Source organism: Triticum aestivum, chromosome 1D (genome assembly GCF_018294505.1).
Source record: "Triticum aestivum cultivar Chinese Spring chromosome 1D, IWGSC CS RefSeq v2.1, whole genome shotgun sequence".
In the NCBI taxonomy this organism is placed as follows: domain Eukaryota; kingdom Viridiplantae; phylum Streptophyta; class Magnoliopsida; order Poales; family Poaceae; genus Triticum; species Triticum aestivum.
Window position 1 is genome coordinate 476,375,606 of NC_057796.1, and position 72,089 is coordinate 476,447,694.

At 43.3% G+C, this 72,089-nt stretch overlaps 1 protein-coding gene and 2 long non-coding RNA genes across 3 annotated transcripts; 2 read left to right on the forward strand and 1 right to left on the reverse strand.

Moving 5' to 3' along the window:
* The first annotated feature begins 12,625 nt into the window (after positions 1-12,625).
* LOC123183170 (uncharacterized) lies at positions 12,626-16,853 on the forward strand. Its single transcript, XR_006492467.1, has 4 exons — positions 12,626-13,072; positions 14,791-14,891; positions 15,359-15,538; positions 16,581-16,853. It is a non-coding gene; the product is annotated as an uncharacterized lncRNA (long non-coding RNA).
* A 1,785-nt stretch (positions 16,854-18,638) lies between these two features.
* LOC123183169 (uncharacterized) lies at positions 18,639-22,519 on the forward strand. The gene is made up of 4 exons (XR_006492466.1): positions 18,639-19,301; positions 20,136-20,239; positions 21,135-21,273; positions 22,070-22,519. It is a non-coding gene; the product is annotated as an uncharacterized lncRNA (long non-coding RNA).
* An 8,281-nt stretch (positions 22,520-30,800) lies between these two features.
* Positions 30,801-36,835, reverse strand: LOC123183171 (subtilisin-like protease SBT3.6). Its single transcript, XM_044595918.1, has 10 exons — positions 34,386-36,835; positions 34,206-34,297; positions 33,979-34,076; positions 33,562-33,729; positions 32,849-33,468; positions 32,685-32,761; positions 32,204-32,446; positions 31,903-32,020; positions 31,640-31,811; positions 30,801-31,504 (listed from the first exon to the last, which is right to left on the reverse strand). Exons 1-10 carry the CDS (start codon positions 34,509-34,511, stop codon positions 30,963-30,965), a joined length of 2,256 nt encoding a protein of 751 aa, XP_044451853.1. The 5' UTR covers positions 34,512-36,835; the 3' UTR covers positions 30,801-30,962.
* Positions 36,836-72,089: the final 35,254 nt, after the last annotated feature.

Consider the following 72,089-nt stretch of genomic DNA (forward strand, 5'->3'; position numbering starts at 1 on the left):
CGCCTCTCTTGTCATCGACCGCCGCTGTCGGTCGATGTTGAGCACGGGAAATAAACTGCCAAAGCTTTCAGCATGTCCTACACTCATAGTTGGCGTACGTGAGTCTGATTTGAAAACCAGGACGTACACACACATGAGGGTGCATACGGTTGCAGCCAGCGTCTCAGGTTCACGACCGGCCACCATTCGCCGGCCTCTTGCCGCGAAAAGACTGCATGCAGAAATCATGTGCCACCGCCGTGGCCGCAGCAGCAGCAGACGGTGAGCGTGAGATGTGGACGAGCACCGGCGTGCTCACCGCTCGTTAAGCAAAACAGGCTGAACATCCAGCTATGTGGGCTCACAATATATGCATTTGTCATCTTTCATCTCGTTCATAGTTGAATCTCCACCTCGATCTTCTCCGGCTGCTCGGTGCCCGTACGCACCTGTTCGGGGAGCACAGAAATCATGTGACACCGCTGACGGCTACTATGTTGGCAGTGCCGCAGTCGACCTGCTTTTCTTCTGGCAAGATTGGCCTAGCGGAACTATGAGATGTTGGGCGTATCAACTCGAAACTAAACCTAAGCAACGACCTCAGCGACAATTATGTAACTGAGGTGAGGTTCCTAGAAAAAGATTTATCTTTTCAGGGGTAATAATATGAAAACATCCAGGCAAGCCCCAAAAAAACTGACAAACGTTTGAAACAAAATTTGTAACGCAAACATTGAAATCATCTGTCTTGAGTCGAAATAGAAACACATAGAAAATATGAAGCTTGATGGACTAAATCCCATCAATTCTGTCCCTTTTTTTTTAGATCACTCTCCCCCTTTTCCATTTCTTCCTACACCCTCCATTACCGAATGGGCCAAACACCATCTTTCCTTTTTTGCTTGTCCTTTATTTCTTATATTTTCACCGAACGGGCGCCTAATAAACAAACAGACACCAAATCTCCCCTCCTTGTTTCTCCTCTTTACATTTTTTCAGTAAATCATTTAAAATATCTCAGTCTTGTAAAAATTATAGGTAATTCGCATGAACTCGTTCCATCTTATTATTTCATGGAAATGCTCAAAATATTACCACCTATATTTTTTATTTCATTTGCATGCATATTAACAGTAGGATTTAATCTATGATTCCCAATTAACTATTAACTTCTCATAGGAGTATATTTGACTTTATATATCTTGAGCATTCAGGATTCAATTAAAATGATTCCACTAGTATCACTCTTATTTTTAGTGTATGCCATGAATTTCATATCATGATCATGTTGATACCTTGGTCATAGTTGTAAATGTCTTTGCACAAACTATGTAGTCTGATGTGAGTTTATGCTATTGTTGTCTGAAGTAGGAAAATCAAGAAGTTCATCTAGATGTTAGGAATACCTACACCAAATAACTTGACCCAAATTTGAGCTAGACCAACTTTAGTCAAATATAGATAATTTAATTATTTTAGCAGTGTAGAGCTTTTATTCGAGAATAATTTATGTCAAGTTTATTTATTCGAGAATAATTTATGTCAAATTTCAAGTTTAACAGAGTGCAGAGCTTTTAGCAGTTCTGCAAACCTGTTTCAAGCAGGGCTGGCATGGACTTCCATTTACATAGCCTTTTTCTTTTCTTTTGAGAATCCCATAACATAGCCTTGTAGGAGTCAGGAAGTGCCAAGTAGTATTCTTTCCGTTCGGGGCTCATACGGTCATGACAACTATTTATTGCATTAAGCGATGATGTGGTCGTTACTGTGCTGGCCCACTTTCACGCCCCGAACAGGCAGTATGACTAGCCACTGCGCCATGACAACAGTTCGTGACAATAGGAAGAGCGCCACCTAGTTGTACCAAGACGTGCCGGTTTCTTTTTCTTTTCTTTTTTTTGTTTTTTTCTTTGGTTATTATGTTTTTTTGCAATATTCTATTGTTTGTTTGGTTTTCTTTTTTCTTCTCCATTTTTTGTTTTCTTTTCTGTTTGTTTTTGTTTTCACTCTAAATTTTCGTATATGTCAAAAAAAAAGTAAGTGATCAACATTTTTTGTATACACGTCATTGTCTAAAATCTGCTTCAACATTTTTAAAATATTTGTTCAACATTTTAATACTTATTCAACATTTTTCAAATACTTGTTCAACATTTTCAAATACTCGTTCAAGATTTTTCTGATGCTTATTCAACATTTTTAATACTTGTTTAACATTATTAATACTTATTAAACATTTTCAAATACTTTTTCAACATTTTGATTACTTATTCAACCTTTTCAAATACTTATTCAACATTTTTCAAAAACTCGTTCAACAATTTTTAATACTTATTTGACCATTGTCAAATACTTCATCAACATTTTTAATACTTATTCAAAATTTTCAGACTACTTGTTTAATATTTTTCAAATACTTGTTCAATATTTTTTTAATACATCATCAACATTTTTCAAATACTTGTTCAACATTTTTCAAATGTGTTTTTGAAGAGTGTTCTTGTATGTATTTTAAAGTTTAAAGAAAATTTTAAAAAATAAAGCAAAAAATGAGAACAGAGAATTGAAAAAAAAACAGACCGTTGCCTCCCGCAGGGCTGGGCCGGCCATCTGGGCTCCCCCCAACCCGAGACTTCCCCCTGCGCTAGCTTAAAGCGAGACATAGGGGTGCTCGTCACACACCCCTGCAAAGCTTTTGATCAGTTCTTTATTTCTATTTTTCTCTTTTTCTATTTGTTTTTTTATTTTTTCTTTACTTATTTCGTTTTTTAAATTCAAGAGCGTTTACAAATTCATGATTTTCTAAATTAATGATTTTTTTGGATTCGTAACCACATAATGGAATTGGACTAATTTAGGACTTTCCACTCATTTTTTATCTTACCTAATTCTATCTACACCGAGGGGCTATAGGCAGCACATCTTTGCCCATGATGGTGCGCGTTGGTTCGATCTTTATCGTGATGAAAGTTGATTACAATACAAAATAAAATAAAGATATTAACAAAATAAAAGGTTCACGGAATCGACTGTGCAGATGGCCTTGGTTGCATGATTGGATCGACAGGGTCGATATCGACTGCTTTTACCAAATTTTACCTCGAGTCGCAGCAGTATTTTGTTTATCTTCTCCTTGATGTCAGCGTCTACGAGAACACAAGGGATGCCAACGCAAAAAATCTGCGGGAATGTTTATGGTGTTCGTCATTTGTTGCGCGAAGATGAGCCCGGATCCTCCATGGCCCAGTACGTACATGGACACCTAGCCGAAAGCATCCATTGGTTCAAAATCACTAATGCAAAACCGTACTTCTCGCGGGATGAGAAAAAATAATGAAAATGTGTTTTTTTTTTCAGTTTCCGAGATGCACGACCTTGCCTCTCGCAGAAGCAAATTTGCGCCTCTCACGAAAGCAAAACCGTGCCTCTCGCGAAAAGAAAAACAAATAGAAAACACATTTTTTTCAAAGGCTAAGGAAGACCGGTGAAAAAACGAAAAGCCGAAAAAACTAAAAAAAAATTAAAAAAAGTTTAACACGCGTGCGAAAAAAAATTCAAAGGCAGCGCCCAAAGCGTGACACGATGCGGCGGCTGAGAGTGCGCCAAGTGGGGCGCTCTCAGCCCACGCCAAATGACCCTTGAGGGAGGCTGTGACTGAGCACTCCTCAGCTAGTTTCTCTTCCATTGGTTTTTGTTGTTGTTGCAAAAATCTCTCCCATTGGGTTTAATGCATACACATTTCTTATTTATCCCGTATATATAACCGCGAACTGTATTTCACGCGCTTTGCATCGAAGGCATTTGACACAGAAAAGGCAGCAAGCGATGTAAAATAGGCCTGCCCATTGTAAATAGCTAACATACTTCAAACACCTAGTTTGGGAACCTTATGGAAGGTTCCTAAATTAGTTTTCTTTTTCATGTTGTTTTATTTGGTGTTTTAATTTTTTTCTATTTTTTGAAGTATTTTTAAATATTGTTTGGACTTCAAAGTTTTCAAAATTTATTAGATTTTAAGAAAAAGATAGGAAATTTAAATTTTGTTCTAATTTTTTAAAATATGTTTGTAATTTTAAAAATTGTTAACATGTTTGAAATCACTAAAATAACAATCAGATTTTACAATATTTTATTTTTGTGGAAAAAATTTCATGTTTACAATAAAAGTTTCAAAATTCTTGAAAATGTCCATAATGTTTGTGTCATAAAAAATGTTCTTAATGTTTGTGTTATAAAAAATGTTCATAATTTCCAGAAAGTGTCAAAATATTTTTCTTTAGAAAAAGTTGCAACTTTAATTTTTTTCACAAATTTGAAAACTTTTTTCATGTTTAATTTTTTCAGAAAAAAAGGTTCAGATATTCACTGTTTTTTTTTTTTTTTGCTTTTCTTGGAAAATCTCGAAAATTTCAAAAATTTCGTGATAGTTCCAGCTCGCTATAGTGTTCAACGTCTCCACAATAGTTCCAGCTTGCTATAGTGCTTTGACATATATAATCCAGATTTAGTTAGTCAAGACGACCTAGAAGCATGCGCAAATCCTATACACCGGACTTAGGGTGCATATATTTTCTGAAACAAAGACGAGGCTTGTTCATCCATATACGTCACCCTCCAGTCCCGGTCCCGGCATGCGAAAATTATGTAGCCTGTCATGTCAGTACTAGCGTTGAGTCAAAATCCCTTGGGTTTAGCTCCGTTTATTATGGTGCACTTTTTTTTTTGAGGGGTGGTGCACTCTTTCAGTACGTTAGCGGAAGGCAGTTCCTTTTCTCCTCCCTTCTCTCCCATGAAAACCGAAGGAGGAGACCAGATCCCACAATCCACCGCCGGCCAGCCTGTGGGTTCTTCGCTCCTCCGTCTGCTGTTCTGGCAGCGGACGGAGTGGAGGACCCCGGGGCTAGGCTACGGCATGTAGATAGGTTAGGGCCTAGTTTGTGCAGCGGCGGCGTTTTAATATTGGAGGCAGCGCCGTCCTTCCAGCAAATAAGGTGTCCACGGCTCTCTCCATCCAGACAAGGCTGCTTGCGGCGGAGTCGAGGAGTCGGCGTCATGTGTCTCTTGCAGGTCGCTCGGACCGGCGAGGTTAGGTTTTTCGGATGTGGTAGCAGCGACGGCGACCCAATCTTGGAATTGTGTTCTCCGGCTTCGTTGTCTCGATGGTGTGCGTTCCAGCGCCGTCTTGGAGTCTGGGAGATTTATTTAGGATGCAGTGGGTCAGCGTGTGTCCTCTCTTCAGGGCACGTCGGTGACGGCCTGAGCAGGGCTGGTTCGGTGCATGTCAAGTGGATGGCGATGGGCAATTCCAGTGCTCTTCTGCGACTTGCTCAGATGAAGACGATGGATCTGGAGTCCGACGGGCACCGGGACGCTCCCCGGCCGACGAGCCACATTGGAGAAGGTTCTGCCGTTCGCGGCGGGCGAGTTCATCGGCTCACAAAGCGGCTTTCTCCACGATGGTGCTACTTCGGACCAAGGTATGAAGGTTTGTTGTCTCTCTTATCTCCGGCGGCGCTGCCGCGATGGTGGAGACCGGCGGCAGTTGGGAATCTGCACAAGTACCTCCAAGGTTGTGGTTGTAATTTATCTCATCTCAGAGTGTTTTGTGCAAATGTATCAGGGCATCTGTCCTCACTTTGTCTAGTTAGGGACTGCTTGTGTTGTAAATTTGACAAATATTAAACACGTGGTTATCATTTCCAAAAAAACCCACTGTTAAAGACTAATTGAAGAGTCGGATCTGGCCCTGACCAATACTCACGCTGGAAAGATAACCAACGTGTAAGCCTTATTCCGTTGTTGATGATGTCACCACCTCGCCACAAACGACGACACATAGAGCCCTAGCCAGGGCTAGAGAGATCCAAACACGAGGGTTAACCCCCAACCAGGGATCCCTAGATCGCCGGTGCCAGAAGGGACCCTGAGGCGACACAAACCCTAGTCGCCTTTGTTTTGTGAGAGGATAGTTACAAGGGGGCCATAAATAATTTAATTAATTGTATGTGTATACGAATGAATTAATATGTTTTTGATGATGTATAATTTATATTTAGTTAGTCAAATTGACGACCTAGAAGCATATGCAAATCCTATACCACCCGACGTAGGAGTATATATATATATATATATATATATATATATATATATATATATATATATATATATATATTTGAGGGAAGGAGTATATATTTTCTGAAATGAAGACGAGGCTCGTTCATCCATATACGTTGCACTCCAGTTTCTAGTCCCAGTCCCCACTTATGGCAATTGTAAAAGTGAGCAGCATGTTACAGCCTAATTAGTAGCGTATGATATTCTAATTTGGAAACCAGGACAAATACAGGCTGTTGCAGGAAGCTGCCATCAGGCTCACCGGCCGGCCTCGTTTCTCTGCGAAAAGATGTACAGATATATGCATGACACAAAAGAAGACAGCACCGTGAGGCTGAGATCGACGAGCACCGGCCTACTCACCACTCCTTCAGCATATCCCTTTTCTTATGCTGATAAGGCTGGGCATAAAGCCTAGCAAGCTAGCGGCAGACAATGGGCTGTGTGACTGTGGACTCACTCACGCTTGCTTCTTTCATACTTGCAAGGTTGCATGGTGAAAGGTTGCATGGTTTCCTACCCACTGTTATGTGGGTCTGAGTTTTATTGCAATTGTGGAGTGGAAATGATTTTTTTTAATATGCAACATCCGTGCAGATTTCCTGAATTGTAATCTATGCCACAACTGAAATTCTGACCACCTTTTTGGTCGTTGTGCCAATTAAGGATACCAAATGTGTAGTCCCTGGGCAACTTTGACATAGGTGACAACTTCACCTGGAACATCCGAACTTTGTTGGCAGCGTCGAACGTAACAACAAGCGGTAAGACCTCCATCTTGACTCCGGTTGGACTCTGGACTGTGGCACGCTACACAAAATTGACCTCACTAACATTGGTCACCATGCATGACACGGTGATGGGATGTCTGAGGAATAGGAACCGAGATGGATGGCAGGTTGAGGTAATATGTCGGTAGCGCGGTTGTGGCCTTGCAGGTCACATCTGTCCTTGATGAGGGTGCATTTGAATAATTTTTGGTGATCGCTTGGATCGTTGTTGTAGATGAGGTCGGGACTGCCCGCCCTGGCGCCCCACAAGGGTTGATATTCCCACCTCCGTAGTAGAACGAGTCGGCGATCTTCTGCGTTTCCCCTTCCACCAGTACCGGAATGCCGCGTTCATCATATTCATATTCAAATTCAATCACATTTCCTTGAGAAGCTTGAATGATTTTCAGCTGTCCCCCTTCATTCTTTAGTTCATTCCTCTCCTCCATGTCAGCCCTCTGTTTCAGTTCTTGCACCTTAATAAATTCCTCAACCTCCAACTCTACACTACTCGTCCTTATCTTCTGATAGTTCTTCTCTAGCACCATCTGCTCTTGAGCTTCCATTAACATGTTCGCATCATCAACAAGCTTGTTCCGTTTAAGCTCAAACTCCTTATTCTTATCTGAAAGCTTCGATTATTCCTCTGAATGAGCAAGATTGTTCTTGATTCTTCTAGTTTTGCATTCTTCATACTTATCCAAGAGCTTGGAAAGGGTCTTATGGAGTTGTGTAGGCCACTCTATATCAATCTACTTAACATGTCCACAATCTATCCCTTCCCGCAAGACCCAAACAACAATTTTCATTAGGCAATAAGCAAAACACTTCCTTTTCAAAAACGTTACTTTGCGCATTGAGCTCTAACTATGTTAAACACATGGACGGTGAGCACTAAATTTACAGATGGACACTATGTAGATGTTTAAGGATTAAAGAAAACTTAGTTCGTTAAATAATTTAAACACATGGACACTGAGCACTTCATTAATTATTTTAAGAACACTTTGAAAAGATGTTGAATGAACAAATATTAAACACTCATGGCCAAATAGTTTCACTACTTAACACTACAACCTAACTCTATTTGCACAAAATTCATAAGAGAAACATGTCAATATGGATCGCGTCGTCGATGGCGCCTAGCACAGACGCCGTGGAGCCGATTCCGGCGTCGCTCCAGAGTGACTCGTATATTGCAATGCGAGCGCGTGGTGCGCCTCCCCGTGCCACCCCAGCGGCAAGGCCATGGAAGCTGGCCTCCACGATGGAGCCCGCAGCAGTGGAGGCGGTGTGCGTGTCGTGGCCGGCATGGTCCCGGGGCGAGAGCGAGTCCGCTTTCAAGTATTTCTCGGCGACCCCGGCGGTGTAGAACCGTGCGCCAATGATCTTTCGGCTGCAGTTGTTGCTGCCCCAGTCTGGCCCAACCTGGCATTTTCCTTTCCACCTTGATGGCACCGGCCCATACCCTTGGTCGCTGAAGCTTCTCGACTCCAGCCAGATCCCTGATTCGATTGATCAGTTATTACTTACTAGTAGAACGCCCGTGCGTTGCTACGGGCTATAATACATATAAATGAATCAAACAAATGATTAAAGTTGTCTTCAAGGTCGAACATATGTCCGGGCGTGTCTGAACATCAAACGGGTACCTAACAGGATCCCCAAAATACAATTCAGGCTCTCCCAAATCCAGACCATATGTGGAGGAGAAATGTGGTTGTCCAGACTATTTATCATTTTATCTCAAACACGCGGGCCCAACAAAAGCACCACCCCGCGACACACATTTCCCTTTTTTTGCCACAACCTCCCCTTCCCGCTTGATTTTCTAGTGAGACCAGATGGCGTCCACCTCTCCTTCGCCATGGCGCCCTATGTTTTTCATCCTGCCAACCGCCCTGCTCTCCACCGTATCCAAGTGAAAAACAGAAGTAATTATGTCTTATTAAACTATATACATTCCTTGATGATATTCTTGACTACTACACAATTGCTTGCATTTGAAATTGAGAACACCCTATAGTCGGCGTGTAAAAAAATCTGTTTGTGCTGCTAAATCCCAGTAAGAAGCTGAGTACTATTCTAAATTGTTAAGCTGATACAGCAATCTTGAAAACTTCAAAGAAATCACCTTTAACCAGTTATTATTATTAAACGCATACAACAATCTTGGAAACTTACCAAAGATAATTTTTTAACTTCTAGCTATACCAAATGGCCCAACTCCTCTCTTGTCGTTCTTCACATGATAACCTGCAAGGAAGAACATTTCAGTAGATAAAGAAGAGAGTTCATGTTTTGATGGTCCTTATTTTTGAATCCCATAAAAGCCTTGAAAACAGAACTTAACACAATATATAGCAGGACCATGAGAACAAAATTTGTCCCCATCCTATGCTCCTTACTCTTGACCTATCTATCAAACTTTTTTGCCACACCTTTAGATGCTGACATCTTTCTCCCAAAGATAGTAGGTTCAAAATGTATTTATTGGGACTCAGTACCTACCGATAGTTCCTAGTTGTTTTTAAGTTTCAGCTTTTCTACCATACAATATATTATAGGTGATTACAATGCTTTATATGTTGATTGATTAGTTCCACACAAATACCACAATACCAATTATTTAAAAGAATGGTGTCCACTGTCCAATGACGTTTGGACTACTTTAGCAATAATAACATGTGTTGAACCTGTAAAAAACATACAGGGAAATTCTGAAATTGTAGTGTAAGATTAAGTAACCTCGGACTATATTTATTCAGGTATAAAATGAAGACAATATTGTGCAGGCATAGAATGGGCATCCCCTTGTGAACATTACATCATGGAAACAAACTTGTCTTGTGACAGAAATAGTGATAGAAGGAAATACTGACATGGTTAGATAAAAAAAGATAATGGAGGCATACTTGTGAGGATTGACGGAGGGAGAGGGAGACATCTTTCTCTCCGCTTTTCCTTCAACTCCACATTCATTCTTGTGATCATGTTTGAGCCCTATCTCTTTGAAATTTTGTAGTAATACAGAATCCGTTGACCATTGAAATTCAACCAGAGACCACCCAATATGAAAGGTTTTATGTATATAAGTAATAGGTTCCAGAACTAACAATAGATTGTTAATAACCACTCCTATTTACGTATAACAAAAACAGTATATCACCAAAATCTGTATCGTCATCGATCAACATAAGCACAAAGATCAATCATACATAGCTTGAGTGGAAAATTCAGTAGACTTGCAAAGATAATCAATTCCTCTGTTCATTCCTCAGCGAAGAACCAACCAGTCCACAAGAGATAGGCAATTCCTCTGCCCATCAAACTCGTTGCCACCCGAGAGTAAAAGGGTAACACCCAAGAGAAAAAAGCAGGGAAGAGGCCAGCCGTGGCTCAGGCTGCTCTGCTCCCAACCGAATCAGCTGCCAACAACCTTTCGTTGACTCCGCTCCCTGCCAAATCGGCCGCTGCCGCTTGTTATTGACACTGCTACTTGCGCTGCTCCTCTTGATCTCGTCTCCTTCCGCCACCTCGCTGCTCCTCCTCCCATCACCGTCATCAGATCGGGAGAGACGGGAAAGAGGTAGCGGCGTCCGACTGAGAGAGCGATCGGATCGAGAGGGAGAGAGAGATGTGGGAGTGGCGGCGGCGGCGTCGCGCAGATGGCCGGCAGGGCGAGTGTGTCAGAAGCGGGAAGGAGGTGAGAGTGAGACGCGATGGGTATGGTGCGTACGGCATATCGACCGAAGATGGTGGCGGAGCCAGGCGATGGTGGTCGTCACCTTACTCCAACGGAGGCCTAGGACGGCGTGATCCGCTAAACCCATCACCGACCACGAACCGCAGGAGGGCCGGGGCGTGGTAGCAGGCGACTGCTGCTGGTAGTGGAGATCCGGAGACCAAGTCTCGGCATGCGCACGGCGAGCTCCCACGAGGGCTGACGGGGAGCGGCCGCGCTGGGATGGTGATGGCGGCGGCGGCGGCGGCTGCTCGAGGTCGCGTAGGGAGAGTGCCCCTTGATCGAGGGGATCGAAAACGAGGATGGGGCTCGTGGGGATCATGGCCAAGGAGCGGGTGCATCGTGAGGCTCGCGTGGAGAAAAGGGAGTGGGATTGATCGTGGGAAAAAAGGATCAGTTTCATGTACGTGAGCTGAGTTGGCATGTTTTTTTGGGCTGGTGCGATAGCGGCCCTCGCGCGACGCTCAGAGATTTTTATCGATGGCTGTTGTAGGTGCGAAGAAGAGGTTAATAGTAGAGATTAGTTGGTTGCGGGCTGCCGGATTCGTTCAAGGAAGCTGAAGTGATTCCTCTCCGTAGTAGCTTGCCTGGCCGGCGTATGGCAGTTGAGCTCTGGAAGTGGTACTGCTGCGTGTACCGCCCACGCGCACGGATTGCTTTTCTCGCAAACAGCGTCCTCTACTCGAGCGAAGCATGGACGGGCATGCGCGCGTGGAGCCAAAGTCCCACAACAAGCAAACCAAACCAAACCTCGATTCTTTCTTTCTTTCTTTCTGGTGGCATGCACGTGTACGCGTCGCGTCGAATCTCGTCTCGGAGGGATCGATTCAATTTTATTTTTTTCTGTGAGTGTGGATCGATTCTTTCTTCGTCTTTCTTTTCTTTTTTACAGCACGTCGATCGAAACAATCATCGACCGTCGGATATGGTGTTCAAACTTCAACATATTTTACTGCGCGTGATGACATGAAGTCTCGACCGTCGGATATGAAGGACGGATGGCTAGCTCGGACCGCTTCATGAGAGGACCCAATCGACCAATGAAAATGCACATCGAATCCTCCAGCCCGAGATATCGGACGCTCAATTTTCCCGTTTACCTAGTAAAAAACTGACTGAAACCACCCCCCTCTGAAAACATTTCAAAATATTCTCGATCATAGAGTTAAAAAGCGATGGAAGCCAAAAGAATAAAATCCTCCTCCTTTTCTACGACATGAGGCCGGGCCTCGTGGAGCTCATTGGGCAGCACAAAGCTTCTTGAGCACAACACGATACATGCTTCGACCGAATGTCTTTCTGGCCAAGTTTGCCTGGTTTTGGGGCATTGTCGACTCAAGGGCCCGGTCCGATGAGATGCACGATGCAAGTCTTTGCGCAGGGAAGAAAAATAAACAATACTCCCTATGTACCAAAATATTTGTAGTTTTACCAGCTCAATTTGATTGAGCTGCTAAAACTATAAATATTATGATGGCAACCCATTACCCATCGCCGGTAAACAATTCTAGAGGTTGCAATTAAAGATCAACTTTTTTTTTGTACTTTCATATATCTATATTAAACTTGTTTTCTAGTTATATTTTTTTAGATTTATAATAACCCATCAAAAAGTAAAAGTTGAGGCAAGAGTGTATCTGGTTTTGCTGGGCGTGATCCACGTGACATGAAGTCTCTGCCGTTGGATCTGAAAAAGATGAACGGATGAGATCGGTCTGAGAGGGGCAATCCACGAGAAGTCCAAATAGACCAATAAGAACACAGACCTTCTCGCGTCTTCATGAAAATATTCAAACTATCCGCCGGCGGGTGCGCGCCAAAGCGCGCAAAATATTGGCGAGAAGTCATTGAGTCCAAGCCATAGGCTTGGATGGAAATGAAAAATATCCACAGTGCATAACCCCCAAGTCCCCAACCAACCCACCCGATTCCCCACCCTCCCACCACAACCCCAGACCCGCCGCCGCCGCAGCAGCAGCTCCAGCCCCGGTGCCGCCGCCGACCTGAGGGTTGATCTGAACCACAACCTGATGATCCTTCCTTTGTTTATTTATTATATTAAGAAAAGAAAAAGATTACTATTTGGATCCCTAGTTCTACCGAGAAGCAGATCAATCCAACCTAGCTTGTGTTGTTTTTCAATTCCAATTCACGGTGAAATAAATAGATGGGTACAGAGAGAGACGGGGCACTTTGTTGATGCAGAAATATGAATCTGCTTATGTACTGGACTGACACTTCACAGTTCAGCATGCTTGACTTATCGTATCTTTACTTTTTTACTAGTTCAGTGCTGGAATCCTAGCTCTGTTTTTTTCGTATAAGGCATCATCGCCACTCATTATCTTGTTTGTCGTCAGGATTCAAGGACTCCATCTGCTTCTCATGGACAAGCTGCTGCTGGGAGAGGACGACGACGATGCGCCTGGCTGCTAAGACCCTGCTAGTATTGACGCCATGGAAGGTCTCTCTCTCTCTCTCTCTCTCTCTCTCTCTCTCTCTCTCTCTCTCTCTCTCTCTCTCTCTCTCTTCCAATGAGAGTTTGCTGCCACCTACCTGAGGGTTGTACCGTTGGTAGAGTGGTTTGTTGTCGATCTGAAGCAAAACCACCTAATCAGCCCCTTCATTTTTTGTTTTAAGAATAAATAGGGTGTATGTAGTATCAACGCGGTTATTAGTTGGATCCATAGTGGCTGCTCCCTAAACATGGATGTGTGGGTACTCCTGCCTGACCCCAGCTCTAGTAATCATTATGGATGTATCAGGTTCCATCAAGAAAAGAAAAGGGAACACGATCAGTTTGTTCATTCAATTTTCAGTTTTTCATGTGACACCGTAAATGCCGGTTAACTGAACCGTTTATTTATCCTCACAAGAACACGACTGATTAACTGGATTTACTTGAACATACTTGGCGCCGTTTGTCCTGACAGAAGAACATTTCTTTTTGGTCTGCGCTTGTTGATTAATCTCGTAAAAGCAGGAATAGTTTGCTCACACCAAGAGCAAGCTGCTTCCGTTTGGTGTCAAAAACAAATGTCACACTGCTAGCCAAGTGCTGTGTAGAGTAGAGCATAAAGCGCTTTTCATTCCTTGAATGCTACTGTTACTTCATATCTATTTCAGTAAATGAAGTAGAGGGCAGTAGTAGATGAGTGGTTTTGTAGGTTACCTCACGAAAGGTGTGTCCCACCACAAGTCAGCTTCCGTCAGTCAAGCAATCACAACACATATAAAGAATTCTTTCTCTTCATCTATGGAGGCGTACATGCAGGATCTTTTTTTACTTCATTTCTGAATATAGTAGCTTCAGCCTCTCATGTGTTGAAAAAATGGTAAAACCCTTGCTGCATTATGCTGACAATCTGCGGTTTGCATTTTTTTAATAGCAGCCAACTGAAGTTTTTTTTAAAAGAAATATAACGGTTAATGTTCTGCCACACCGACCCACTGAAGATGTACAAAAGTACCAATGCCAACGAGAAGCCGAACGAATACGTGTAAAAGTCCAGATGTAGGCTATAATAGTATTAACCAGGTTCTTCAAGTTTGGTTCATGAATAGCAATGTTGTCCGTGATTATTATGTATAAAAAAGAGAATAAAAAACTACTTGCCAATACACATTTTTTCTGGAGCATTCATTGTTTGTTTCCATTGCAAAGTTCTGACGGTTGTAATTTCTGGTATACAACTAGTTAATCTGAGGTTCTAATTTATTGAAGAAATATTGAACCTTTAGTGAACTGTCATGTGATATTACAGTTTTGATTTTCATAGACCCACATGAACCATTGTCAGATATCACATTAGCTTTTTACTTCATAGAAGAAGATTCCTCTTCTTTACATATGTCAAGGATACTCCACTGTCGGGTCGGAGTCTCTACTGTCCAGTGGCCATCATGTAGTACACTTCTTGTTTGTTTATTCTACTCTGACTCGACAGATGTTACAGTGACTAGCCAGCTACTACCTTACATATTGGTAAAGTAGTTATATAGACGGGGATCTTTGTTGATGCAGAAATATGAATGTGCTATGTATGTGCTGGACTGTCACTTCACAATTCAGCATGTTTGGCTTCTCGGATCTTTACATTTTTACTAGTTCGCTACTGGAATCATAGCTTTATTTTGTTAGTATAAGGCATGCTTGCCACTCACTGTCTTGTTTATCGCCAGGATTCAAGGATCCCATCTGCTTGTCATGGACAAGCTGCTGCTGCGAAAGGAGGACAGTGCGCGTGGCTGCTCCGACCATTCTAGTGCCGACGACATGGGAGGTCCTCTCTCTCTCTCTTTCTCTCTCTCTCTCTCTCTCTCTCTCTCTCTCTCTCTTGGGTTCAATTTTTATTTTCCCTCTTTCCGATGAGAGTTTGCTTTGAGTTGTACCATTGGTAGATAAATTTGGAAATGTTGTTGATCTGAAGCAAAACCTTGCTTAGTTGGATCCGTAGTGGTTGTTCTCTAAACATGTATGTGTGGGTACTCCTGCCTGAACCCAACTCTAGTAATCATTACAGATATATCATGTTTCGACAAGAAAAAAAGGAAACAGTCAGTTCGTTTGTTAAATTTCAATTTTTCATGTCACATGCTAAATGCCACATTCCTTTTAAGACTACCCAGTTCACGATACATTAGGATTTCCGCATAAACGTAGTGGTGGTTTTGTCGTTCTGTTGAGCGCTCTATTAAATATTTATTATTCATGAATGAAATTGCCAAACAGCTATTGGTTTACATGCAGATCGTGGTGGACAGTCCAATAACTCATGCCATGGCCTCTCTGTCTTTTAGGCAGGACCATGGCTCTCCTCAGGTCTAAGCTGTACATAGGAGCTGTATTGCTAGGGGCATGTCCAATGGATCTGTTATCATCGTCCCAAGCAAATTTTCCATCCATCAAGCTGATGATATAGATGCAAAGGTTACTCATTGCCTCCTTGGTGCTCGCGTGCATATTGTTTGCTTGTCAAATACTATATGGTTTATTGGTATGCTTCAGATGTTGGACTTCAAGATGTTTCAGTATTAATTATGTGGTATACACTTGAAAAGATGGTTCATTAGATAACACTGAGTCGTAGACATTACTTGGGGTTACAATTTTGCAATAGTTGTAGACAGCACTTGGTGTTACAGTTTGCTGACTTCACCCCTTAGTTGACCTGTAGAGAAAAGTGAGAAGAAAAAGATGTGGTCATATATGGTGAGCATACAGGAGCTGTTCAGGTTTCGACAAGAAAAAAAGGGAACAATCAGTTTGTTTGTTAAATCTTCAATCTGTCATGTGACATGATAAATGCCATATGCCTTCTAAAACTACCCAGTTCATGACAAAATAGTTTTTTCCCCATAAATGCAATGGTTTTGTTGTTCTGTTGAGCGCTCTATTAGATATTTATTCACGAATGCAAGGTCCCTGCTGTAGCTAGGACTAGTAACCGACACTAGCACCTTGTGAATAGACGGCCATGGCTTAAAGAAACCCTGATGTGCCTTCTACTCCCTCCGTCCCATAATATAAGAGCGTTTTTGACACCACTGGTGTCAAAAACGCTCTTATATTATGGGACGGAGGGAGTAGCACCTTATGCTAAGTTTTAGCTCAGCAACCTTGGCTACCCAACGATTTTTCTTTGGAGTATTGTCAGTGAACGACGATTTTTCTTTTCATAAGAACTGTGATCTTGATTTGTTATTTTTCTTTGGAGTATTGTCAGTCAGTTGTAGCGCACCCGTAGCAATAAGTTCATGTGCATAACCAGCAAAACGTGTGTAGCTGTAGTTAGTCCGTCCTTGTACTACTACTTGTATGCTCTAATTACAGATACACATGAATGAATGAAGCTTTCCAGTATTCAGTTCCTCTCAATTTAACAAAAACATCTTAATTTGTTTCACTTAGTCACACCATCAAAAATTCTCCTTTAGCTACCCGCTGATGCAAATGCCCTCTTAATTTGTAGGGACTTGGTGTACCACAAGGGTGTCCACAGCTTGCTTCTTTCGGTTTGAGGGAAGGAATCAATTTGATCTTTCACCGAGCTTTGAGTGTGATGGATTTGGTTGTTCCATTCAAAGCAGCAGGCGCCCTCCATGGACGACATCTGCGACATCCACCTCAGCTTGATGGAGGTATGATGCTTACAACTTCTTTCCTTTTGTTGTACAAAAAAAATTCCTTATGTTGAATGGATCCACTCTCAGCAATCATTCATGAAGATGATTTACATACTGCATCGTCTTCTTAGCAGTAATGGCAGACGGTTGGCTAGTATATATATATATGATACTACAGTCTCCATTATCCTTTTTTACAAGAGTGCCCAACACAAGTTACAAGAGGGCACTTCTGTCTGAATTGTGAGATGTGTTTTTTTATGCTCCTGTCCATGGTTTTTGAGTCGCGGCTAGTCAAGTCGCCGCCAGCCCTGCGGCTCGGCGATTAGTCGACCCAAGTCGCTGTATAGTCGCCATAAGTCGCTGTATAGTCGTGAGTCGCTCTGATTTCTAGAAAACGACTTGGCGATTAGTCGGCGACTATACAGCGACTCAAAAACCATGCTCCTGTCATGATAAAGAATGATTTTTTCCCTCTTTAAACTCACCTTCGAACATATCAATTATTTGTTCTTGATACATCATAGTGCTTGCAGCTATTTAATTGATAGAAGATGCCTCTTTTGTACATTTATCAAGCATGAGATTCACTTGATTATCTGTTCGGGCTTTATGATGTATAACTCAATTTTCTTGTGTTTTGTGTCACTGGTAGAAAATGGGCCTTTAGTCCCGGTTCGCAAAGGCCTTTAGTCCCGGCTGTGCAACCGGGACTAAATATGCGCGACTAAAGACCCCCCCCCCCCTTTAGTCGCGCCTCTTACGAACCGCGACTAAAGGCTTTAGTCCCGGTTCTCGTGGCTAACCGGGACTAAAGGCCTCCTTCGCATGTTTAGGGTTTTAGCCCCCCTAAACCTGGTTTTTTTGCGAATTTTTTTTATTTTTTTTTATTTTCAAATTTCTGAATTATTTTAACCTCTAATCTCTAATCACCACCCCTCATCACTCCTCAATTTAACCTCTAATCTCTAATCACCCCTCATCATTCCAAATCATCTAACTTCCCGGACAGTCACCCATCCTCTCACTACTCCAGCCTGAGCACGCTTAACTTCCGGGTTCTATTCTCCCTCGTTTCCAAGTCTGCACTTGTTGTTTTCCTGACAATAGTAGGATGTCAATTCTATTAACCCTCAGGAATTTAGCTTGAGCATGAAGTGACACATTTCACTGTTTGAGTTTGAAACTATTGTTTTAAAAAACAATAATTATTTAGTAACACTAATATTTCTGGAATAATTAGTTTGACCATTGTTTGACCACTGTTTGACCAGATTTGACCAAAATTTTAAAAAAACTGAAATAATTATTTAGTAACACTAATATTTTAGAATAATTAGTTTGATCATTGTTTGACCACAGTTTGACCACAATTTGAAATTTTTTGAATTTTTTTGCCTCTCCAGATCTTAAAAGCCCCGTATCTTTTTTTCTGTTAGGTTTTTGAGGATTTTGAAAATGTTTAAGGGGGTTCCCCCGGTTAAATTCGGATGTAACTTTTCGAGTAGATGATTTTTCATATAAAAAACTTTTTCATCCGAGTTCGTATGCAAAAGTTATGCCCATTTTAAGAAATTCCAGAGAGATTTTGCAAATAAAGTCGAAATTCATATTTGTTAATTTTCCCAACAACTAGACCACATATCACATGAGAAACTTATTTTATTTTATTTTTTTTGACATTTCCATCATTTTCTTTTGGTTTTTCTAAAACTGAAAAGGCGGTCCACGGGGGGGGGGGGGGGTACAGTTTGATGGGCCCTTTAGTCCCGGTTGGTCTGGCCAACCGCGACTAAAGGCCTTCGGGCCAGCCTGAGGACCTTTAGTCCCGGTTGGCCAGGCCAACCGGGACTAAAGCCCCTCCCGTCCGCCAGCTGTCGACCGAGCGCGCTGGGCCCAGATAGTTGGTCGCGGGTCTCCTCCCGAACCGCGACTAAGGACCCCTTTGGTCGCGGTTCGATTATTTTGAGGACTAATGGGGGCGTATGGAAGCCTCTTTTTCTACTAGTGTGTTTTATAATCATAGAGCATAGTGCCATTCTTTCGAATTTCCTAGGGTATGCTGATCACTAAATAGCAGTAGCTTAGCTCCAGCTTGTTGATGACATAGCATTCTCCTTGTTATTAGCTTTTGCTCTGTGGAGTTGAAGATAACCTTCAAGTTCTATACAAGGATCTCCTCACAAGAACAGATGTAAAAAAAGATTGATTTCTTTATTGCCTACAAGTGTTTGCCTGTGAGGTGTGAGCTACAGGAATTTAGTGCATGCAAAGCCATCGTTTTTCTTTGCCTACATGTGTTTGTATATGAGTGAAGTTATCCATTTGCACCTATTGTTGTTGTGCTACCTCCACATGTCCCATTGAAAAGAGTGTTGCTTGGAGTTCTAGTCTCCCTCAGATCCCCTAATTATTTGTTGGTTTGATTTGGAGCAACTGGCGCCCTCCATGGACGACATAGACGAGGAACATGTCGGACCACACCCCCAAGCTGTAGAGCTTGGCGAGGACATCATCAGGTCGTACCTCAATCTCGAGGCGACCGCGATGCTGGCTCCGTGCACAAGGTTGCTCTTTGCTCCACCGTCCAACCAAGTTGCTTTTTTTTTTCCAAGTTATCGATGCTTTGCTCTAGCATTGTTTCTAGACACTCGCATCATGCTTCTCTTCACACAGTTTGGTTCGGTTCTCTAAAAACTGAAAACATTGCTTGTTTTATGATCTCAATCTATGGAATCCAACATTGCTTGTTTGGTTGAAAATAAACATTGCTCTTTGTAATTTCCAGTGGAGAGGGCTGTTTTGTTCATTAGTCATCATCAAGAATATCGATTGTCTATATGTTGAATTTAAGTTCCAATCGTATGTCACTTCCACTGGATATGTAATGTTGAGGTTTTCTTCCGTGTTGATCTGCGGAAAAGAGCAACTTGTGATAATTCAGTGTCCATTTTGCAATAAATTTATAATTCAGATGTTTGATTTACTAGTTGATAGTTTAACAAAGAAGGTACAGCTTCGTATCATCATACTCCAGCTTATACATTCTTTATTCACTAGAAACCGGGCATTAGAATTAGTATTTAAGTATGTGGTGTTGACAGAATGCTAAGAACAGTAGCATTGGTATTTTGCTGCGATTGCATACCCTCCTGGTCCCTTTGTTCTGGAATCATTATTTGTGAGGTTTGGGATCAAAAAATGCTGAGTTTTTAGAGAACCGAACTTTTGAAAATATGCTCTCTGGAATCCAACATTGCTTGTTTTATTTTCTAATTGTTGGTGAAGCTACAGAGGCGGGGTACTTTATTGAAGCAGAAATATGATTGAAAATAAATGTGCTTATGTACAGGATTCAAGGATCCCATCTGCTTGTCACTCACTATGTTGTTTGTTGCCAGCATTCAAGGATCCGATCTGCTTGACATGGAGAAGCTGCTGCTGGGAGAGGAGGACGGTGATGCGCGTGGTTGCTCTAACCCCGCTACTGCCGATGCCATGAAAGGTCCTCTCTCTCCGGCTGAGTTTGTTTTACTCATTTCCAGTGAGAGTTTGCTTAGAGTTGTACCGTTGGTAGATTGGTTTGCACATGTTGATCTGAAGCAAAACCCTGCTTACTTAATGAGCAACCCCTTCCCCTTTTTTGTTTAAAAATAAATAAGGTGGAGTATCAACATGGTTACTAGATGGATCCGTAGTGGCTGTTTCCTAAACATGTGTGGGTACTCCTTCCTGAACCCAACTCTAGCAATCAGTACAGATGTATCAGGTTCTGGCAAGATAAAAATGGAACAATCAATTTGTTTGTTATTTTTTCAATTTATCATGTGACATGATAAATGCCATATGTCTTTTAAGCTCTAAGACTACACAGTTCATGACAATTTAGGATTTTTCCCATAAATGTAAATCTTTTGTCATTCCATTGAGCGCTCTATTAAATATTTATTCATGAGTGGAAGGTCCAACCAGCTATTGGTTACATGCAGATCGAGGTGGACATGTTTGATGTTATGGATAAGCCATGTAGCTGCACATGTTTACAACGTGTGGCATTTTATACTTCATTTATATCTGTTGACAGTTTACTGGAATTTGAACACATGCTTTTGTCCTATTTTTCCCATTGCTAGATTGATGATGCATTAGTGAATCTCCTGACCAGTCACTTGCAAAGCTAGTTTGATAATGTGTTTGTTGTTGTTGTTGTTTGCATGTGCATACTTGTGGCTGCCAAACATTCATCGAAAAAAATGATCCATTGATTTGCCATTGCATATCTCGATAAAAAGTGGTGCCTTTGTAGTTGTTTGGCTTTGTCTTCCTCTTGTGTTTTCGTTTGTAGTGTTGATTCTTTGAGATTAATTAATTAGTTTTGTTCCATCACTCTCTTTGCCTAGGTATGGGCTTGGAGTCACAGCCACTGGAGGGTGAGGAGATTAATTCGTGTTTGGGAGGTTGAAACTGGTTGCACTTTTAAGGTTGTCAATGATGGTGCTGATTTGCATCATGTCTTGTGGAATCATTCACCTGATAGGGGTAATCTTTCTGTCTGCTATTGTGTATGCCTTCTCCATTCCCAAAAATGTATACTTTAATTTTGGATTTAAGCATTCTCACCATTCATCTTATTATTTGGTGCAGTGGTCATGTTCTTCTGCTTCTTAATACAATGTTGGTGTTAGTTTAGTTCTTCTGTGTGTTATCTCCTAGTGCTGCAAGTTTCCTGACATCGCCAAATAATTTTATTATTCTGACTTGGCCTAAAAGCAAGTTTCTTTTCCTGCCTAGATTATTATCATTGCAATGTACCACATGATGCACTCGGAACCATTAATTCTGTACGCATCTTGCAAATTTGTTTGGTGTTGCACTTGGATTAGCCGGTCACAAATTATATATCCTACTCCAAGTATGATCACTTCTCTCTCGTGATGATGTGCCTGTTATGTTGCACTGGGTAGTGTTCTCTTAAGAATAGGGTTGTCATGCTTGAATGCATGATATTTGAAAACGATTGAGTTTGTAATCCATCTCTATGTGCTGTTGTCTTTGTAGTTGCGTCTCTTTCTTCAAGCAACCATGACCCTTCTAAGGGAATAGTAATGTTAATTTAGTATTTCTATAACCATGAGGTCAAGGGTTCAAGTCTTGGAAACAACCTCTTACAGAAATGTAGGGAAAGGCTGCGTACTATAGACCCAAAGTGGTCGGACCCTTCCCCGGACCCTGCGCAAGCGGGAGCTACATGCACCGGGATGCCCTTTTTAGTTTTTCTGTAACAAAATCTTATAGTCAACCATCTCTGAGTCGCTTTTGTGCTTACCATGTTCAGCTGCAGATCCATGGCTTGCTGGAGCCATCCATATCTGGCGTCCTCCTCGCTGCCGTCTACAGCTCCCTATGCCGCTGCGTCTACTTCCACGTGGTAGTTGATATGGCGCCCAAGACGTTTTCACCCCCTTATCTCCTCCCCTCATGCATGAGGCCATGCCAGAGGAGGTGTGTGTGGATGGACGAGCTGACTGATGGTTGCCTCCTCCTGACGCCGCCAGGCCAGAGTTGGTGTAGGAGCTCTTCGCCCCTGACTCATGGCGTCTCCCTCCCTCCTTTTCTGCAAGTGAGGTACCCCCTACCCGTGGCATCTTTTTTTTTTATGCCACGAGATTTAATTCTAGATGAATGTTTAGTTATTCAACCTGCTTGAAGTCTAAACCTTCTGTGTCTTTATTTTTGTACCTCAAAGTATGCTCAACTTCTTTGGAAAGTAACTGCTGTTGTAGTGTTATGGTCACCGAGTTTCCTCTTGGTCAGTAGACGAAATGGTGGTGATGATTTTAGACTAAAACGCTATGCTGGTGCCCTGGTTGAGATCGATACAGTCTCTGATGTTCACCACTAGGAGGGTGGGGGATTCGATTTAATTGTCTACTTAGTTTCTTGGTTAGATTTTGCTGTTCATGCCACAGTGCAGCCTCCTGTACCATTCCAATTATATCGAGTTGTGCTGTTTTTTGAGTTTGAGTGCCAAAAGTGCTGCTCTGATATGCACCTAGTTTTCAAATTACGAATTGCTTCCTTTTAGACTTGAGTTCCCAGATAGATGAAGCCCACCTCCGTGTAGGTGGTGATTCTGTGTCTGGAACTTACCCGTGACTCTTAGTAGATGCAGGCAGATGCCGATCTCCACACCGTCCGATTCAGAACCGATGGGCAGATCTGCGTGAACAGTACCACATCTACAGTACGTTAGTCTACAGTGCGTCCTGTAGTACTTTCTGCTACAGTATTTTGATCTGGACCGCCCCCTGCATCCAACGGCTGCCGGCCCGCCAGTTACGGCATGACTGGCTGTGGGCAAGTCACTGGATCCCTGTCCCATTTCCTGATGCTTGCGAGTCTTTTTATTATGCTGCTCCACTGATTTTAGAGTCACATTTGTCTGCAGTCTATCAATTTGACTCTCAAAGTTTGTTGGCATCTGGATATTTTATTTGGGTTTGTTGTCTGCTTGTGAGTCCATGGCGGTTGATGGCCATGATTTGCTCCTATGTCGCTGCACCTGCTCTCCATCAAGCTAGCTGCCTACTTTGTGTGCTGTGGATCGTGGTGTTTGTGTGTGTGTTTTACTGATGGGGTGTGCTGCTTGGTAGGGATCATGGTAGAAGAGTGGGCACTGCATCTTTTGCATCTCTACACCAATTTGCAACTTTCATTCTAGTTACAACTCCACTGCCAGATTCTGGAACAAGCCTGTATTCTTGCATGATCGGCGGTTCTTGTCATCTTTGATTAATTAACAATGTTATATTGCATATGCACCTAAAATAGGATATTCTGGAACAAGGTCCCTCCTCCCCCTCGACTTGGCTATGTTTGTTTGGATTTGGCCGCTCCACTGCCTCCGTACAGCTTTTGTATTTGAATTGAAGAGATCTGAGAGCATTATTGGTTTGGTGCCAAAAATTGGCATGCCAATGGCATTGTGCCAAATATTGGCTACAACTAGGCTATCATTGAATTACCTCTTCGTCCACCCCGGCGCATCGCCCACATCACCTATGTTGTACTCCATGGCCGCGTCCAACAGATCTGACTCCGCCTCACTCTCAGTTTTTCTAATGCATTGTTTGCCACCCAATGAATGCCCCCAACGGACACACCACGGTAGCAAGCCAGCGGCATTGCTGCCAATCTGCTGAGCCGCATCACCCCAGTAAATTCGACCAGAATCAGACCGTTTCTGTTCAAGATAATGTACGCTAGTGCCTGGTCCCAGCTCTATTTTTCGTCCCAGAATTTTGGAACAGGAACAGAATTCAGACCGAATTCTGAAACCAGGTCCTGGTTCCTTTTCCCTCGCAGAATTTGGAATCAGAGCAGAACTCAGGGAAACAAGAGAGGGCAATGATATGTACAAGTGAATCCCTCGCCAGCCAACCTAATTCACAATTTCTCCAACAACCGAGACAGGACAACAACAACAGGGCAGTAAAATCACTAATTATACAGATCATGTCCACATTTCCATCTTTGGTTTGATTAGGCATGCTAGTATACTGAACATATGTGCTTCCTAATCAGGGCCGGCCCTAGAATTATGAAGGCCCTAGTGCAAATGAGGTATTAGAGGGTAACATAAATACTTTCACCGGTATATACTACATATCATGAAAATTATTATAAAAATATAAAAATCAAAAATACAATTTATTGGCCAATAAAGTCTTACTACACCATATATATGTGATTACATTAAATAATAATTATAAGATACATGTACTTAGACATAAACAACTTACCGAATAAATACGATGTGGAGAAGTGCAGGGGGGCAAATGCCCCCGTCCACGGATAACAGTTTTGAATATATGTTTCGCAAAGCACATTTTTTCTAGTTTTATTTAGGTATGTATATATAGTGGGCCCTTATTTGAGATGGGCCCTAGGCTGCCGCACCTTTTGCCATGGGCTAGGGCTGGCCCTGTTCCTAATTACCTAATAATTATTAAAATACAGAACAAGATCGCATCATCAGAATACAAACCGAATTTGCCTGGTTACTCAATTAGGAAGATCAAGAACACATCACCAAAAAATACAAAAGAAAATACTATCATGCATCTAACTGCATCATCCTAGAACAGATCATGAATAGATTAAGAACAGATCAAGAACACAATGGACAGAGAAGGTCTCGAAATCCTAACCTCACAAGATCTGCAAGAGAAGGAGGAAGAGATGGCGTGGATATCCAGAGATTGGCCTTGGTGCCCCTTGGCGGCGGCATCAAGGGTCCATCCTCGTCGGAATGGGATCCTAGTTGACATGCAGGTCGTACCCGGCGCTTGGTGTCGCACGGATGTGCTGGCACTGGACGAGGAGGAGAGGATCAAGGGGAGGCGGGGGAGGCAGAGGGGGGCTCGGAAGGCTCGGGGAGGCGGCGGCGCCGCCGCAGGACGAAGTGGAGGGACTCGTCGGGCGGTGCTGGGCTCGTGGAGTCGTGGGGGTAAGTTATGGGCCCGTAGGTGCGTCATGTACCATTGGAACATATGTACGTCTTGCCGTCACAACATCGTCAAATCGAACGGCGGACTCACCGTATCCCACTGTTCAGCGCTACGTTCCTTCCTGCTGCCCCACATACTCGCATTCAATGCACACCACGACGCGTCCTTGTTCTATTCGTACATGAAGCGAGAGCAAGCGAGCTCGTCCACCGCATCGCCGCTCTCGTGCCAGAGAGTTGTTGACATGGTTTAAGCCGAGCTTTGAATGTCGAGTGTGACACTCGATCTATACTTTGCCGAGTATGTTTTGGCCTTAGCCGAGTATTTGGATAGTCGTCTTTTAATGTTTTCTCTCTGGTGAGTTATGAGGGAATCATAAGTTAATTAATTGGATGTATACACAAATCCAATAGTATGCTTTTGATGACATATAATACATACATATTTGGTTAGTCAAATCGATAGCATGGAAGCACACACAAGCTCCATACACCCATCTTAGAGCAACTATAATAGGGTGATGTAGGTGGGCTATAAAAGAGGCCACATGAGATTTTTGCCTAGTTGAAGTAGAGAGGAGAGCAGAGAGAGAAGAGCGGCGGGCTGTAGATTTACGTCCTGCTGTACTACATGCTCCAACATATTTTGTAAGAGAAGAAGTTGGACCACATATTCGTGTTTCTAGTGACAAGGGCATTCAAATGAGATACATTTTGAGTATATTTTGACGAGTTTTTAAAATTTCTTTAAGTTTCAACTTCCGAAACTTAGTATGAGAGACCAACGAAATCGTATGTTTGATAACATGTGATGACAAAATTGTAAGTTTGAAGTATCAACTCTAAAACTTGGTACGAGCGACCTATAAAATCGTAAGTTTAAAAACTCGCGACCGGTAAAGTCGTAAAGATTCAGAAACTAAAACTTAAAACTTGTTATGCCCTCGTACGGGAATCAACAACATTGTGGATCGTGAGACAATCAGATGGTTAATGCGGCTGGGCAGGTGCAAACTTCCGATGCACCCTATGCGGGTGTTTTCATGGGACCAGCAAATGGGACCAAATGATTCCTACAATGAAACGGCAGCATGTGTGCCTTGCAAAAGCGGACGGTGCAGATAAAGTCGAGGCTCGTTCATCCAAATAGTATGTCGCACTCTAGTCCCAGTCCCCACGTACGGAAATTAGTAGCGTATGGAATTCTAATTTGGAAACCAGGACAAAGACACGCATGCGCGCTGTTGCAGGCAGCATCAGGTTCAAAAGAAAAAGAAGGCACGTTCTCAAAGTGGCGAAAAGATCTGCAGATATATGCATCACATAAAAGACGATAGCACCGGGCGGCACCGTGTGCGTGAGATGGACGAGCACCGGTGTACTCACCGTTCGTTTGCCATATCCCTTTTCTTACGCTGATAAGGCTTGTCTTAAAGCCTAGCTTGCTAGCGGCAGGCAATAAGCTGTGTGGGCTCACTCACACTGCCTTCCTTCATAGTTGAGTCTCCGCTTCGTCTGCGTCCCCGGCCGGCCGTGTCGGTTCCTTGGTGGTGACACCGTATGTCCCACTCTTGGTCGGTGGCGGTGGCGCTGTAACTTTTCTGGTCGGTGCACCTGCGCGCGTGCACTGAATATCTGGAGCAACAGAACGGCCGGCCGACGAGGAAGTAGTGGACTTACCTTCTCGCAACAATGATCAACCGAAACTGTATGGTGTTCTTCAATGTGGATGTTTCAACTAACAACTAAAAGCTAGCAACGTCCTGGTGATGTGACGCGCAAACCATGCCGTCACCAGAGATTCCAGGCCTTTGGGTCTGTCGATCCACTAACCAACCAAAGTTTATGTTCCCTCGGCACAAGGGTTCACGCACAACAGTGTCAACACCATAACGATCATGTAGTTAACGTTAGATCCCTTGGCCGATTGGTTACTGTAGCCCGGGCATGGTGGAGTCGATGCCCTGGATTTCACTTTTGGCACCGGACAAGAGCTCATTCCCTGTCGGAGCCTCGGTGGCTCCCTCGCAAAGCTCTTTGTCAATAGATGTTCGCGGGTGGCAAAGTTAGATAACACCATTAGCATCGTCAACAAAGGTCGATAATGATCGTATATGCTCTCCGAATGAAAACTCGTGATCTAGGGCGGTGGCATTCGGTGATGTCCGTCACAACTATAATGGTTTATGCGATTACCTCCCGAAAGAGATAGTGTGGTCACTTCACTAGGAGATGGCCATACGAAAAAGGGTGGGAACGACCGAAGCCAATGCCGCCAGCGCCCACCAAGTGCACGCCTCTTTCTTCCTGTGAAAAGACTGCATAAATACATATCACGACGTCCACACACGGCACACTGATAAAAGAAAGCACGACATCATGAGCATCATGATGTGGACGAGCACCAGCATTCCCAACCGCTAGCTAGTTAAGCAAATGGAGCAGTGTGTAACGAAATAATGTATTCTCTTTGATGGCGTCCCGTATTCGCTGGGGTGCTAAAAGCCTAGCTAGCGGCAGGCAATAAGATTTGTTCCCTATGTGGGCGCAATCAATCCCTTGATAACAAATTACCATCTTTACACTCCATTCGTGCCTTGATTATATTGGCCTCTCTTGGTGAGCAAATAGAATAGTGGGCTATAAGCTCGCTTACATGACACTTTTGCCTATGTGAATAAGAGAGATATGGAAAAAGGGAAGGGGTGGACTCTCATGCAAGAGCCAGCCTCTACACATGCTTCTAGGTAAAAATATTACTAAATCTTGATGGCATGGCATGTCTATATAGCCAACTCTATTGTATGAGTAATTAATATTGCTAAATCTTGATGACATGGCATGTCTATATAGCCAGCAGCTGGCTATATTATTAGCCATGCTCTAAAAGATAGCGAGAATGCATGCGTGCAGGAAACCTTGTCCTAAATGTTCTTCCTTCAGGCCCACATTGGGAGGCCCAACACAAATACATCCAATAATATGCTTCATATTCAAAGAAAGAAATTCACCACTGGTGGCACTGTCGCTCTCTATCTTATGCCAACTAGGTTGACGGTTATGTTATATACTACCTCCGTTCGGGTTTATTAGGCCCCCTCTCGTTCTGGGCTAAAATTTGACCATCAAATTGAACTAATAAAATGTAAACTATATGTCATAAAAATTATACCACCGAAAAGCTCTTTTAAATACAAATCCAACGGCATACTTTTTGTAAAATATATTCTATATTTTATTAGTCATATGCATGGTCAAAGTTTGGATCAAAATACTAGAGAGCTAAATAAATCGGGCCAAAGGTAGTACTCATGGAGAACACGGGACTACTAGTGAACTTGCTTTTATCCGACCTCTCGGTGGTGCTGATTGAAAGCACTCTAGTGGCCGGCCGCCTGGGCAAAGATTCCAGCCATCTGATGTTGCCGGGCCCATTAACCAACGAAAGCATTCCCTCGGCACAAGTGCACAATGGTTCACGCACAACAGTATCAACACCGTGACAATTATGTAACTATATATGGTGTGATGGTAGATGCTGATGATGCGCAATGTTATTTAGAACACACACAGTAGGCAGTAGAACAAGATAGACAATGCAACAATGGCATGCATGTCACCGGGAAAACATTGTGTTAAAAAAATGTAAATGTATGTTTCCATTTTTTCCATTGATTAGAAAAAAAACAAAGGAAAGAAACTACTACGATTGCCTCCGTAGACTAAATTCTTTAAACCCGTGATATTATTACACAATCAAATGTATGTTGCTCTGATTTGCTCTACATATACGTGGCGTGTCCTGTTTGCGTGGTGATTTCCACGTTAGGGATATGAACGTGTACGGTTGTTGAGGTGTAATGACATGGCTCGCAGCAGTGACTTCTTCATTGACAGTGGGGGCGACAATACAGGGTGACTTAAGATTGGTGGTGCTTTTGAGCACATGGTCTCGAGCTCCGGAGTAAAAACTCTAGGTTTCACCTACATTGGTTGTACATGGCAATGGTTGTTTCTACATCATACCCTTGTTGGAGGCATTGTCTGGAGTTTACTCAGACTTATTCTTTGAGGTGAAAACCCAAGATCTAACTGACGTGGGTGGATCTGGCGATGGCGGCACTCGCATGTTGTTCCCTTCCTGCAGTCATCATTGTTAAAGCACTTTTCTCACAGTAGTATGGGTACTGTCATCGGTGGCGGTTGATGTTGATGGTTGCACTTGCATGCCCGAGTTCACTTCAACAGGACTTTCAGAGGTCACTTTTTTTTCTTTGTGTGTGTGCATTGGTGTTGTCTGTGTGCATCCTAGTTCTGCAGAGGCTAGGTGTCTTCATGATGATTGTATTTTCTTGATGCAACATTATGAATCAATAAAATCCACCCTTTATAGAAAAAACATTTTGAAAATTTATGTTTGCATGGGAAACCACAAACATAGGCAACATCCAATTCTTTTCGGAAAAGGTCACACCTTGTGGTCTTTTTGCGCCGAACACTTACTTCATACTGACGTCAACAAATCAACATATTCAATGTTGCTTATTCTCTTAATATCTTCTTCGAATTGTTTGTTCCCATTTTGTATCATGCATATGTAGTGATGAAGGATCAATATCAGTGTCACATGCTACTATGTATACTAATGAAGTGAAGTGTTGTATGATGTGGCTATATCAGTGAATATTTACAAGAAACAAAATCATGTAAAGTACACCATCATATTAATCATGCAACCAAGTTGTCTATCACAATCATTATCAGCTGCTTCCACCACCCAGAGGGAGTAACTGTGCCAAAACAGCGAGAGCATATTCGGCGCACTAGACACACATATGTGGTGTACTAATATACTATACAAGATGATTGCTTAGTGTCCTTAGTGATAATGAAAAACCTTAAACTTTTGAAAACATTGTCACAACATATATCTATCATGTGTCTCAATTTTTTTGATCCAAGTCCAACTAAAATTCAGGGAATAATAATAACAAATTCAACTACAAACAACTATATGATAGTATTCACTCTGTTTGAACTTCCTATTGTTACCTGATTTGCCTTATTTGTTTGTCAACCTACAAATTTAATTGGGACATGAAATTCTATGGCATAATATTTGTGCATTGTGTTATCTCATGATTTTAAAATTTCTATGACGTTTAGATGTTTTTAGTTTTGTGTAATAGTACACCTATAATAATGATCGTAGACCTTAAGTTTTTTGGCTATGTTCACAAGATCGTATCTATTTTCACGCATTATTTTATGATCATACACCTTAGAAACCAGAAAATATTTAGTGGACTACCACAACATATCGCATTTTTTTCTTGAATCTTGATCACATTTCTTAGTGTTTCGATTAGCATCCAACCATGCCAACTCATTCACAACCTACAAAAAAATTTGCACTGTCATTTCACTACAGACACACATCTTGCAGTAGTGCAATTTTTTGACTTAGTAGTCTGAAATTCAATATGACCAAAATATTCAAAGCTCTAATGGAACTCAAAATTAGCAAAAGCATATTTATAGTTATCGTTCTGGTAACTGGAGCTCAATTCCTCTTCGGTAATATAATTGCAAACACCTCATGCCGTTAGGGGGGGGGGGGGTTACATATCAGGTGGCATGTTTTCCTCATCACTGCCATGCATATCTGCTTTTTATTGTTAAGTGTGGAAATGATATTTTTATTTTATTACGCAACAACTCAGTAGAATTCTTCAATTGTAAGTCGTGTCACAATTGGAATCCTCACTGTCTTTTGGTCGTTATGCCAGGTAAGGCTACCAAATGTGTAGTACCCGTGCAACTTCCACATAGGTGATAGCTTCACCTGATACGTCTGAACTTTGTTGGTAGCGTCGAACACAAGAACGGGCGGGACGACCTCCATCTTGACTCCTGCTGGGCTCTGGACTGCGGCATGGTACACAGAATTGACCTCGCCGACATTGGTCACAGTCCTGGAAACGGTGATGGGATGCCTGAGATCGGGAACCGATATGGATGGCAGGTTCAAGTAATACGCTGGTTGCATGGTGGTGGTGTTGCAATCCACGGGTGTCCTCTTGTTGCTGATGGTGCATTTGAAGAATTTGCTGTAATCACTTGGATCGATGTCATATATGAGGCCGGGATGAGCCGCCCCGCAAGGATTGATGGTCCCGCCTCCGTAGTCGAATGGGTCGGCGATCTTCCGCGATATTCCTTCCGCCATTATCGGCATGCCACGTTCATCGGTTACATGGGCTTAATTTATTTTTAACATGCAAAACCAACAAATTAAGCAGAGGTAAACAACACGAGTGCATGAACTATGAATTTGATGCCATTCTACTTGTATCGAGTTAAAGATATGCTAGATGATGTCTTGTTATTACGAACCAGTGGTAACCATGGCAGATTTTATTGCCGCAGGAGACCAGTATGGGTGCAGAACTTTGAGTAGCGCTGCGATGCCCGCTACATGAGGGGCTGCCATGGACGTCCCTGACTTAAATACGTAGCCATCTTGTTTTGCTGCCAGGATGTTGGCTCCAGGTGCAGCTATGTCAGGCTGTTACAGAACCAAAGGCCGCCGCAGCAGCGTGAGGTGGGATGACATACTACTGTATACAACAAGGTCATGCAGCTGGCACGGTACACACCTTGAGAATGGCGGGGTAAGTAACAGATGGGCCTCTGGAGGAGAAGATGGCCACTTTTGGGGCCAGTATCTCCTTGCCCGTAACGGTGCCCGCCGGTTCAATCTTTGCCTGGGCAGAGCTGTTTACAAAACAAAATCAATGGCATCGAACGTAAGGTTATGGCTGTGTGGATAGGTCCATGCATGCAGAGCTGTTTTGAATTGGATGGCATCTCCAATGCATGCAGAGCTGTTTTGAATTGGATGGCATCTCCACTTTGATTTTTTTTTAAATGAAGTTTATTGTGCGTGTATGGTTGTACCTTGTGTCCTCGGAGTATTGGCACATCCTCTCCGCGTCGTCGATGTTGACAACTACACAGGCGATGCCTTCGCAATCTGTCACGGGTCTCATGTCGTCCGGCGTGGATGACACGATGATGAGTCCGGTTCCTCCTCCATCCATGAGGTATTGCGCCGCCGGGAATAAAGCTTCCCTTTGATCGTTGCAGAGGAGGATCGCCCCTTTCAGGTCTTGGGCGCCGTCAAAAACCTCTGCGGTACAACTGAATTCACAAAAGCAAATTGAAGCATGTATTTGGATTGCTGGGCTGTTATGTGCATCGTGGTAGGGGTGACTTTAGGGTACCTTTTAACCCTCTTTAGTTCAAGCAAATGACTAGTTTTTCATTTCTTTGAACTAAAAAGAGTTAAGGGTACGCTAAGGAAATCACTAATTTGCACCCCCTACGTTGCAATATTCATGGTGGATATTGCTGAGGTCGTTAGAGTTTATTTTCTTACGATCGTAAACATCCAAAATCTCCGAAACTGCTCCTGGATGATGAGCTCTTCTTCCCTTGGTAATAGAGAGATTGTCCCTGCAGAATAACCAGCGTAGCACACACATTATATACTCGCTTATAATTTTGATGGAGAGTGGTTGCGTTACCGTTACATCCACATACCACTATTTGTTGCTTGTTTCCCAACGTGATCACTGTATCGAACGGGCGATCGATGTTGGTCGCCGCGACGGTGATGGCCCACGGCGAGGTGTCCCTGATGGTCTGCATATGCGGCCCAGCGTTGCCAGCGGTGTGCACCATGACGATCCCCTTCAGGACCGCATGTAGTGTACCGTATGAATTCTCGCTCATTTCCAGGGACAATGACAGAACGTCCACCCCGTCATGGATGGCGTCGTCGATGGCGGCTAGCACGGCCGGCGTGGGGCAGTGGCCCTCCTTGCTCCAGCAGGACTTGTACACTGCGATGCGAGCGTGTGGCGCGCCTCCCCGTGCGACCCCCGCGGCAATGCCATGGAAGCTGGCAGCTTCCTGCCCCACAGCCGAGCCAGCCGCGGTGGAGGCCGTGTGTGTGCCGTGGCCGGCATGGTCCCGTGGCGAGAGTGGTTCTCCTTCGAAGTATTCTTTGGGGACCCCGGCGGTGTAGAACCGTGCGCCAATGATCTTTCGGCTGCAGTTGTTGCTGCCCCAGTCTGGCCCAACCTGGCATTTTCCTTTCCACCTTGATGGCACGGGCCCGTACCCTTGGTCGCTGAAGCTTCTCGACTCCGGCCAGATCCCTGATTCGATTGATCAGTTATTAGTTGGTTGCGTGCTGCCGGATTCGTTCAAGAAAGCTGAAGTGATTCCACTTTAACATAATGTATACTTACCGGTGTCAACCACACCGATGATTATATCCTCTCCGTAGTTGCTTGCCTGGAGTAGCTCACTGGCCGGCGTATGGGAGGACGGGTAGTTGAGCCCAAGAAAGTCCCAGCTCCGTGTGGTGGTGGTCCTGTATGTTTTGCTCGGTTCAACACTGATGACTCCCGGAAACTCTGCACAACATCACACAGTTCATACCAAAAAATGAGTTAATTTTTAAAGCTGTAAATTGTTCTTTCAAATATTTACATTGGAAGCTTGGGGAAATAGTATATATATTTGTCTCAAAAGCATTCTTCGAGTGTTTTTTGTTTGTTTCATCTTGTGTTCCAATATAAAAAGGGGACCTATTTAGGAACTAGAGGTGGTAGTTAATTAGTACTATCTTGCAAGCAAAATTGAGATGATGACAATCGATGGACCTGCAAGCCTTGTTGCTTGGTCCGCGGTGAGCATGGCGGCAAAGCCCGAGAAACCATGCTTGTAGTTGTAGACCATGGAGGCCGAAGCATCCTCCTTGCTACACATGTTCAAAGTAGTAGAACAAATTAAAGGCCATTTAATTTCGTTCTGCAAACCTTGCTAGTAAGTTACTTTAATTAGCTAGGGACGAGCTGAAGAACAACCTTGCTAGTAATTAGTTACGCACCTTTGGAGAAGAGTGGTGAGCATGTCATGGTGCGAGGCGACGACCTCGTCCGGGTGCCCGTGCTTCACGTCGCCTAGGTAAGCTACATAAACCTGAAGAAGCAGATATGCATGGTTATTTAGTAAGCTAACTCGGAGCACGTAAGCAAGAGTTGTGCGTGCATAAAATTTAATTACGTGCCTTGCGAGACTCTCCTCCGTGTGCTCTGGATAACACCATGGAAAAGCAAAGCAGCGGTAGGAGCACCAAAGCAGCCACCCGTGCGTGCTGCGAGGAAGAGGAAGAAGAGCACATCTGCAATCCCATATCGTTTCACCTAGCTAGTGCTAGTGGAGTGGAGGCGTACTACGTACTTGCTTAATTAGTGTGGCCGTATGCAGGGCGCTGGCTAGCTCGTATTTATAGATGGATGCCGCAGGCGCGGTGGATGGAGGCCCCGACCACGCTCATCAAGTTTATCAAGTTTGAATTTGACCAAATTTTATATGCAAACTAAAAAAAAACGGAAGGAGTACATTTTTCCGTTGATATACAATGAAATATGAACATACACTTTGAAACAGGGGAAAAGTCAAACAAAACATTATGGAACAAGATAAATTTTGACAACAACTAAAATAAGTAACACGGGGGTCAAAGCAATCACCGACGGTGGATCTATATCCTGTGCACGGTTGAAAAAATCACTCTCATGCGGTACTGCCTATGGTTCTACTCATCTAAGAAAGAGAATGGGTGAAGTGTACATAGCTGAGTATGCATCATATTATCACATACAAACAATTTAAATTCAACATTATTATTTTAGAAAATATTCATGATTGGTTTATGCTGTCAGGAAACTTAACTGTCAAAGTTACACACAGTCAAAAAAAAAGTGGTATCCAGGTAGGGAGGTGACGTTTCCTCACTGTTTCACCTTAGGGCATGATCAACGATTCAGTTTGGACAGTTGTCCCATAGTTCTACATCGGATGGATGCTGCCGTCAGGGAGATTGGTCAAAACAAAGCTATGGCTTGCAAAGGCTTGGTATAACATGCAGAGTAGTAGATGCGATGTTTCTTAACTCGGACTCAAATGAGCTCGGATGAACAGTATAATCTGAAAAAAATGTAAACTATTTAAAAATTAGTTTTTTTTATTGCTTATAAAGTTCCATATGAAACGACATTCATGGAAGTAGTGACATTCATCTCCGTCTCACAAGGGCGGCCAGCCTTCAGGGCCGCCTCCTGTCAAGGTGCCTCCGCGGAACCCTAACGCCACGGCCGCACTGGACCCTCAGCAGCGTTACGCCGGATTCGGCCGCTCGGCTGGGCCGCTGCAGGCGGGAGGCTCGGCTATCGCGGTCGGGCAGGCCGCCTTGCCCCCAGTTTCCTCGGGGCCGTTTGCCTTCGGAGTGCCCCTGCAGCAGGCAGTTGTACCTTCGTCCAGTCGCCCGAAGAAGAAAAAGAGAAAGAGTAACATGGTTCGTTCTCCGCCGGCCACAAGGCCTTTGACCTTCGCTCCGCCTTCGAGCGCCACACCTGTGCCGCCTATGCAGCCCAACCCCGTTGCGGCGGCGTCTCAGGCGGACACTTCCGAGCTGGGTCGTGTAGCAAAGAAAGCAAATTTGTGGTGTTATAAGTGCAGGAATGATGATCATCTCTCAAAAGATTGCACCATTACGCACTACTGTTATATTTGTAATAACTATAAGCACCCTCTGCATCGTTGTTCTGTGTTGAAGTAGCCGAAGCCAATGGCATCTTTCGGGGGTGTTGGTCTTAATGAGGCTATGTTTGTGCACCTGCCGGACTCGGTTTTCAGGGAACACCTTGCACCACCATCCTCACCGACTGGTCTGCTAAAGATATCTGGAGGTTCGGTCACATCTGCTGTTGTGGAGACTGAGATTGCAAAAATTTCCTCGGTCCTAACTCCTTGGAAGTGGGAGGCCGTTCCCCATGGCAATGATGCATTCCTGGTTGCTTTCCCATCTATGGAGGTTCTAGAAAGAGTTGCTGCTTTTGAGTTCAAAGTCAAGTCTCATGATGTGGTAATTGCTATCAGTGAATGGAAATCAGAATCAGATGTCAGACCATCTTATAATCCGCTAAAGCCAGTTTGGGTACATGTAACTGGTGTTTCACCGCCACTTCGTCACTTTCTTGGTTTGTGGGCAGTGGGATCCGTCATCGGTGCTACTCAGGATGTTGACTTGGTATGCTTGCGCCGTCGTGGCATTGTGCGCATCCAGGTGGCGGTTCTGAATTTAAACATGTTTAAAAAAGAAGATGGTGCAGGTCTTGCCTCGGTCTCGGCTGGGGTTTATGTCAAGCTTAACGGGTACAATCTTCGGTTCGTGCTTGAGGAGGACGATTTCATACCCGAAGATGATTTCATCCCTCGCATTTGGGAGCATGATGATGACAGTCCAGAGCACGGGGCTAACCGAGATGATTTCACCCGTGGATGCTTCTTCAGCTCCTGCTCCGGTTGCCGTGGTTCCTCTCGGTCCATTAGCGGATTGTCCGAGTGGCTCGGCCCCGGCACCCGTGGCGATCGTGCCGGTGGGACCTGCGGCACGTCCCTCTTCACCGACCTTAGGGATGATGGGGAATGCGACAGAAAACAAAAAATTTCTGACCTACGCACCAGCCCAGGACCACTATGGAGACTGCATACATGGTTTGATCTTTTTCGTTACCGACTCGTAGCACAGCGGGAAGTAGAGTCGATGACGATCGGCGGTGCAGATCCCCGCAGTTAGGATTTACAACCTCCCAACCGCGAGGATGTATACCCTCATCTGCTCCTCAGACATCCCTCCGGGAGGCGGTCGAACAGCCCCCCGGACGGTGTCGCGGACAGCCCTTCGGGAGGACCTTCGAAACTCGAACGGTCACTCGAACAGCCCTTCGGGAGGACCTTCGAAACTCGGACGGTCACACGGACAGCCCTTCGGGAGGCACTCACGAACTAAGACCGAAACTACGATCTCTCTACAGAGTTGCACACATACGGTGTCATCTATCCGGCAGGGCTTCGCCGTCCAGAACTAGTTCCTGCCAGAACCCAGACAGCCTTACGGCTCTACGAAACTCTTTTCGTGGGAGGGAGAGAAGAAGCCAGATAATGCATGGCATGTGTATGAGAGCAAGGGATGAGTGTGGAGGGCTGCCCCTCCACCTCTATTTATAGGAAATCCCAAGGGGGTAGGGTAGTTTCACAAAAAACCCAAAATGCACATGAATGAAGTCCTTCCACAAGGACCTAGGAGTGAAACCAAGGAACAAGAGGGTCCCCAAGGGGGGATACCCCATGTGGCCGGCCACACCCCCATGAGGGGCCCAAAAAATGGCTCATATCCATCCATGTCATCCCCAAGATCTTTTGGAGCAAAGCCCCAAAAGGTGGCTTTCCATAAAGTAACCATAAAGCTGATTTTCACTATTCACGACGACATTTTTCAGCGTCTGATCGAACTGAAAATATTTATGTGGGCTAAGAACATTTCCAGTACCCACTAAAATGATTTTCAACGCATTCCGAAACAATTCCGGTTTTAGTGATTTTCATCTGCGAAACGCATCTGAAGTGGCTCCGGCAGCTCCGGAACATTTCCGGTTTTTATCTCAGAAAATTCCAAAAAGCTTTCAGAATGATTCTGGCATCCTCCAAGAATTATCAGGCATGTGCCGAAACCAATTTGACTTAATGGTGTATCCCGAAACAACTTTTCGCATCGAAACTTATCCGATGACCTCTCTCTGCGGTACGATTCCGCTGTCCGAAACTTTTCGGTGTCCGAAACTTTTTCGGTGATTTTCTCTCAGACTCCCTGTCTAGTATTCAGCAGATAGATGACCCTTAAGCGTGTGACCCTATAGGTTCGGTGAAGTATAGACATGACCCGGAACCCCTTCCGATCAATGATCAACATCGGAGCCGTGGACACCCATATTGACCCCTATACCCACACGAATAAATATTCGAGTGAACCTCCAGTTGCCGTGTGCTATTCCTGTTGCTTCGCGATATGTTACAAATACCCGAGGTGAGACATGTTGGCATTCCCGTGGATCAACAACTTGTCCACTATGCTAGTTACCTCGTTACCGGTATTGTTCTCTTTTCTCGTTATCGTGTTCCGGCATCCGCGTGATCAAATCACAAAGTGTCTGGCCAGACGATGATGGATACCGTAACACCGAGAGGGCCCAGAGATATCTCTCCATCGTCGGAGGAGCAAATCCCAATCTTGAGCTATCAAGTTACTTGACACACTTTTTCATGAACCCATAAGCCGCCGTAATAGCCACCCATTTACGGATGACGTTTAACAAACCCCAAAGTTCATGAAGCAAGCATGAAGAAACTCGGTACTCTCATGGTCTAAGGAATCATGCAAACGTTAACCATCTCTGTGTTATGTACTAATAAACTTGTGACGAATGAATCTCATAGCATAACATCAATCCGGGTCGATTCAACACAAATGTTCTCTTAACATTTTGCCCTCAAAGTTGCTGGCATAGACATGCCCATGACCAGGAAAACAGAATCATCATGCAACACTTGAGCTAGTCTTAGAGGCTAGACTAGGAATACTTCTTACCGTTTATTATTCCACACGTGCATTTGAGTCTTCTCCGAGCCTCGTGGATATTGTAGACTCGAGAATCATTGCAGTTATAGCATGGAACATAAACATAATTATGAACTCGGAGATAAATAATATCATTTATTATTGCCTCTAGGGCATATCTCCTACAAGGGACAGATCGGTGCTCGCCGATTTTGCAGCAACCAACACCAACGGCTCGACCGAAGACACCGATGGGTACTATGTCTGGAGGGCTGGCTTCGCCGCTTCGGCGTAGTAACCGTCATGCCGTCTCCGCGGATGGTTCCTCTTCGACAGATGAACATTCACTAGCTAAGGCAATGCGACGACAAGCCTCGAGGAATTTGGACTCCACGCCAGGTTATTTTCCGTTGTACGCAATCACTTCATACGTGGTCTATGCTACAACGATCGGAGCACCAATCGCTGTTCAAGGCGGTGTGTACGCGGTTGAAGCAGGTGGCTACGGAGGTTTTTTCCCAACATGGGTGGCAGCATAACCTCCGGATCGATCCACCACCACCTTCGACATAGGCATAGTGTCGGTCTATAGGACTTTACTGTTGCCGATATGTCGGTTTATATTTCATGTTTTTTGTCAGACTTTTGGATTTGGCTGTGTGCATCTCACTTATGCAGAGGCCGGGTGTTACTCATAATGTTTTGTATCCCCTTGATGCTACATTCTGAGATAATAAAATCGCCCTTTATCGAAAAAGCTATTTACGAAAGAAGTTTGGAGTGCTGATTTTGTTTCTTTCACAACTTCCATTAATTTCATTCCATGGCGAAGCTCTGCAAACACTCAAAACATTTATCAAAGTTTGCCAATAAAACAATTCAAATTTTCTTTTCAGATTTTACTGTTGTGAGCAGAAGAGGACTTTCAGCAGAGGAGTTTCTTCAGGTAACAGGTGTGATCCTCCAGGAAAGGAAAATAAGAGAGAAAGTTGGCTGTGGTAAAAAAAAAACTAGCTACATGCAAGTGAAGTTGATGGATGGAGAGCCACGGTGAGCCGGGGTAGCGGCGGATCTCGGGTGAGATGGTGTCTAGGTCTCGGAAGCCAGGGCTGCGGCCCTGGGGTGGTGGTTGCGCAGTGCTCTTGGGCCGAGCCCGTGGCTTGGTGCTGCCCGGTGGCCATGGACATGTGGGCGGCGTGGTAGCCGGGTGTGGCGATCGGTGGCGGTGAGTGTTGTTCGGGGTGAAAACCTGTTCTATCTTCGGACGGACCGGTGGCGGCGAATCCCTTCTTGAAGGCGTCATCGCGGCTCTCACTGCCCTTCGTGCGGCTCCAGGGGAAACTCTGATCCTCGGATCGGGCGGTGGCGGCGCTCTTGTGTCGTATCCTTCCTGAAGGCGCCGTCTTGGAGCGCACGGTTCGTCGTATGCGGCTTCGTCTCTTCACGATAGTGCTAGGGGTGATATTGCTGTGCTCAGCACCTATGTATCCTGCGTTGGGTGTGTGCGTGTGTTGTGGTGGCGTGCGTTTGTACCGGGTGATTTGTGCTTTATATATAAAACGGGACGGAGGGAGAGTCACGGTGAGCCACTTGTGTTATTTAATTTTTGCAATGCATGTTGGAGTGATGGGGCAGTAGCATGGTGAGCTATGGTCTATGGAGGCGATACCATCTTGCTGCATCATTGATCCACGAAGTTCTCCTCCTGTTTGCTTCTCTTGGCTCCAGAAAGCGGGTCCGTTGACTCTCAAACGTCTGTCTTCTCGGCTAGACCGAAGTGTGCTCCAGGCGCCTGGTACAAACCACCACGTCCGTAATACGAGTCCCGTTTGCAGGAATTCGAACAAGTGAATACGAGTCTCGTTAGATGGCAAACAATGTCCGGACACGTTGGTCCGGACGTTTGCGGCCGTTTTGAAGGTACGTTGGCTCTCTGGTTCTAGTACATGCATCACGCTTTTTTTAACACTGCATACATCATGCTTCCGTACGTCATGCCTACAACATGCCCGTCACATAGTATGAGATTCCTACAATTCAGAAACCAGGAGAAACACACATGCATATGCATGCGCTGTTGCAACTAGCTAGCATTATTAGGTTCACAAATGGTGGGAACCACGAGCCACCATCGCCAGCGACTGGAAATATTTCACACAAAAGAAGACAACAGGAGTACCGTGAGCGTGAGATGGACGAGCACCGGCGTACTCACCGCTCGTTTAGCATATCCCTTTTCTTATGCTGAGTCTTGATATGCTGATAAGGCTGGGGTTAAAGCCTAGCTAGCAGCAGGCAACAAGTTGTGTTCAGCTATGTGGCTTCACTCACACTGCCTTCCTTCATAGTTGAATGTCCACCTCGTCTCTTCTTCGGCAGGCTGTGTCGGTGGTGAGTGGTGACACCGCCCACTCACGGTGTCGGTGGCGGTGTCACTTTTCTGATCGATGCAACATAGTCCCTTCATTCCACAATATAAGATCGTTTTTCAAGCTCTTGTTAGTTTGGAAAACAATCTTATATTGTGGGAGGGAGGAAGTATATAGTAGAGCGCACCTGTTCGGAAAACACAGAAATCATGATGTGCCAGCGCACTGAATCTGTCGAGCTCATCCAATGGGATGGCCCACCGGCGAGGCCTTGCTAGCTAGTTTGATGATTATGTCGTATATATAGTACTACACGGTAGTGGACTTGCCTTTCTTCCAGCAACAATGGCCTATCAGAACTGTACGATGTTCTTTGTCTGGGACGTCTCAACTAACAAATAAAGCTAGCAACGACCTCAGTGATGTGATGCTGAAAGCACACGTGGCCAGAGATTCCAGGCATTTGAGTCCGTGGACCCACTAACCAGCCAAAATGTCTATTCCCTCGGCACAAGCGTGCACGCAGAATAGTGTCACCACCATGAAAATTATGTCATTAAAGTGAGGGCCCTCAAGCGATAAGTTGTGGTAGCCTGGAAGAGGAGGAGGCGATGCGGCCAATTAGGCCTTTGATCAATTGGGAGCTGATATGTTTCTGTTTTCCGAAGTCTCGAGATCATCTGTTTTTCCAAAGTGAATTTGCGGCCATTTGCTGGAACTATGTATGTCTAAATTGGAATTCACTACCAGCATGCATTGAGGACCAACTTGCAAATCTGAAGACAATGATGGTTCTTTCTTTTTCTATGGATATCCATATCATCATTCTAATTGCCTGGTCCATTTGGAATACCATAAATGATAGAGGTATAGCTCCAAATCTTTATGCCCGCACGAAGAAATTGAAAGAAGAGCTCCAATGGCTAGTTCACGGAGCAAAACGAAAGGCTTACGCTGCTTTGCCTGACTGGGTTCAGGCTTTCAAAGAAGTTGGGGTCCTTCATACCCCTCTTGTTCCTGTTGCCGTACCTTTGTATAGTTTGTTTTTAGTTTAGCGTAGCCTAGCCGAGCTTTTCTTTGTTTCCTTTTGCTTTTGATTTGTATAAACTTTGAAAATGTATAAATATACACTCACAGTTTCGGGGTAAAATAAAATTGGAGACACAAAACAGGGGTCACGCCCCGCTTTATATTATAAAGCCAATAGGCCGAATAAGGGTATAGTGTTGAGGAAATCCTCAAAAGCTCATCAAAAAAGAAAAATACGACAAAATACACCAAAGACGCAAAACACACATGAGTTCAGGAGCAAACGCTGCTAGAGCGACGCCCAGGAGAAGCGCAGGGGGTTCGCCACCATAACCGATGGTCACGCACACTCAATGATGACGCCCCCAAGAAGTTAACGACGCCATGCACCGCCACCGTCGCGAATGCCGAAGCAGACGAAGGTTTTCACCCAAAGTGCCGAAGGGAAAGGAGAGGACCTGCGCGGTGCCCCAAGGGGACTGTGACACCTGCATGCATCACCTCCGCCAACGCCGAAACACAAAGGCTTCGCTCGGCCCCTCCACGACTGCATCGCGGGAACATTCCACAGACCCACCCTGGCGGGAGCCCAACATGACAGGATGGGAACTTCAGATCCAGATCAGGGCTAGGACATCACCGTCGGCGACAACTTTGTCTGGACCACCAGCAACCACGCACCCCGCCAACGAGTTGGCAGAAGCACACCATGTACACATGCCTCAATGCTTCTTGTCAGCCAGCCAGCCGCGAGGCTCGCCTTCGAGGGTCACCGCCCCGACATCCATGGCCCCGAATCATCCCATGTCCTAGGCTTGCAAACACCAACCACCAAAGAAACAAACGGGGAGTCATCTCCTTCCCCAACCTTGGATAGCCCCCAGGCATGTGCCCACCCGAAGTCAGTAAGATCTGAGTACCACCGGCCACCCCTGCCCCGGTGGACTAGGGACCAGCTCCTTGGTAGCCCACAACCACGAAACTGGAGGAGGAGGTGGATCTACATCCCGCTGGCGACGAATCCACCGCCCTTAGTGACGGTGTCCTGAATTAGGGGGTACTCACCAAGTTGCCTTTTGGCCAGGTGGGTCGGGCCGAGGACCCACATGGTGGTTCACTGATGGGCCACTTTGGGCAGCCCATGAACATCTACAAGGAGTCTTGACGTACAAGACAAGACAAGGACCCCATATCTGTGGAGGACTCCTCTCCATAGACGTAGCCGACTATGACTCCTGTTATTCTAGACCTATGGGTAACCCAAATGGTCCAGCAAACTAAGATGATGAGTCCCATGAAGAAAGGATCCTGAAGGCGTTCTCTCGAATTCAGGAGCTACTGCTGTATCGCACTAGCAGAAAAAGGCCCATTTATTCCGGTTTATAAGGCCCATTTGTCCCTATTCGGGAACCAGGAACTAAAGGGTCGGTACTAAAGCCCAGTACCTTTAGTCCCGGTTCTTATACGAACCGGGACAGATCGGTCATTGCACTAGTGAGCAAGAGGGGCAGATATAGTTCCACAGGCTCGCGCAACAAGTGATCTTTGTTTCCAACGCATAAGTACAGTCCTGGATGAAGAAGTTCTTGCGCTGAAGAAGTTCCCTGGTGTGTTTAGTCTGTTGTTTAGAACAAGCCAAAAGAAAATATCCCATGATTATCTTGTATGCTTTAGACACATTGCCTAGTATGCATTGTGACACTCGAATATATATACTCATAAAATATAGACCAGATTCGTCGATCCCAATCATATAAGTCACACCCCGTCCAAGTACGTCCCATGTACGAAAATTGTGACATGCAGCATGTCGGATACTCCTTAATTAGTAGCGTAGCATCGTATGAGATTCTTACAATCTGAAAACCTGAAAAAAAAAATACACGTGCGCTGATGCATCTAGAATCTGAAAACCAGGAAAAATACACATGCGCTGATGCATCTAGCATTATTATTAGGTTCACAAATGGTGGGAATCACCGGCCACCATCGAAAATACCACACAAAGAAAGAAGACAGCAGCAGCAGCAGCAACAGCGACGTGGGGGCCGGTGAGATTGACGGGCACCAGCGTGCTCACCTCTCGTTAAGCATGTCCCTTTTCTTATGTTGATACGGCTGGGGTTAAAGCCTAGCTAGCAAGCGGGAGGCAATAAGCTGTGTTCCCCATGTGGGCTCACTCACACTGCCTTCCTCCATAGTTGAGTCTCCACCTCGTCTCGTCTCCAGCCGGCCGAGCCGGTGCTCTGGTGACACGCCGTCAAACTCTTGTTGTCGGTGGCGCTGTCACTTTTCTGGTCGATGAGCCCTCACGCGCACATATATACTAACGCAGCATCTGTTGGAAGAACACAGAAATCATCATCATGTGCCAGCGCACCGAATCAGAGGTTATGCCATATCATGGTAATCCCTTCGTCTCGAATTACTTGTCGCAGAAATAGATGTATCTAGACAGTAGCGGAGCTAGATCAGACCACGTCCCAGGCAGGCTATATGGCCACAGTGTTATGCAGTGTGCTATAGTGGGCATTTTGCTATAGTCAACAAAGACAATCGTCACCACGCCCCAGACCAAGGCCCTAGCTGCCTGGGACCTAGACCCACCTTTGTATCTAGACGTATTTTTAGTTCTAAATACATTCATTTCAGCCACAAGTAATTCGGGATGAAGAAAGCATATGGTAGTGGACTTGTGTTTCTTCTAGCAACAATGATCTATCGGAACTGTACGATGTTCTCCAACTCGGACGTCTCAACTAACCACTAAAGCTAGCAACTATCTGGGTGATGTGATGCTGGAAGAACACGTGGCATTCGAGTCTGTCCATCCACTAACCAGCCATAACGTATATTCCCTCCCCACACGGGTGCACGCACAGCAGTGTCACCACCATGACAATTATGCAATTAAGGTGAGGGGCCTCAAGGAATCGGCTGTGGCAGCCAGGACACGGAGGAGGCGATGCCGTCAATGCGGTCTTTGATCAAGAGGAGCTGATGTTTCTGTTTTTCGAATTTTATCATGGGTGACTAGATTTAGTACACTGAACTATGTTGTTTTGACCCTGATGCATAAGAGTGTAGAGGCTGATAGGATTCAAATGTACAAACCTATTTGTCCTTTGAATGTGTTGATTAAAATTTATAACAATGTAAGTAATAGAGAGCCATTAGTGTGACCGACAAAATTATCTTTCTAGTACAGACAACTGTCAAAAAGGGTAGGTTTATTCTTGATGTAGGAGTGATTTTCCATGAGGTTTTGCATGAAATAGTTAAAAGAACTAAAGATGATTGACTGTTTAAAGTATATTTTGAAAAGTCCTACGACAGATCAACTGGGTTTTCCTGAAACAAATAATGGAGATGAAAGATTTCCTTCTAAATTTATCACTTGGCTTATGAGTTCTATAGAATGGGGACATGTAGCAGTTAAGGTGAATGATATGGTAGGCCTTCTTTTTCAATGCCAAAAAAGGGTTGACGTAGGGAGATCTTGTCCACCGTGTTTCGCAACTTACCTACGAGCAATATGGTAGTCGTGCATAGATTTATTTGGTTGGAGGACGTAACCTTGGGTTGCCGAACGAACATATGACATAAATTTTACCCATTGTAAGGAAGTCGGCCGTCCTGGAGTGGGCCCTCCGACGCCGCACGTACATGGGCAAATACGGCCCAAAATATAGTACGCGCGACACGGGAATACGATCGAACCACTTCCCCTTCACATGTCTCTCACCAATATGCATAGGGCCAGTGAGCAGGCCGATACTGGCCCGCATTGGATGGCTAAGCATGTCCGGACCGCACAGCCCGAACAGTTGCCGCCAATTTGAGGGTCTGCTTTTGAGATGTCCTTATCCAGCGTCCAATGCCCAATTCAATATAGTGTTGTATAAACTACATAAATCTTTTACTGAATATCTTGCTGACCTATACATGCATGCATGTCTGCAGTGCTTTAAAATTCTCTTCCAGAGTAATGTTTGTCTATTGTTATGTTATATCATTGGGATTTGAGAAGTACAAATCTAAACCTCAAGATAGCATTGGAGCAATATTGCAAGAGATTTATTTACAGATGGGCTATTGATTACTTGACCAGTCCCCTTGTCGTCCAATATGATGTCCCAGGAACTGAGGAATAGAAGAATATGAAAGTGCTTGAATGTTAGATCATTCAAAACATATAAGGATTAGACCATTCTTTTGGGAATTTCATCTTGTCTTGCATATCTAATTGCATAACACCTAAAAAATGTTGATATATAGTACTTAAAAATGTATTTTTTTACATACTCCCATTTTATTGCGCTAGAAAACAATTCATATCGCATTGCAGATGATCAAGATATCTATAACATGATCTAGCAAGGATATGAGTCTCCTTCCTTCCAAAGCTCTGATATATTTCTGTTAGACAGCGTTCTAAAGTGTAAATAATTTATTTAGATATGATTATGCAACAGATGGTCTACTTGCTATGTGGATGCTAGTTCACTTCTGTAACACCAACAAATGAAAAATATATTTACCATATTAGAAAAAATTAATGTTGACATACCCCTATTGATTGCGCCAGAAACATATTCGTATCATGCCCGCCGCAGGTGAACAAGACAGTGATGGCACAGTCTAGCAAGGTTAAAAGTCCCTTGGCATGTTCTTCCTTCCAAAAATCTGATATATTTGGGTTAGCCAACACTCCAAAGAATTAATGGAGTGCATATAGTAAAGTCGTTGAAGTCAAACTAACATCCACATTTTATTTATTATGTAGGATTAATGGACTAGTGACAGTCTAAATGTTATGTGGATGTTGACTTCATCTTTACTATATTTGAAATCAAATTTATGTACACTTGGCATAGCCAAAGATTACGGTGACTAGATATGTTTGCTCTGTTCTGATTGTGCAGACGATGCATGGATTTATTGCCAGTCTTTTGGCATCGATTTTCAGCTGCTACCTGAACTTCTAATTGAAGACCTTGAGGTCAGGGGGCTATTCAACCATCAAACTAACGTTTTCATATTTTTTCTGTATTTACATGTTTGATACATAGATTGGTCGATTGTACACATCCTATATGCAGAAGTTATTTCTTCAAGTGATTGTAACTCTTAGTTAAGCCTGTTAGTGATGAGGACATAAATTTATCTCTATAATACAAGAAATATGGTTGGCTGCTGCCCATCTACTTACACATAAACATGAAAAGTATGCTATAGTTTTTCAGTGTGTCTTGTAGATAAGAACGGGAGTGTTTGTCCGGAGCCATAGAGAGACAGAGACACGGTGGTGTCAACTTTACCGTGAACATTAGCACGGCTAGGTATGTACCCATTTTATGCCAAGCTTTCAAAATATAACCGATCTGGTTAAGACACTCTGTCGGCTTAACTCTCTCCACACATTATCTATGGTGTCACAAATGTCTAACTTTTTTCCTAGGCCAATGTCAGTTCTCAGCAGTCATGATCCATAGCATGCTTAATTTTCTATTGCAGAATTGTCTTGAGGTTCTTAAGATAGTTTGTCAAAATATTGAAATAATTTTAAATTTAATACTAGATTTTTTTTTTACAAGGTAGAAGATATGTGTGGATGAGTCACTTGCTCCTATTTGTAAAATATATCAAAGATTATAAGTTTGTCATACAAGGCTTTCAAAAAAATGCACGCATACTTAAATGCAAATATAGGTCTGGAAAGTGAGTTATAGGCTTATAGCTATGTAGTGTGCAAACAAAGGTCACAGAATTAATGGGCATGTAACAACGGGATTTAACATTTCAGAATTCTTCCACACCATCAACATTTTGAGTAGTTGTCATATAGGTCATAACTTTGTAAAAGAAACTATTGAGACGTCGCCCGTGCATTTGCGCGGGCCACTCTCCTAGTTTTTAATAAATTTTTGAACAATCTTATGTACAAAAGGGAATAAAAGAAAACAGAAAGGAAACTGCAGCAGGATTAAAGTTACAACAAGGGTCCCGCGGGTCTTTGTAGTGCTTCCTTGAACTTGCACCGACAGGCATACAAGCTTGGATCAATACCTTTAAAGATGTGATCATTGCGGGTAACCCAAATGCCCCAGCAAACTAAGATGGTGATCTCCATGAAGAAAAGAACCTGAAGGTGTTCTCTCAAGTTACGCAGTTACTGGTGTATCGGTCCTTGCACTAGTGACCAAGAGGGGCAAATATAGTTCCAACAGGCTTGCGAAAAATTACAACAGAAAAACAAGTGATCTCTGGTCTCCAGCGCATAAGTTCACGATGATGCAGAGGCCAGGGGTTTAACCTTCTTTCCGGAAAAAAAAAATACGGTCCTGGATGAAGAAGTTCCCTTGTGTGCTTAGTCTGTTATTCAGGACAAACCAAAAGAAAATCTCCCATGATTGTATTGTATACTTTAGACACATTGCCTAGTATATGTGTATTGTGGCACTTGAACATATACTCACAAAATAAATGCGAGGTTCATCGATCTATTCGTATATGCCGCACCCCGTCCCAGTCGTCCGCGTACGCAAATTATAAAAGTTGGCATGGGGCATGTCGGATACTCCTTAATTAGGACTGTAGCGTATGAGATTCTTACAATCTGAAAACCAGGAAGAATGCACATGCGCTGATGCATCTAGCATTATTAGGTTCACAAATTGTGGGAACCACCGGCCACCATCGAAAATATCACGCAAAGAAAGAAGGCGGCAGCAGCAGCAGCACCGTGAGGTTGAGATTGACGAGCACCGGCGTGCTCACTATTTGTTAGGCCCATGTCCCTTTTCTTAGGCCGATGATACTGCTGGGGTTAAAGCCTAGCTGGCTAGCGGCAGGCAAGAAGCTGTGTTCCCCCGTGCGGGCTCATTCACAGTTTCACACTGCCTTGCTTCATACTCCCTCCGTCCCGTAATATAAAAGCGTTTTTGACACTACACTAGTGTAAAAAACGCTCTTATATTATGGGACGGAGGGAGTAGTTGAGTCTCCACCTTGATCGTCTCGTCTCCGGCAGCCGTCCCGCGTCGGTGCTGACACCGCACCGTCCCACTCTCGGTGTCGGTGGTGCTGTCACTTTTCTGGTCGCCCTCGCGTGCACATATATACTTGTACGCACCTGTTCGGAGAACACATAAATCATCATCATGTGCCTGCTAGGCTGACGGTTATGTCGTATAGTACTCATAGTATATGGTAGTGGACTTGCCTTTCTTCCGGCAAGCAACAATGGCCTATCAGAACTGTACGATGTTCTTCAACTTGGACGTCTCAACTAACAACTAAAGCTTGCAAGGACCTGAGCGATGCGATGCTCAAACCACACATGCCCAGAGATTCCAGGCTTTTGAGTCCATCAATCCACTGACACATCCACTAACCAGCCAAAATGTATATTCCCTCAGCACAAGGGTTCACGCGCAACAGTGCCACCACCATGAGTCCATGACAATTATGTAATTAAGGTGAGGTCCCTCAGCTGATCGGTTGTGAACTTGTGATAGCACGAACGCGGTGGAGGCGATACCCTCAATGCGTCCAGCGATTTCTCCTTCAGCGTGACGGCGTGAGCAGGCCTGGGGCTCGTTCAGCATCAGAAGCTGGCCTACAATGCTCTGTGTGAGTAGGTTGTAGGCGTTCGTCAGTAGCATGAGGCAATTGATGTGGGAGTTTCATCTCTTGGCTGAAGTTTATTTATTTATTTTGTCGGGAATCCCCTGGATGAAGTTGTGTGAGGTGAATAATGTAAACTGGCTTCTAAAAAATGAAAGCGGAGAAAAGCTTTTATCTATAAAAAACACCGCAGCGTCCCAAGCCCTAGGGAACATCTTGTTTTTGCTTGTGTTCTGCACAATGAAGAATGAACAATACTTTTTGCCGCTTTTCCTTTAGCTGCCCCGCTCAACATCATTTTTTGGGCAATATTCTTCAAGCTATAGGAGACTAGGCTCGAAATCCATGACCTCCCATAGCTACAGGTCTGGTCTTACCAATAGACCAAGAAGAGACACTTATTGTTGTACTAAATGAAATATATTTGTATCGTCTTTGTCTAGTCAAATCAAATCGGTTGTCCATTAAAATGGTATACTTCCCTTAGAAAATGTTTTGAGAATTGGTTTATAGTTTTCCAATACTATCTGAAATGGTGTAAAAACCCATTGTGAGAGTAACTGCAATCACACACTTGTAGTTCAAACTATTTTTTATCAAAAGTACATTTAAAATTTTGGGGTGTAAAAATATGAACTAGTAAAAAATAATATTTATATGTGGACTTGGAAAATCCAGGGAGCCTCATAAAATTTAAGAGTTTTTTTAAACAAATATTGAACCTCATGAATCGAAACCATCTGTTTGAATCAAAACAGAAATAGGAAACGTATGGACTAAAGCCCATCTATTCTCTCCTCCTTTTCATCCTTACCCTCCACCACCAAATGGGCCAAAAACCATCTTTCCGTACCACTGCCCTTTTTTCTTTTATTTTCAGCGAACATGCCAGGACACAATAAGGGTGAAATCCTAATTAGGGGGTACCCCTTGCAAAGGTCACTTCCATCTTCTCTGGTGCTGACAAATGGTGCACTGCATGTGCACCACTTGTTGCTAACTAGGAGTTTTGCCTTTTTCGGTAAATTAATGTTTATCTCTTGAGTCGTGCGTCCAAATCACGAACTGTTTTCAGCATTGGATTTCTTGCATCGAGATTTTCAAAACTAGATACCATGTTAATAGGTTTCAACGAACTTTTTTCATGGAAAAAAACCAGAAATCATAAGAGAAAACACAGGAAACAAGAAAAAGCAAAAAAACAAGGAAAAACTGAAAACTAGAAAAAAGGAACTCAGAAGCACAGTTGTGCTTTAAAAAAAAATGAAAACACAGTTGTGCTTTTCCTACTTGAGCAGCACAGTTGTGCTTCTCATGGAAGCTCATTTTTGCTTTTTTTCTTCCTTTTTTCGAAAGCACAACCATTCTTTTCTCTTTTCAGGACGCACAGTTGTGTTTCTCGTGAAAGTACGGGTTGACCTCCCGTGAAAGCACAGCTGTGTTTTTTTCGTTTTCGGAAAGCACATTTGTGCTTCTCGTGGAAAAGCACTGGTTCTTGAAAAAAAAACACACAAAAACAAAACCTAGAGAAACCCAAGAAAAATCTAGAGAAAAACCCTGAAAACATGTGCTTAAAAGAAAACGGAATCTCGAGGGTGCGCTAGCGCCTAGCCCCTGACACATGGTGGCGGCTGGGCGCACCACTTTACGCGCTCTTAGCCCGCCAAAAGTGAATGCTATGGTACCCCCAAGGGTACCCTCTTCTTAGTTTCCACCCTAGTTTATGGGAGTTCCTATTTCGTGACATGCGCGGTGGAAAGAGAGCAATCGCGTAGGGGGTGAGCAGGTTCAGCGTTCATACTTTTGCTGACCCAACTCGCGCTCGCTCACGTTAACATTTTTTTCACGTACATTGCAGAACTCCCATGGCCGTTTTTTCCTTTCTTTTTCTGTTTTCCATTCATTTTCTATTACTCTTTCAATTTTCTTTATTTTTTCTTCCCATTTTCTATTTTAGAAAGCTTCATGATATCATAAAATGTCCACGAATACAAAAAGTATTTGAAATTTTGAATTTTTTTCGTGATTTTAGAAGTTGTTTGTGAATTCAAAAATTTGTTTTGAGTTCAAAATATAGTCATGGATTCGATAATATTCGCGAACTCAAAAAATGTTCATGGATAAAAAATGGTTTGCGAACTTCAAAAAAATTTCACAAATTCGAAAAATATTTTGAAGTTCCAAAACTATTTACGGATTTTGGAAATGTTCACAGTTTGCAAAATATGTTTGATAATTTGAAAAATTATGTGTGAAATCACGAACAAATTTTGCGGATTAAAAAATGATCACAAATCGAAAATTAATAATGAATTGTTAAAAATGTTCAAATTTAAGTGTTTCTGAATTTCATAAAATAAACATGGATTAACAAAATGCACACAAATTTCAAAAAATTGTGTATTTACAAAAAGTTTTGTATAGGTGCACTAGTTCGGATATAAGTGTAGTATGCATAGCAAGGTTGAAAAAAGTGGTAGGCGTAAGCGAACCGGTTGGCCTTTGTCTAGTGCCTAGGCGGTACCTAAGCGCCCTAGGCGCGGCCTAGGAGGTTATATAGGTTTTACTATCAGGGTGTATTTTTTATTATTATATGTGTTTTGATATTTATTTAGGGCATATACATAAGTTAACTACCAGCTGCTGCCTTTCAAAAAATGTTCATGAATTTGATAAATGTTCTGGAATTTAAAAAACTGCTTGTGGTTTGCGAAAAATCTTCACAGTTTTGAAAAATTATTTGCGAATAAAAAGATATGCCTGTGGATTAGAAAATGGTCGTGAATTTTAAAATTTCTTCTAAATTCGAAGAATATTAACAAATTTGAAAATGTTTGTTAAGTCAAAAACTGGTTGCCTATGTGAAAAATATCCTAAAATTCTTTAAAATGTTTGCAAATTAGGAAAAACAAAATTTGAGAAAACAATTGCGGATTAATACAAGCATTTTTGAAATTCTATAATCTTTCAGGGATTTATAAAATGTTCATGAATTATAAAAATATCCTTGAATTTGAAAATAAAAAATAAAAGGAAAAGAAATGGTACAAAAGGGAAATAAAAAGGCAGAAAAACCAAAAGAAAACATAGAAAAAACTTGTCTTGGAAGGTTCTAGAACCTAGGACCTGATTTTTTTTTTCTTTTTTTAGTCTAAACACACTCCACTTTATTGATTATAAAAGTTCAACAGAATAAAATGTAGATCAGGTGGATTAAGGAGCCACACATGGCGTCCTAAAGAAAGGCCTAGAGTATGTTTAGCGAGGATATGTGCCTCAAGATTACAAAACTGGAAAGGCCATCTATTGGAAAATTCTACTTGGGCCGGCCTATATCTGCATGTCTGACTGCTCGGGTGTGCGTTTGCTCGAGAAACGTTAACCGAGAGCAAGTAGTTAACGAACGCTCCTTCGAGAGCCTGGTAATGATCAGCGCCACTTGGCGGGCTCTCAGCCGCGCTCCCTCCGGATTTTGTTTTTTTTTCGTACGCGTTTTCGGCTTTTTAAACGGTTCTTTTCAACATGTTGGTTTTCCACCAGTCTTCCTTAATTTTTGGATCAAAAAAAAGTTGCGCGAAAAAACGCGTTTTCTTTTTTTTTTCCTTTCGCGAGTCACGGTTTTGCTTCCGCTAGAGGCACGATTTTGCTTTCGCGAGAGTCACGGCCGTCCCTCTCGGAAACGGAAAAAACGCGTTTTCTATTTTTTTTCTTTAGCGAGAGGCACGGTTGTGCTTTCGCGAGAGGCAGCGCCGTGCCTCTCGGAAACAGAAAAAAACATGTTTTCTGTATTTCTTTCGTCCGAAAGAGGCACGATTTTGCTTCTTCGAGAGGCACGGTTGTGCTTTCGTGAGAGGCACGGCCGTGCCTCTCGGAAACGAAAAAAATGTGTTTTCTATTTTATTTTTCTTTCGCAAGAGGCACGGTTTTGCTTTCGCGGAAGGCGTGGTTGTGCTTTCGCGGAGGCACGGCCGTGCCTCCTCGGAAACGGAAAAAACACGTTTTCTCTTTTTTTTTCCCCTTTCGCGAGAGGCACGGGCATGCCTCTTTCGGAAAGGGGAAAAACCCGTGCTCCCGGTTTGGTTTTTTCGTCAGGTTTTTTTCATGAACAAAAAGTTCATCAAAACCTATCAACATGGGATCTAGTTTTGAAGATCTCGACGCGAGGAATCTAACGGTGAAAACGGTTCAAGATTTGGACGCACGGTTTAAGAGATAAAACGTTTTAAATAAACGAATCTACGAAAAAAAAGAAAACTCCCAAATTGCGATAAGTGGCGCACACCTGGAGAGGTGGGAATAATCTTTGCAATGAGTACTCCTTAACTAGTGACTTCGACGTTAACCTGTGCGATGAGTAGGATTCCCGCTGGTTCACCACACGGGTGCCGGTCTGAGCGTGGTTTTATCTCTCCTACTGTGCGAACTCAGCTGCTCGCCTCAAGAGCAGCAGGTAGTGGCCCAGCCCAATATAGGCTTGTTGTATTCTTTTTTTTTCAGTGCAAAGCTTTTGATTTTGAAATTGCTCTAGAATGAAGGTATTTAAATGAAAAACTAACTTTGTTTTGTTTTTGACAAATGTTCACCGTGTATTTATAAAAATATTCAGGAATGTAAAAAAAGGTTCTTGCAGTTACATTCAATAGAAATGTTTGAGGCATTCAAAACATATTCACGCATTCAAAAACTATTAACGCAATGTAAAAAAATTGTTCACACAAAATTAAAAAGGTGTTTGCACCATTCAAAAAAATGTAAGATTGAACATGATCACACATTTAGAAAATTATGTTCATGAAATTAACAGAAAATCTTGTATTTAAAAATGTACAACGTGTATCAAAAAACGTTTCCTACATGTAGGCAGAAAAGGTAGAATGTGTACTTCAAAAATATTTAATTTTTACTATAAAAATTGTATGTCTTGTATTTAAAAAATGCTTAAGGTCTGCCTAAAAATATTTCACTTGTATTCAAAAAATATTCAATGTGTATTTGAAAAATGCTTAACAAGTATCAAAAGAAATCGTCAAACTATATTTGAAAAAATGTTCCTCATTCATATAAAAAAGTTCAACGTTCATGTGCAAAATGTTCATCGTGTATATGTATGACAAGTCAAAAAAGTCAGCGAGATATAACTCTCGCAGCTATGTCTCGTTTGTAGCGTGGATGTTATACATCTTATTTGTGATTCCTACTTAGGGCTCGCCTTTAGTGCCAGCAAAGTTGGCAGGGCCCAATAAGTGCGGTATCAGAGATTTTAGTTTGCTATGTATGTGTTTTCTAGTTCGTCCCCTAGCTTTTTCTAGTTTATCGGTTTTCTGTGGGGTGAGGTAGCTTTTGTGTCGCTTTTTAGGTTCAATCTCTTTTTTGTTCTTTTTATTTCTTTATTACTTTCTTTTTTATTGTCGTTTTATTTATTTATAGTTCCTTTGAAATTTATTTATTTTCGATTTTTCTTATTTTTGTTTTTTATTATTTACTTTTCTCACGAAGTATTTTAAAATATTTGTGTTCTATTGAAACAATATGGTGTAATTTCAAAACAATAACATTTATTACAAAAAAAGTTTAGTGTTTATTTTATAAAAATTCACCGGTACTAAATAACAATAATTTTCTATCAAAATATTGACCATGTATTTTAAAAATATTCATAATATATTAAAAGCTAGTTCATTTGCGTATTAAAAACCTTCGTCATGTATTTTGAAAACTATCATCTAGTAAATGTTAACCATGTACCTAAAAAAGTTCATTGTTTGCTAAAATATGGTCACTATGTGCATTAAAAGTTTAACTGTGTATTTAAGAAATGTTCATAGTAGAAACTAAAAAATGTTGATCATATTTTTGAAAATATTCATCTAACTAAAAGGTGTAACTTTTACTTTTCCTTTCTTACTTATTTTTTTATCAAGTATTAAAACAATGTTCATTGAGTATTAAAAAGGTTATTGACATATTAAAAATGTTCATCATGTATTTGAAAAATAATTCCTCGTGTATTTATAATATGTTCATCGTGTATTAAAAATTGTGCGAACAATTTGTGAAGTCATGATCATTTGTTATAATTGCATGAGCCCTTTTTAAATGACTGGAATATTTTCTAAAATGTGTGACCACTTTTTTGTCTACACTATAATAATTCCACGTGCATTGCAACGATGTATAAATAGTCTAGAACATTAGCCCATGATTTAGTTTCCCATATTAATATGATTGTGTAAATAAGTGTTTACCAAATAAAACATGCCTATGATTTATTTGTCACAAAATATCTTTCTTTCTATTTTGTAAACACTTATTTGGTAAACATTTATTGGCTTACAAATTAAACATAATTTTATTTGATAATTCTATAGAAAAATGAAGCACTTTCAAAAAAAGTCAATGGAAAAACCCAAAGATAGAAGGGTAAATATCAACACTGGCAGATGGGAGAGGGATCGAGATGAGGGTGGGTGACCTACCAACGTACAATTCCCCAACTGTCCTTTAATAGTAAAAAAAGATGAACATTTTTAAAGATGTGACTGCACTTTTGATCACTTCAAAATAAGTTGTTATCAGCATTAATTTTCATAGATTGATAGGCCTCGGGTGCATGTTTGCCAAAATATTTAAGTTATAGTTACATGTGTCAAAGACTTAAGGTACAATACAACTGTCAGACTTTAGGTGTGTGTTTGCTAGAAACTTAAGGTATAACTACCAGGTTTCAGGGGTGTGTTTGACATAAACTTAAGGTAAAACTACCAGGTTTCAAGGGTGTGTCGGGCAGAGGCTTAAGGTTGCTTGCTTGAGGTTGCCAGGATTTTAGGGGCGGTGGCAATGTGTTTCAGATATGTTGCCTTTCAAATATGTATATAAAAAAATCTGTATATATTTTTGGTTCTCAAGTTTTGAACTAAGAAACACCTTGCCATATACCACCTCTACTTTAGTGATCTAAATACTCTTATAGTTCTTTACAGAGGGAGTACTTTAGTGGGTCTTGTTTTTTTCGCGAATACATAAAGCTTACGTATCATTGCATTGACAGAAAGAAAGCAGAAAAGTACATAAGAGGGTACAACACATAGCACGGACACATACGTGAGAAGGCGTGGACATGGGACCCGGAGCAGAGAGACACAGGATGCTCAGCCAAAAAAATAAAAGGACCACAGCTAAACCACCAAGCCAGACCCAAGTAGAGGGGAAAGCCGAACCGGCAAAACGTCTAACATCTCTAAATCCAACATTGGCAACACTGCGAGCAAGCAAGATAGCGCCTTCAAGAAGGGGAGCAACGTCGTGACATCGCTGCCATCTGATCCGAGGAACCAGATCAAGGGTTTTCCCTAGTGCTCGAAGAGGGGCACACTATGACAGCGCCTCCAAGAAAGGAAACGACACCCATGGGTGTCGTCGCTGCCAGCGTCGGTGAGCCGAGTAGGGATTTCGCCCTCGCCTAAGTCTGAGCGATCCCATTGCCGCAGATCAAGGTCCAGAGATGAGAAAGTCGCTTTGCTTGTCAAGATCACCACCTCAAGAGAGGGTGGGTGGGTTGCTTCTGCCGCCGGAGGGTGGCACCAGGCGACGTCAAAAAACGCGAGCTTTGAGATTTGCACGCCATGGAGGTGGACGGGTTCGGAATGCGGCAGGGCGGAGAAAGCCGACGCGGAGGAGGGGATGGCGACTGACGCCACCGACAAACTAGGAGTCGGCAAGGAGCACAGAACCAAGCTGTCGGGGACGGAGCCGCCGGGACGCTGGCGAGCCAAAGGCTGGAGAGACGCGGAAGCTGGACCATCGGGGCTGGAACCACACCGGCAAACAATGCTAGCAGATCGCGGACACTGGAGAACGCGGGTCCATGGCCGCAAGGACTGGAGCGGTGCGGACAAAGGGTCCACCACGAGGCCTAAACCACCCACCAGAGGAGACCACCATGACCACACAAATTGGATGGAAACAACATCGTAGCTTGGAGGAGGCGTCGCCGGAGATGAGGAGCAACATGCAAACAGGGCAGGGCCAGAGCCTCAGCTCGCCTGGCCTCCTCCACCATCCAAGCCGCGCCCGAAAGATCAGCAGCAGCACGGGAGAAGAGGGTGGTGCTGAGGGAGGAGACGACCAGGGGAGTGATACGTCTCCAATGTATCTATAATTTTCTATTGTTCCATGCTATTATATTATCCATCTTGGATGTTTATATGCATTATGATCCTATTTTATATCATTTTTGGGACTAACCTATTAACCTAGTGCCAAGTGCGAGTTGCTGTTTTTTCCTTGTTTTTGACTTTTACAGAAAATCAATACCAAACAGAGTCCTGATACGTCTCCAACGTATCTATAATTTTTTATTGTTCCATGCTATTATATTATCTATTTTGGATGTTTAATGGGCTTTAATATGCACTTTTATATTATTTTTGGGACTAACCTATTAACCGGAGGCCCAGTGTCAGTTGCTGTTTTTTTTTGCCTATTTCAGTGTTTTACAGAAAAGGAATATCAAACGGAATCCAAACGGAATGAAACCTTCGCGAGGATCGTTTTTGGAACAAACGCAATCCAGGAGACTTGGAGTGGACGACAAGGAAGCAATGAGGCGGCCACGAGGCAGGAGGGCACGCCTAGGAGGGTAGGCGCGCCCCCACCCTCGTGGGCCCCTCGTAGCTCCACCGACCTACTTCTTTCGCCTATATATACTCTTATACCCTGAAAACATCCAGGGGAGCCACGAAACCACTTTTCCACCGCCGCAACCTTCTGTACCCATGAGATCCCATCTTGGGGCCTTTTCCGGCGCTCCGCCGGAGGGGGAATCGATCACGGAGGGCTTCTACATCAACACCATAGCCTCTCCGATGATGTGTGAGTAGTTTACCACAGACCTTCGGGGTCCATAGTTATTAGCTAGATGGCTTCTTCTCTCTTTTTGGATCTCAATACCAAGTTCTCCTCGATCGTCTTGGAGATCTATTCGATGTAATACTTTTTGCGGTGTGTTTGTTGAGATCCAATGAATTGTGGGTTTATGATCAAGATTGTCTATGAACAATATTTGATTCTCCTTTGAATTCTTATATGCATGATTTGATATCTTTGCAAGTCACTTCGAATTATCGGTTTAGTTTGGCCTACTAGATTGATCTTTCTTGCAATGGGAGAAGCGCTTAGCTTTGAGTTCAATCTTGTGGTTTCCTTTCCCAGTGACAGCAAGGGCAGCAAGGCACGTATTGTATTGTTGCCATCGAGGATAAAAAGATGGGGTTTATATCATATTGCTTGAGTTTATCCCTCTACATCATGTCATCTTGCCTAATGCGTTACTCTGTTCTTATGAACTTAATACTCTAGATGCATGCTGGATAGCGGTCGATGTGTGGAGTAATAGTAGTAGATGCAGAATCGGTTCGGTCTACTTGACACAGACGTGATGCCTATGTTCATGATCATGCCTAGATATTCTCATAACTATGCGCTTTTCTATCAATTGCTCGGCAGTAATTTGTTCATCCACCGTAATATATGCTATCATGAGAGAAGCCACTAGTGAAACCTATGGCCCTCGGGTCTACTTTACATCATATAAGTTTCCGATCTATTTTATTTTGCAATATTTACTTTCAATCTATACAACAAAAATACGAAAAATATTTATCTTATTCTCTTTATCAGATCTCACTTTTGCAAGTGGCCGTGAAGGGATTGACAACCCCTTTATCGCGTTGGTTGCAAGGTTCTTGATTGTTTGTGCAGGTACTAGGCGATTTGCGTGCAGTCTCCTACTGGATTGATACCTTGGTTCTCAAAATTGAGGGAAATACTTAGGCTACTTTTCTGCATCACCCTTTCCTCTTCAAGGGAAAACCAACGCATGCTCAAGAGGTAGCAAGAAAGATTTCTGGCGCCATTGCCGGGGAGGCTTACGCCAAGTCAAGTCAAGATTTGATCTCCCGCCAACGTGTGGCGCTGTTGCCGGGGAGATCTACGCTTAAGTCAAGACATACCAAGTACCCATCACAAACTCTTATCCCTCGCATTACATTATTTGCCATTTGCCCCTCGTTTTCCTCCCCCCCCACTTCACCTTTGCCTTTCCTTCGCCTCTTTAACGTTTGCCTTCCTTTCGTCATGGCCGAGTCGAAAAGGGCTAAGGGTTCTCTCCCGAGTTTTAGTACTTTGGATAGTCCCTCTGTCCTTTCTAAGCTCATAAATAGTGATGCTATGGAAAGACCTACCGGGGTTATCAATGAGAGTTTGAATAATTTTGATGAAGATGATCCCGGAATTTTTCGTTATTTACTTGATGAGTCTTTGAAAGATGCTTGGGATAGGCTATTAAGGATCCAAGCCACCTATGTGCCCCAATATGAAATTGAGATATACCTGAAAAGCTGTTATGTTGGCTTACCCTCTTCGTTCAAGCAAGTTTTAGATTCAATTTTTGAAGAATGTTTTCTTGAGGGGGATGCCATAGATACCTATGAAAAGATGAAAACTATATTTGGGCACCCCATGAGTGAGAAGGTTGAATCCACCTCTCTTTTGTGCTTTTATCAAAATGAAATTATCAAAGAGATGAAGGCTAGCTTAGATGTAAATTTCCGTAGCGTGCTTAATCTTTCTTCCACCATTAATGGCCATGTGCTTTCTCAAAATAGAAAGATAAATGCTATAGATAAGAAATTTTCTCTTTTCTTTCCCAATACGAAAGATGACAATACCTAGATCTATTCTTGTTTTTATGCCTAGCTAGGGGCGTTAAACGATAGCGCTTGTTGGGAGGCAACCCAATTTTATTTTTGTTCCTTGCTTTTAGTTCCTGTTTAGTAATAAATAATTCATCTAGCCTCTGGTTAGATGTGGTTTTATGTTTTAATTAGTGTTTGTGCCAAGTAAAACCTATAGGATTTTCTTGGATGATAATTATTTGATCTTGCTGAAAAAGTCAGAAACTTTCTTCTCACGAAAACAATTGTTAAAAATCACCAGAACGTGACAAAATACTGATTCCAATTGCAGTATATCAATAAACAAATTATATAGGTCGTCCTACTTTTGCAGAATTTTTGAGTTACAGAAGTATGCGTTTGATATAGATTACTACAGACTGTTCTATTTTTGACAGATTCTGTTTTTCGTGTGTTGTTTGCTTATTTTAATGAATCTATGGCTAGTATCGGGGGGTATGATCCATAGAGAAGTTGGAATACAGTAGGTTTAACACCAATATAAATAAAGAATGATTTCATTACAGTACCTTAAAGTGGTGGTTTGTTTTCTTACACTAACAGAGCTCATAAGATTTTCTGTTGAAGTTTTGTGTTGTGAAGTTTTCAAGTTTTGGGTAAAGATTTGATGGATTTTGGAATAAGGAGTGGAAAGAGCCTAAGCTTGCGGATGCCCAAGGCACACCAAGGTAAAATTCAAGGACAACCAAAAGCCTAAGCTTGGGGATGCCCCGGAAGGCATCCCCTCTTCCGTCTTCGTCTATCGGTAACTTTACTTGAGGCTATATTTTTATTCACCACATGATATGTGTTTTGCTTGGAGCGTCTTGTATGATTTGAGTCTTTGTTTTTTTAGTTTACCACAATCATCCTTGCTGTACACACCTTTTGGAGAGACACACATGAATCGGAATTTATTAGAATACTCTATGTGCTTCACTTATATGTTTTGAGCTAGATAATTTTGCTCTAGTGCTTCACTTATATCTTTTTAGAGCACGGTGGTGGTTTTATTTTATAGAAATTATTGATCTCTCATGCTTCACTTATATTATTTTGAGAGTCTTTTAGAACAGCATGGTAATTTGCTTTGGCTATAAAATTAGTCCTAATATGATAGGCATCCTAGATGGGTATAATAAAAACTTCCATATAGAGTGCATTGAATACTATGAGAAGTTTGATACTTGATGATTGTTTTGAGATATGAAGATGGTAATATTAGAGTTGTGCTAGTTGAGTAATTGTGAATTTGAGAAATACTTGTGTTGGAGTTTGGAAGTCCCGTAGCATGCATGTATGGTAACCGTTGTGTAACAAATTTGAAGCATGAGGTGTTTCTTTGATTGTCCTCCTTATGAGTGGCGGTCGGGGACGAGCGATGGTCTTTTCCAACCAATCTATCCCCCTAGGAGCATTAGTGTAGTGCTTGGTTTTTGATGACTTGTAGATTTTTGCAATAAGTATGTGAGTTCATTATAACTAATGCTGAGTCCATGGATTATACGCACTCTCACCCTTCCATCATTGCTAGCCTCTTCGGTACCGTGCATTGCTCTCTCTCACCTTGAGAGTTGGTGCAAACTTCGCCGGTGCATCCAAACCCGTGATATGATATGCTCTATCACACATAAATCTCCTTATATCTTCCTCAAAACAGCCACCATACCTACCTATTATGGCATTTCCATAGCCATTCCGAGATATATTGCCATGCAACTTTCCACCGTTTCATTTATTATGACACGCTTCATCATTGTCATATTGCTTTGCATGATCATGTAGTTGACGTCGTATTTGTGGCAAAGCCACCATGCATAATCTTTCATACATGTCACTCTTGATTCATTGCCCATCCCGGTACACCGCTGGAGGCATTCATATAGAGTCATATTTTGTTCTAGTATCGAGTTGTAAATAAATAGAAGTGTGATGATCATCATTATTAGAGCATTGTCCCGTATGAGGGAAAAAAAGGGGGTAGGCCAAATAAAAAAAGGAAGGCCCAAAAAAATGAGAGAAAAAGAGAGAAGGGACAATGCTACTATCCTTTTTTCCACACTTGTGCTTCAGAGTAGCACCATGATCTTCATGATAGAGAGTCTCTTATTTTTTCACTTTCATATACTAGTGGGAATTTTTCATTATAGAACTTGGCTTGTATATTCGAACAATGGGCTTCCTCAAATGCCCTAGGTCTTCGTGAGCAAGCAAGTTGGATGCACACCCACTTAGTTTCTTTTGTTGAGCTTTCATACATTTATAGCTCTAGTGCATCCGTTGCATGGCAATCCCTACTCCTTACATTGACATCAATTGATGGGCATCTCCATAGCCCGTTGATTAGCCGCGTCAATATGAGACTTTCTTATTTTTTGTCTTCTCCACACAACCTCAATCATTATATTCTATTCCACCCATAGTGCTATATCATGGCTCATGCTCATGTATTGCATGAAAGTTGAAAAAAGTTTGAGAATACTAAAGTATGAAACAATTGCTTGGCTTGTCATCGGGGTTGTGCATGATTTCAGCATTTTGTGTGACGAAGATGGAGCATAACCAAACTATATGATTGTGTACGGATGAACTTTCTTTGGCCATGTTATTTTGAGAAGACATAATTGCTTAGTTTATGCTTGAAGTATTATTATTTTTATGTCAATATTAAACTTTTGTCTTGAATCTTTCAGATCTAAACATTCATGCCACAATAAAGAAAATTACATTGAAAATTATGCTAGGTAGCATTCCACATAAAAAATTATGTTTTAATCATTTACCTACTCGAGGACGAGCAGGAATTAAGCATGGGGATGCTTGATACGTCTCCAACGTATCTATAATTTTTTATTGTTCCATGTTATTATATTATCTTTTTTGGATGTTTAATGGGCTTTAATATGCACTTTTATATTTTTTTGCGACTAACCTATTAACCGGAGGCCCAGTGCCAGTTGCTGTTTTTTTGCCTATTTCAGTGTTTTACAGAAAAGGAATATCAAACGGAATGAAACCTTCGCAAGGATCGTTTTCGGAACAAACGCAATCCAGGAGACTTGGAGTGGACGTCAAGGAAGCAACAAGGCGGCCACAAGACAGGAGGGCGCGCCCAGGGGGGTAGGAACGCCCCCACCCTCGTGGGACCCTCGTAGCTCCACCGACCTACTTCTTTCGCCTATATATACTATTATACCCTGAAAACATCCAGGGGAGCCACGAAACCACTTTTCCACCACCGCAACCTTCTGTACCCGTGAGATCCCATCTTGGGGCCTTTTCTGGCGCTTCGCCGGAGGGGGAATCGATCACGGAGGGCTTCTACATCAACACCATAGCCTCTCCGATGATGTGTGAGTAGTTTACCACAGACCTTCGGGGTCCATAGTTATTAGCTAGATGGCTTCTTCTCTCTTTTTGGATCTCAATACCAAGTTCTCCTCGATCGTCTTGGAGATCTATTCGATGTAATACTTTTTGCGGTGTGTTTGTCGAGATTCGATGAATTGTGGGTTTATGATCAAGATTATCTATGAACAATATTTGGTTCTTCTCTGAATTCTTATATGCATGATTTGATATCTTTGCAAGTCTCTTCGAATTATCGGTTTAGTTTGGCCTACTAGATTGATCTTTCTTGCAATGGGAGAAGTGCTTAGCTTTGGGTTCAATCTTGCGGTGTCCTTTCCCAGTGACAGCAAGGGTAGCAAGGCACGTATTGTATTGTTTCCATTGAGGATAAAAAGATGGGGTTTATATCATATTGCTTGAGTTTATCCCTCTACATCATGTCATCTTGCCTAATGCGTTACTCTGTTCTTATGAACTTAATACTCTAGATGCATGCTGGATAGCGGTCGATGTGTGGAGTAATAGTAGTAGATGTAGAATCGTTTCGGTCTACTTGACACGGACGTGATGCCTATGTTCATGATCATGCCTAGATATTCTCATAACTATGCGCTTTTCTATCAATTGCTTGGCAGTAATTTGTTCACCCACCATAATATATGCTATCATGAGAGAAGCCACTAGTGAAACCTATGGCCCCCGGGTCTACTTTACATCATATAAGTTTCCGATCTATTTTATTTTGCAATCTTTACTTTCAATCTATACAACAAAAATACCAAAAATATTTATCTTATTATCTTTATCAGATCTCACTTTTGCAAGTGGCCGTGAAGGGATTGACAACCCCTTTATCGCGTTGGTTGCAAGGTTCTTGATTGTTTGTGCAGGTACTAGGCGAGTTGCGTGCAGTCTCCTACTGGATTGATACCTTGGTTCTCAAAAACTGAGGGAAATACTTACGCTACTTTGCTGCATCACCCTTTCCTCTTCAAGGGAAAACCAACGCATGCTCAAGAGGTAGCAAGTCCAAACGGAACAAAACTTTTTGATGATTTTTCTTGGACCAGAAGACTCCCAGGAACCTTCGGGAGGGGGTTAGAGGGGCCACCAGTTGGCTACAAGCTCGGAAGGCACGCCCTAGGGGGTGGGGGCGTGCCCCCCGAGCTTGTGGGCCCACTGTGGCACTTCTAACCCTAATCTCTGCTCTATAAATACCCAAATATTCCCCTTATACCGAAGGGCACACCAAAAATATTTTTTCGCCGCTGCAAGCTTCTGTTCTCGTGAGATCCCATCTTGGGGCCATTTCCGGCACTCTGCTGGAGGGGGATTCGATCACGGAGGGCTTCTACATCAACCTTGCCGCCCTTCCGATGAAGTGTGAGTAGTTTACCATAGACCTACGGGTCCATTGCTAGTAGCTAGATGGCTTCTTCTCTCTCTTTGATCTTCAATACAATGTTCTCCTCGATGTTCTTGGAGATCTATTTGATGTAATCTTCTTTTGCGGTGCATTTGTTGAGATCCGATGAATTGTGGATTTATGATCAGATTATCTATGAATATTATTTGAGTCTTCTTCGAACTCTTTTATGCATGATTAAGATAGTTTTGTATTTCTCTCCGTTCTATTGATTTGGTTTTGCCAACTAGACTGATTTTTCTTGCAATGGAAGAGGTGCTTTGTAATGGGTTCTATCTTACGGTGTCCTCACCCAGTGACAGAAAGGGTAGCAAGGCACGTATTTGTATTGTTGCCATTGAGGATAAAAGGTGGGGTTTATTCATATTGATTGGATCTATCCCTCTACATCATGTCATCTTGCTTAAGGCGTTACTCCGTTCTTGTTAACTTAATACACTAGATGCATGCTGGATAGCGGTCGATGTGTGGAGCAGGCAGGAGTTGGTCTACTTGTCACAAATGTGATGCCTATATTCATGATCATTGCCTTGGATATCGTCAGAACTTTCTGCTTTTCTATCAATTGCTCAACAGTAATTTGTTTACCCATCGTATGCTTTCTTTCAAGAGAGAAGCCCTTCATGAAAATTATGGCCCCGGGTCTATATTTATCGTATTATTTTCAGATCTACAAAACCAAAAACACAAAAATACCTTGATGCAATTTATTTACCTTTACCTTATTTTGCATGTTTATTTATCTTTTATACCTATCTCTATCAGATCTCATCCCTGGAATTAACCGTGAAGGGATTGACAACCCCTTTTTTCGCGTAGGGTGCAAGTATTTGTTTGTTTGTGTAGGTCCAATCGTTAGAGACTTGTGTGTTCCTCCTAATGGATAGATACCTTGGTTCTTAACTGAGGGAAATACTTATCTCTACTTTGCTGCATCACTCTTTCCTCTTCGATGGAAAAACCAACGCAAGCTCAAGAAGTAGGCGGGAGAAGCAGAACAAGCTCGTGCAGCCACGCCGGGCCGGACGACACATCAGCCAGAGGGAGGGGTAGGGGAGAAGCTTCGCCAGATCGGATCTGGGCGGGCTGGGCCGAATGCGTGGGCAAGACACCGGGGCGCCGCCACCATAGATCTGGCCAGGGAAGGGACGCACGCCGTCAGGGGGCGGGGGTGAGGGAGGTGGTGCTGAGGGGGGGTGGTGGAGGGGGCTCTGGCCAGATCGAGGGTCGGGGGAGGGGATCTAGCGCAGGAAGGAGAACGAGACCGCCTCGCTGCCACCTTCCCTGGGCAGGGCGCCTCTTCGCCGGCCGGCCCTCTGGTGGAGGCGAAGGTGGCCCAACCCTGATCGAGGGTGACCCTACCGTTCATCAGCCTCATCGTGACCCTCCATGAGCAGCCGGTGTTCGTCTTGAGCTTGAACTCCGTTGGCACAGGCGAGAAGTGCTTGGTGAAGTCTAGGGGCATTGGAATGCACTCAAGCTTCGGGGCAGAAGTGTGTTGGCCCGCCCTCCTCATGGTAGTGCTCATAGTTCTGGTGCTTTGCCACTGTGGTGCTCCTCTGGCACCACATCATAGTTCGTGCTCGGCACCTCCTCAGGCGTGGTTGGCATGGCCTCCATGTGCGGCACCACCTCCTTGCCCTTGTCATTGTTCTCCGTCTCGATCTATGTTATGAACAACACAGAGTTCATGGCGTTATGAAGAGCACAAAGTTCAAAGGTTGATCGGCATTAAAACCTACCATCCAAAGCTCCTGCATGTACGCACCCTGGCGATCACTACTTACCCACAACCATACTCAGTTAACCCTACCACTCTTCCTCCCATCCATCGATATGAACTCCAACTCCAACCCCAACCCCTTCCCTTGGGGCATTGGATGGAGGGCTTTCTTCCTGGGGTGCTCGCTCGGTGACCGCACCAAGTTTGAGAACACCATGGAAGTGTGCTCGAACTTCAGCAGCATCGAAGACATGCACAAGGAGGCACGATGTGGTGAAGAAGGCAACAGTGGAGGAGTTGAATAAGCTGATTACTGACCTAGAGAAGGGTGCTATGTCAGTCGACATCCTTCGTTGAGCCGTGAATCAGGCCGACTCCGGTGACGCTGGACAGAGGTCAAGGTGGGCCAAGTACAGGGACTACAAGGCTCCTCATGACCAGCGTGCTGCAGCATACTGGAATAGGACTTTGGTGGCACCGGAGGTCATCGGTTTGTAGCTGGAAGAGGAAGAAGAAGCGGTGGAGATGGTTGTTAGGGCGCCAGAGCCAGGCCACCGTACTTTGCCAATGATTTGGACTCCGGCGAGGACGATGAGACGATGGTCCAGCCAGAGGATAAGAACAAGGCCAACCAGGCCACCCGCCGCTCTAACCGCCTCAAGGGTCGTCGGGGCTAAGATTAGAAACTACTGTGTAAGATTTACCCCCAATCCCCATTCCCCTTGTACTCAATCCGGATCGGAACCCTAAAATCAATCGCTACTAGCAACTCATGATGGTGTTATGATCAGTACTATTGCTATTTACCCCAATTCCCCATTCCACTAGAATGCGGATCAAATCTAAACGCGGATCTAATGCGAAATAACAAGTGAGGATGGCGAAAAAAGTGCTTACTGCCATTGCCGAAGTGCTGCTGGTGATGTGTGGATGCCGGTGATGGAGGCCGGTGGTCGCCTTGTTGTTCTTCGATCCACTGAACACCACCATTGTTGGGGAGAGTGGGAGAGTGGTGGGAGGGGAGAGAGAGTGGTGATGGAAGGTGAGCGTAATTACTCTCAACGCTTCGGAAGCAACGCGGCTTCTCGAGCAAGGCTCCTCGCGTGTAGTTGTCGTCGTGCACGTGCAGCGAGCGGGCACGTGCATCGAGTGGGCCTGGCTCACTGGGAACTGCCGATTTGAGTGTTTCCAGCGGGCCTATCTGGGAGGTTGAAAGATCGAGAAGAGGGGTCTAGAGGGGGGTGATTAGACCCTTAACAAGTAAAAGTAGCAGTTTTTACAATTCTTCACGTTAAGGTTGAATTTAGCACATGTTAATTAAATGGGCACACAATACATTTTACACAAGCATAGCATGAGTATGGGTAGCAAAAAGAGTAAAGCATGCAAGTGCAAGAATGTAAAGGGGATGGGAGTTGGAATGAGAAAACACAATGGAGACGCGGAGATTTTGGCGTGGTTCCGATAGGTGGTGCTATCGTACGTCCACATTGATGGAGACTTCAACCCACGGAGGTAATGGTTGCGTGAGTCCATGGAGGGATCCACCCATGAAGGGTCCACGAAGAAGCAACCTTGTCTCTATTTCACCATGGCTTCCGTCCACGAGGGACTAGCCTAACTCGGGTAGATCTTTACAAAGCAGGTGATCTCCTTGCCCTTACAAACTCCTTGGTTCAACTCCACATGATCTTGGAGGCTCCCAAGTGACACCTAACCAGTCTAGGAGACACCACTCTCCAAAAGGTAATAGATGTTGTGTTGGTGATGAAGTCCTTGCTCTTGTGCTTCAAATGATAGCCTCCTCAATGCTCAATCTCTCTCACACAGATTTAGCTTGGGTAGGAGAAGGATTGGAGTGGAAAGCAACTTGAAGAGGCTAGAAATCAAGATTCAAATGGTAGGAATGGAATATCTTGATCTCAACACATGAGTAGGTGGTTCTCTCTCAGAAAAATGAATGGTCGAAGTTGTGTTTCGTTCTGATGGCTCTCTCAGAGAGTAACTGGTGGTGGAGGGGTACAAATTAATAGGCAGCACCAAAAATCCAACCGTTACAAGCTTTTGACCAAACTCGGTGGGACCAAAATGATAATCTCAGTGAGACCGACTAGTTCAAAAGACTTGACTGTTAGCGTTTTCGGTGAGACCGATTATACCATCTCGGTGGGACCAAAGTGCAATGTCTAGGGCAGAGCCTCATCTCGGTAATTCCGATCATTTTGTCTATGTGATTCCGAAATGAAACGAATTCGTCACAGAAACTTGGCATGGCCTTCTCGGTGGGACCGAGAACCAATTTAGTCAGACCAAAATGTTAGGGTTTTGGCTGTGGCAATAGAGGGATCATCTAAGTTGGTCCGGAATGGATGGTATCAGTGGGACCAAAATGATGAATTAGGGTTTTGGAGAGTTGTGTTTTGGGAAAGTGACTGAGGGTTTTTGGAGCAATATCACTGAGCACTTTGAGCAACAACCTCATCAACAATACCTCACCCCGTTTTAATAGTATTGGCTTTCCTAAGGGACTCAATGTGATCTTGGATCACTAAACCAAAAATGTAGAGTCTTAGGGTAGCCAATTCTTGTCCTTCACATTTTGAAGGGCTCCACATCTTCATATCCTTGCCACACCACCATTGGACTTATCTGAAATATTCTAGGTAAAACTGTTAGTCCAATAATATATATGTTGACATTGATTACCAAAACCACCAAGGGAAAATGTGCTTTCAATGTCCCCCTTTTTTGTAATTTGATGACAACATATATCAAAGCTTCAAACAAGAATATAGTAGGTAGTACATTAAAGCTTTGAAAGAACATGTAACATGCATAAGCCCCCCCTACACGTATGCAGTCATGTTTATGATAGAAGTTGAAGACATGTGAATGCACAAAATGAGACAATGAGTAATGAGTTACATGTATCTTGGTTATATGCATTAGAGAAAAATGATGAGAGATGTACCTTCATGTTTATGATTCCCTCTTGCAAACAATATGTGGAACAAGCAAGAGATCATCATGTACATGAGTGAGATGCATATGCTTACCTTGTTGTCCTTGAACTAATTCTTGAAGAAATGGTCTCGAGAAAACAAGGTTAGATAACACAAGGAAATTTCAACAAGAAAGAAGCCACAAGATCCACAAGAGTACCAAGACTGGGATGACATGTATTTGATGAGTATCACTTGGTACTTCTTTATATATAGACATGTCCCCAAAAAAGATTTGCAATAGACTTCCAAGGATTTTTCTCCCCTAAGGTTGAACTTCCCCCCTAACTCTAGCATTCGATAATGGGAGTAGGTAGGTGATGTCATCTTGAACTACGTTAGTATTTCCCGAAAGAGGAAGGGATGATGTAGCACAACAACGGTAGGTGTCGTGGTTTTGTCACGACATATGTCCTAGGGAAAGGACTTAGTCGTGGAGCCATCGCTACGGGTTAGCTTAAAGGGTTTAAAGCGGACAAGGGATGCAGAGAGTTTATACTGGTTCGGCCCCTTGCGGTGAAGGTAAAAGCCTACGATCCAGTTGTTGTGGGATTGCTTGGGTTTCGATGACCAGGGAGCGAATACGCTTTGCCTGAGTCTCGAGTTGTTGTCTGTTGTTCTTAAACCGCCGCCGGGTCGTCCCCTTATATACATGGGTTGACGCCCATCGGTTTACAGAATCCCGAGGCCGGCTCATAAACGTGTCCGGCTCGGTCTCTACTCTTTCTATCTTACAACACAAGTTTACATATCAATGTCGGTTTATGTCTACAGGCCTTAAACCGGCTTTGGGCCCTGGGCCTTCATAAAGCGTCACCGTCTGTCTTCATGGGCTTTAGATATAGTGAACCATTATGGGGTTAACCCGGCCTCTCCTGGCCGGTTTACGCCCAGTAGTAATATCCCCAACATTAGGCCCCAGATTGATTTGAACTGGTTCATGTCAATCCTCAATACTTAAGAAAATTTCTTCTTCAGCACCTTCACATAATCTTGTAAACCGTCGTGACGTCACCTTCCAGGATCATGATAAATTGCCATGACATCATCTGTTTTTAAGAATTGCACACAACCAACCTTTACTAATGGGCCTCCGACAATCGAGGCAACAGAGCTGTCACATATCCCATTTTTCGGGCTCCTCGATTCTCGCGCCTGCCTTTTATCCATTCACCTTATAAATAAGGCCGAGGGGTCCCTTTCACTTTTCCCCCTCGTGCCTCTTCGCGTCGTCTTCTTCCTCGCGCCGAACGACCTTTGAGCTCTGCCGCCGCCGTCATCCTTCGCCTCTGCCTCACCAACGGCCGCTGCATCAACCTGACTGTACTAGAGAAACGCGGCGATCCTCCGCTGCTTCCTCAGCACCAGTAAGTTTCTCTTCTCCTCACTCCAGATCCACCATTAGGGTTCAGTGTTCTTCAAAGTTCTTGAAGCTGGTCTTCCTTGTTTCTCTTCAGTAATACCAATGGCTAGTTAGATCTGATTTTTTCCAGTGCCCTCGTAGTTTAAACTCCTTTTTTCCCTTTTAAGGGATCTGTTTTATATCAAACTCGTCTGATCTTAATGAACTCTTTGAGCACTTGAAATTAGGTCAAAATATATTTTGATTTTCCAACGCACGGCAGATCTGAAATTACCATGCCAAGATGTGAAACTTGTTTTCCTTCACTTATGCCTCTTAGATCTGTATCTTCAATACCAGATTAGGCGGTTTAATCTTTATAGAAACAATGATAATTTGGATGGTACCATTAGTCCCCTATTGAACCGCCAATGCAGTTATCTTCGCACTTTCTCCATTGTCAATCTCCGGTTTATCAATAACAACCTCCGGTTTAACAACATGTATATATCCTTGCACCACTTTATAGTTGTCCACTGTGAATCTTAAACCGTCAATAATCATGTTCCAGCTCCTCATTGCAATGGCCAAGAAAGTCTATGAATGCAACTGGGTTCCTTCTCGGGTCACCGAAGATCAGTTAAACAGATGCGTCGCAACAGGCGCTTTAGCTAAAAAAGATGTCATCCACTGGAGGGCCCCTGGCCT

Bases quoted from the DNA above. Each gene is read 5' to 3' on its own strand.
- LOC123183171 (XM_044595918.1), bottom strand. From the start codon at position 34,511: ATGGGATTGCAGATGTGCTCTTCTTCCTCTTCCTCGCAGCACGCACGG. The intron at 33,469-33,561 runs GTAAGTATACAT...CAATCGAATCAG, and splicing joins CATCGGTGTGGTTGACACCG to GGATCTGGCCGGAGTCGAGA. The intron at 31,505-31,639 runs GTTCGTAATAAC...AAATAAATTAAG, and splicing joins ATCTGCCATGGTTACCACTG to CCCATGTAACCGATGAACGT.